Raw genomic sequence first — 72089 nt, 5'->3', positions numbered from 1 at the left:
GGCCTAAAAAAAATATAAGTATATTTAAAAAGTCACCAACTAGCATAAATAAAAAATTATTATTGTTTAAAAGCAGATGAAAAAGATTTTTTGTTTGGTATTTTTTGGAAAAAATTGATTTAGGTTTTAATTTTACTTTTTAAAAACTAAGAATTTAAAAATTATAAGGGCCCCAGGGTAAAATTAAATAGTCAGATCGCCCCTTTTAATTTTTTATAATTCTTTTTTTTCAAAATTAATCGTACGTGTTTAAAATTGCTTCTCGAAAAAAACCGGGGGAGGATTACTGTGTATCGGATTTCGGAATTTCGTCAGGCAAATTTATTTTTCCCTTTTCCCTCCGATGATATTTGTCGCTCAGAAAAGTTTTTGGGGTTTCCCGGGTTTAGAAAATCGATTGATAATAAAATACAAAAATGAAAGTTTTTCACATTTTTTTTAAAAAAAATTTTTGGAAAATTTTTGAGAAAGCAAATTTTTTTTCCGAATAATCGTTTTCAAATCACCCAAATTCGGGCCCCTCCGTCTTTTTTTCAAGTAGCTGCCTTTGATTTTTCTTTTTCAAAAAATCAATTTTTTCTCATTTAAAAAATTTTTTTTTTTCTTTAATTCCCTTTTTTTCTTTTTTTTTATTTGCTTTTATCGCTAATGGTTTATAAAATTCTTTTTTGTTTTTTTTAAAATTTTAAAAGAAAAAAATGCTGTATTCTTATTAAAAAAGGGGGTTTGTTTCAAATGATAAACAATCAAATTAAAACAGGCGAATTTTCTTAAATTTTCCAGGGAATTTTAGAAATTGGAAACATGGGCCAATATGGGATTAAAAATTTTAAAGTTTTTTTGTTAAAAAATTACCACAAAAAATATTAATATCTACCACAAAACCACAAATTTGGAAAATCTTTTTAATTTTTCTACATCATTTCATATTTTTTTTTGGAAATTTAACGAGAAATTTTAAAAATTTTCCAATATTCCCCCCCCGTTCCATATTTAGGAAATCCAACATAAGAAAAATTCTCCCCCTTAAAGAGAAAAATAGACTTTGTATTAAAAAAAAATTTTTTTTTTGCTGTTAATTTTATTTAGTGAAAAAATTTTTTTTTGCAAAAACGTTTTGGGTGATTGTACGCGCACTGAGGGATTAAAAGGGGTTTTCCCGCAATTTTCAAAACAAAATAAAAAAAAGGAAAATTAAAATTTAAAACTATTTTATAGTTTTTCAAAAATTAAAAGATAAAAAATGCTCTACTTTATATATTTTACTTTTTTAACTATTTTGTCTTTTAAAATTGTGTGCGAAACCCTTTTTTGTGACCCTGCGCACTAGTGCTCCCAAACCAATTTCCCATTAAAAATGCTGAAAAAAGCCTAAAAAAATTTTAAAATTTTTTCCTTTAGAAAACTTTAGAAATTTTTTTTAAAAAAGGTCCCGAAATTTTTCAATGTAGCCGTATTTTTTTCCCCAATATATGACCGTCAGATCGGGCAAAAGGCGAATATTTCCGTGACGGGGGTTTTTACAATAGGTGAAGAACTCAAAAAAACCCCCTCACCACCGGATGATTTGCCACTAAAAGCGCCGGGCGGCGGCAAAATCGCTCGACCCCAACCATGTCGAGCTGTCACGTGGTTACGATGATGCGTAACGCTGTATGATAAACGCGACAGGAACGTCGCGTTTAATAATCGCTTTAAAATCGAATACTTTTTTCTTTTTCCGTTTTTTTGTACGGGGTTCTTAGATAATGCTACAAATTTTGTTTTTAAAAACACTTTGGATTCTTTTTAAGGGCTTTATTTTGTTCATGGTATAGGTGTAATTAGGGTGCCACCGCCTTTTAGTTTAAAAACAGTCCTTTTTTCAAGTAGTTCCTTTGATTTTTTTATTTAAATCATTTTTATGTTAAATTAAAAATAATATTTGTTAAAAGGGTTTTTCCCCATTAACAATTTTTTTGTAGTATTAACATGAAATTTTGTACAAACCACGGAATTTTTTATCTAGAACCTTTTAAAAAACCAAAACCAATTTAGAAACCAGATTTAAAAAACCAAGTTCGATAGTCTTATCAATTATTTTTTTTTGTCGTCGTTCGATTTTGGTCCCAACTGATTTGAAAACCCCTTTTGAAGCAAAGTCCAAAATTTTTTCAGGGTTTGGGGTTCCTCTATTTTTTTTTCTCAAAAAATAGAGATATTCCCCAATAAATTACGTTTAAATTTTAAAATATCAAAGCCCGGCCGCGTCTTAAAAAAAATTTTCCAAAAAATTTATCAATAAAATATGAAATGCACAATTCTAATCAACTCTATCTAAAAAATACTAAAAATATATATATACTGACGCTAAATCACAATTACGAAACGGGAATTAACTTGTTACGGAAAATTGACGACTATTATTTCTATAAACTATTTGTACTTTTAACAGATAAAAAAAAATAGCGTGTACTTTTTTTGTCCTGTTAGCGCAGATTTTCGTATTAGGAAAATAAAAGTCCGTTATCTGAAAATAATTTTAATCTTACCGTTGCAATTACCCAAAACGACGGTAGATGAACCGAGGTTAATCAGCGATGAGTTCATCCTTGGATATATTACGTTACCAGATTTTTCACAATCAAATTAAAAAAATCTTTTTACACGTGGCATTTTTAATAAAATAGCTTTAAGTTTAAAAAAAAATAAATTTAATTTGCATAAAAACTATTACATTAAATTTGTAAAAATTAGGAAATATCATATTTATTTAAAATCTTAAATAAATTTTTTCCCAAAATTTTATTAGAGAGAGAAATTTTTTTATTTATATATTTTTTAATTTTTTCTCTAATGGAATTTTGGAATATTTTGAATTTTTCGACTACTCTTTTTTTTTTAAAATTTTTTAACCCAATAAATTAAATATTTTTTTTGATTGTGAATATTTATATATTTAATTTTTTCAATGACAGAAAAAATAAAATGCTTTTTCATACATAAAACAAAATTTTCAATGTACATTTTTCTTATAAATTGCAATTTTGTAGTTTAAAAAAAGAAAAAAAAAATTACTATTCAAATGCAGATCTTTTGTGATTTCTATCGTAAAAACGTATAACGGATTTCTCCTTATTTGACTCTTTAAAAAGGGGGAATATTGATAAACGCGCATTTATAAAAGAAATTTTTTTAAAGAAGGATCTCTTTTTTTCTTAAATTTGCCTTTGAACGATCCATTATCCATTTTTATTATATTATAATTGCATTCGTTTGTTACTCATGCTACTTGGGTTTTTAATGGCTTTTTAATTTTATTTTTGTCAAGGAAAGTTAACGGCCATGAATTTAATAAAAGTTAAAATTTTCAATTATAAATAAAATTTTGTTTTATTTTTTTTTTGCAAAAATTTGCACAATAAAAAAATTTTAATTTCTATAACGGCCATTATTTTTTTTATTTTGGGGGAGGGATTTTTTTTCATTGAATATATTGTAAAATTTTGGTAAAGGCTTTACTAAATTATTAAATTTTAAATTTAAAGATAAGTAAAAGGATTGATTGAGCCAAAATTTATTTCATAAATTTTAAGATCAAATTATTATCACCGCTGTTTTTTGTCTTTTTTTTTATACGCACATTAAACTTTTTTTTAAACATGTAAAAAAACAAAATTGTTCTGGGCAAAACGATGATATAATAAAAATTTTTATTGTCCGTGCAGATTTTTTTTTAAATAACTGCTTTCCGAAAAGGCCGAGATGTTAAAAAAATTTGCCAATGTCATTGTTTTAAAATGCTTGTAAAAATCCTTTAATCACATTTTTATTTTTTAAAACATACCTATTAAATAAAAATCAAATACTTATTGTGATATTATCTAACATATATAAAAAAAAAATACGAAAAAATAAACAAAAATAATAAAAATTAAAAAGATATTTTTTTAAAATCTATTTCAGAAACGTTTTTTTTTCAAAAATGTTAACGATTTTTTAAAATAACTTTATAACTTTGAAAAATTTTTTAAATTCTTTTTTAAAAATCTCGATGATTTCAATCTTTGTTTGAATATTGAAATATAAATTTATTTTTTTTTCTGACAATTTATTTGTCAATATCTTTTAAATATTACATATGATAAAAATAAATATTGTTTAATAAATAATCAATACAAAGAAAGTGGTCGAGCTATATTTAAAATTTTTTCCTTAACTTGACCTTGGGGGTAGGGTTATTTTAACGATTGATGGCCTGTGGTGCTTTTTTAAAGATTTTAAAAGTCTTCATCGCGTATACATCGTTAAAACACATTAATTCTTTTTTTACATTATTGTTAGGGAACATTTTTCACTACATATAAAAAATTTGCAAAAAGCATTTTAAATTTTTAGTATAGTAAAAAAATTTATTAAAATTAAAAAAATTGCGACCTTTAAAAATTTTTTTTAAAGAATTAAAAATTGTAAACCAAAAAAAATATTAATTATTAAAATGACGAGGTAAATTTTTTACCTTTTTTTATAGCATTTTTTAAATAATAATAAATTTTTTTGGGAAAAATCTCGAAAAAATTTTGACAATAAAGTAAATAAATACGAAAATTTTTACTCAATTTAATCTTTTTCTTCTTTTCACGATAAAATTCAGGGCCTTGTTGCGAAAATAAAAATATTATTCCCGGGCCTGTGAGAAATGCTGCAACGCGAGAATATTTACCTTTAAATTCCCGGAAAGCTTGGAGGGAATACGGCCGGCCGGATAAAAAGCGTATAAAATAAAAAAATAACGATTTTTTTTTTTTTAATGCCAGAATCATGGGTTGGAGCTGGTGGCGGACCCGCCATTTGCCCCCCGGGAAAACGCCGCACCCTTTTAGCATCACCGGCGAAGCGAATATCTCGACTTTTTTAGAAGCACAAAGAGTTTCACACATTCGTCGGCGGGGCTTCCTTGGCGTCCTCGCCCCGCGACACCCGGGGGACAGGGTAGAAAATTAAAATTAAAACGGGATCATCGGCTTCCGCAAATTCTGCAAGTTTCCTTTCAAAATCTCTCTCGATTGCAAAGGTAGGATCCCCCTTTTAAAAAACCCCTTTTTAAAGCCCACTATTTAAAAATTTTGTGTTAAATTTACAATTTTACAGAAATTTTGGGGTTACTAATTAAATAATAAGATATTTTAAAGGAAAGACACAATTTTGGGGTTTTAAATTTTACAAAAAATAATCAAAACTTCAAAATTTTTTCAAAAAATTTTGGGGAAATTAACTAGAGTTTTAATTTTTAAAAAATTAAGTAAAATTTTATTTTAGATTTTATCATCCCCCTTTATAAACTTTTTTTTCTGTAAATTTAACAGAAAATCGTCACTTTTAAAAGCGAATATTTATTGTGTAAAATTTAAAATTTTGTAAAAACATTGTGTTATTTTAACAAAACCAAAAATAGTTAAATTAAACAAAATGTGTTAAATATTTAACAAAAAATTTCAACTTTTTTTACAAAAAACAAAAATTTTTTACGTGCATGTTTTAAAAGTTGTAATGGAAGAACTTTTTAAAATTTGGGGGGCGGGATAAATCTGGGGATATTTCTAGTTTTTTTCCGAAAAAAAAAACCTTAAGGACTAAGCACTTTTTGCGACAATGTATAAAAATTTTTTTTATATTCGATTTTGTTTCTTTTTACAAAAAAAGTGGGGGCCACTCAAACGGGGATACTTATATCCCTATATAGGCAGAGAAAAAAGTTCTGCATTTCCTTTTTTTATTTTTAAAAAAGGGGGTTTTCGAGTAAAAAAGAAAGAAGCGTTGTCAGATATAATCACCCTCGAGATCGAATAAAAAGAGCGAAAAAAGAGGGATAACCCACTGGTTATATGCAACCGCGTTGCGTTTTAGCGAATTTTTAAAATGGTTTTAAAAGGGGAAAATTTTGTTTTTTTTTTAATTTTTACTTTGATGATGAATTTTGGGCTCGTTTTGCGACAATTGTGCAATTTCAATGTTTACTGCATAAAAGACACAAGCTAAAAAATTATTATAAATATCTCATTAATTAAATTTTTTTTTTTTCTTACAAACCCTTTTTGAATTTTAAAAATTTTTAATTAAATTTTACGTAAAAAATGATATTTAAAAAATTATAATTTATTCGGTTTTCCTCGTGTTTTTTTTTTTTCTTATTTTAAAATTTCAAAAAGATCTAACGAGTTTTGTAATTTTATTTTTTTTCTGCCAAAAAATCGTTTATATTCGCTTTTTTTTAAAAAAAAAATTTCGTTAAAATAGCAGCAAAATTTTAATTGATGCTAAAATTACAATTTTCCTTAACAGTATGAAATTTATTTTCGAATAGAGGGGTAAAATTGATTCTTTTTACAGTTGCTTTGCAAATGCAAACAAAGATAAGATATCGCGTAGAGTCAGCCGTAAAAAATAGTTTCTTTCAAAAACAAAACTTTTACAAATATTTTTAAAATTTTGTCGCATCTCGTATTCGCACGGCTAAATTTAAACATACTTTTAACACGGTTAATATAGCGCATTTTAAACTTTATGCATAAAAAATACTTGGCAGAAAACAAGAGCGAAGTGCCTTTGTGAAAACACGCGAAGAGCAAAGGGGACGTATACCCCAATATTTTATAGGGAAGAGTCTCTGACCGAAAATATCGAGACCAATTTCTGCACCGAAGAAAGGAGGAACAAAATTAAATCAAAAAATTTTTGCGGCGTCCGAATTGGGAAAACAAAGTCGATTTGCATCTGATCGGCGTAATTTTCCACTAACGTTTCTCAAAACTTTAAAAAATCTCGCGATTCTGTTATTGACAATTTGCGCAAAAAAAGTGGCGGATATTTCGAATCAGAACGACACGTGTCCGCATTACAAGGTTTAATCCTTTTTTACTGCGCTTTTTTTGTGCGTAATTTTTGCATTCATCCCCCTTTTGTTTTTTTTATGACGACGAATTTTTTTTCGGGAAAAATGAACACTAAAAACACCATTGATTTATTATAAATTTTTTAGCGTCAAATTTTAAAATGTTTTAATTGAAAAATTTTTATTTATTAATTTAGGGTCATTATAAAAATTAAGAAACGTTTCGATGTACAAGCTTTCTCAAATCCAAATATTGAAAAAAAATTTAATTGGGCTTTCACCTTATTAAAATAAAAACAATTAATTATATGACAAAACGCAGTACAAAATTCAGTTTGTTGATGAGTTGAGCTCAGATCGTTATTAGTAACGACATTTTTTGTCAACGAAAACACTTTTAAAAAATTATTTTTTTACTTAATAATCCCATGTGACTTTTTAAATGTGTATTTTGGTATATTTAATAAAAAGAAAAATTTTTAAAAAAGTGTTATGTTCGTTGAACAAAAATGTCGTACATAATTAAACAGCATCTGACGCTCAACTCATGCCACAAATGAATTTTTACTGCGTTCTCAATTTAAATTTAAATTGTTGTATTTAAAAGTCGAAATGACTAAATTAATTTTTTAACATATTATTGGATTGAAAAGATGTGTACAGTCGAACGTTACTTACTTTGTATTTTAAAAATAAATAAAAATTTTTTCAATTAAAACATATAGTCGTAAAATTGGCCTTTTATTATACAATATTTTAATTGTATACGAGCCGAAGTTTAATTAAAATATATATTAAGTTTTATTGTAGCCATAAACTTTATTTATTATTGAAGAATTATCATGATAAACTGCTTTTTAGCACTGCATGAGGGGATCGAGATTTTAAAAAAATGGAAAAGGAATTTATTGAAGTTTTTTCTAGCTTTTAACGCTTTTTTTCTAAAAAAAGATTTTTTAAATTAAGAAAGTATTTTTATTTTGCCTTTTTTTTCAAAAAAACTCCGCCCCCCAAATTTTGTTACCATTTTAACCTGAACTGTACCCATTTTTTTTGAAAAATTTTTTTCAAATTTTCTCTTTTTTTATTTATATTAATTTAAATTTAAAATAATTTTTACGAAAATTTAAAATTTTTTGAAATTTAATTTAAATGCATTTACCCAACTTTATAAGCCCTTTATCAAAATCAGACGCAAGATATTTTTTTAAAGAAGGGGGAAAATATTTTTTTCGTAATTTTTTTAAACCCCCATTTTTTTTTATTTAAAAAAAGGCCACTTTGCAAAAAACAAATAATTTGGGAAAAACACTGTGAAAAAAATTTTAATTGTTTAACCCCTTTAAAATTTAAATTAAACATAAAATTTTTAAATTAAATTTTTAATATTTTAAAAAATAAAACGTATTTTTTTGATTTAAAAAAATTTAATTTTGAATTAAAAAAATTTAGTTGAAAGTTTGAAAGTTGCCAATTTTTTTCCCGTAAAAAAACCCAAATTTAAAATTATTGTAGGCGTTTGGGACAGAAGACAAAAATTTTTGTTTATGGTTGTGAGCCCTTTTCGAACCTGGGGAAAATTTTTGGCGAAAAACCCATGCCAAAAAATTTTTCCGGGGGTTACGTTTCCGGGAAAAGCTAAAGGGGAATAAAAACAATTTTTAAATGCGAAAGGTGAAAGGCTCGATCGATTTTAAGAGTTTGAAAAATTTTCCTTTTTGGTGGGGGGTCGCAACTTCCACGACGCCATTATCTCTTTTGCCCTTTTTTAATGGTCTTTATCGCTGTAGGCAAAACCCGGTTTTTTGGGATACCCCTTGTCGCCCCTTTTCCCAGCAAAACCAAAAGAAAGTCAACAGTAAAAAATTAAACAAAAAAAAAACAATTTTTAAAAGCTCGAAAAAAAAAAAAGGGAAAATTAAATATAAATGCGATAATAAATTAGTAAAAAATTATCCCGATAAAAAAAATTAAAATGTGTGAATTCCCGAAAATTTTCAAGGTTATTAAGTTTTTGGAAAATTATTTTTAATTTTTTAAAATTAAAAATTTTTTTTTTAAACTTTGCTTTTTTCCGATTTTTTTCTAAATTTCCTTCACTTTTGATATTTATAAAAAATTTTACCCTTGGGAATTTTATTTAATCCTTGGGTTTTCCCCAATTAAAAAATTTAAAATTTGAGTTTTTTTGGGGAAATCATTATTTTTTTTTGTAGAAATCAGATAATGCAAATAAAAGGGGAATAGTGCGAAATAAAAAAAATTTTTAAATTTCTTCAAAATTTAATTTGTTGATTTGCCATGAAAAATTTTTTTTTTTTTTTTTTTAACAAATAAAAAGAAAAATTTAATTCGCCCAAAAAGGGCCCAATTTTAAATGATAAAATTTTAATTTTGGGAAAAAATTTTTTTTAAAAACATTGAAATGGAAAAAGCGTCAAAAAATTTTTATAAAAAAATAATATAAAATTTAACCCTTTGGGTTTTTTGGAAAAAAAAGAAAAAAAATTTTTCTTTTAACAGATTACCCGTTTTTTAAATTAAAACTTGTTTTTTTTTTTTTTTTCCCCAAAGAGCCCCCCGAACCCCAAAACACAAAATTCTGGGCCCCCAAGATAGTTTAAAAGGGTTGTTATAAATTTTCAACTACAAAAAGGTTTTTTTTCAAAAACGATTTTTTATGCTAACCCTGGCATTCCACTTTGGTTTTTATGGAAAAAAACATTATTCTTTTGCGTGTACATAATACGATATTCTCCTCTTTTTGTCAAAAGCATTATCTTTGTAAGGGGCCATAACATCTGGGAACCGATCGAAATTTTTTTTTCCCAGGGATACATCAAATTTTAAGATCACGAAAAAATTTTTGGGTGAGAAAATTTTTTTATCCCTTTTAAATTTTTTAATTTTTTACTTTTTCCCTTTTTGGGAAGATCAACATTGCATTTGCAGTTAAATTTTTGTTTTTTAAAAGAGGAAAAATTTTCAATTTAAAAGTTAACAGAGGAAAATGTTTTTAACTATTTCAGTGGTTTTGAAGCAAAAGTTTTTGTCCCGGTTGGGCCCCACTTTTTCCCCTAAAATTTTTTCCCCCAAAAGAATGATGTCTTTTAAAATACCCCTAATTTGTAAAACCCTTTTCCTCTTCCCCAAACCCCCTAATTTTAAATTCCCCAAAATAATGAATTTTATTTTCCCAATTTTAATTTATTTTTTTTAAATTTCTTTTAAATTTTTGGGTTTCATTTTTATTTTTAAAATTAAAACTCAGTAACAATTTTGCAGAGGTAAAAAAAATTTCCTCCTTTTTTTTTTATCAAATGAAAAAAAATTTTCATCCCCTTTTCCCCAAAAATTTTTAGATGGCTTAAAAGGAAAAAAAATAATTTTAAGGAAACCCCCGATTGATTTTAAAACTCCCCTTCTAACTTTTGTGGTACATTTTGGGACCCCCAATTAATTTTTTATTTTAATTATTTTAAATTTTTCATTATTTTTTAAAATTTTAAAAACCCTTTTTTTTAACAAATTTTGCAGAGATTAAAAAAAATTCTTTTTTTTTTAAATTTTTTTTAGGGGAAAACAATTTTCCCCAATTTTCTCGAACTGCGAGAATAATTTTCAACTGATTTTAAAAACACCCCCCTAATTGTGTATTTAATTTTTATACGACCGCAATTAATTTATTTTAAATTTTAAATTTCTTTAAAAAGTTTTTATTATTTTTTTAAATTAAAAAACTGATAAGAGAAAAAAATTTTGAAGAGGTAAAAAAATTCCTTTTTTTTCTTTATTTATAATGAAAAAAATTTTTTCCCCCAATTTTTTTTCGAATTTTGGAGGCTTGAGAGTAAAAAAACGTGAGGAAAAATTTCGTTTGGGGATTTTAAAGACTCCCCTTTCTAACGGGGCTTTTTTTTTTGGTTTATATATGTGCCACTTTTTTTTCGACTGTTTGCGAAAAGGGTTTTATCAACGAACGGTTTTTTTCTTTGTACAAGGCTCCAGATCCCTGACCCCTTAGTCCCGTCCCCTTTTTTAGCGGGCAAAATTTTCCATGTTTTTTTTGGGTAGCCCCAAAGGTTTTTTGGCTCCCTTTAAAAATTTTTTTCTTTTTTTCCCTTTTCCCTTTGCCCCAAAGTTCGCGAAAACCCGAACAAAATCCGTTACGCATACTTTTATTTTCCCCGACGGGGTTTTATATTGATCCCGACTTTCGATTTGCAAAAGGGGGGTTTTGAAAAATTATATTTTCCCCTTTGTAAGACCAGATAATTTCCCATTAAAAATTTTTGAAAGTTTTAATTTTTTTAATTTTTTTTAATAAATTTTTTTTTAAAATTTTTTATTTTTATTTTTTTGAATTTTTTTCTTTTTAAAACCCCGTTTTGCTATATATATGAAAATTTTTCATTTAAAATTTTCCTTTTTTTACCACTAAAAAAAAAATTTTTTAATTAACCCAAAAATTAACAAATTTTAAGTCAAATATTTTTTTTTTAAAATTTTATGTTTTTTTAATTTTAAATTTTTTTTATGGGTTTTAAAATTTTAAAAAATAAAAATTTATTTAAAAAGATTTAGTAAATTTAAAACAAATTTTTTTTTCAGTGTTTTTAAAAGGAAATTTAAAATTCCTTTAGTGTATATTCTTTACGTTTAATATGCAAAAACTTCCCAAAGTCAAAAATAAAAATTTTTTTGAATTTAAATTGGGAAAATTTATTTGCGGATTCACGACGCAAATTTTTAAACCGATTTTTGGGGGGATTCAATGCGTATATACATTAAGAGAAAGTGTTCGCAGATAGCAAGAACCGTTGAATTCGAATAAATTTGGGTTTTTCTTCGAATTATGTGTACAACCGTTTGTGGCCACCGGGGGGAGAACCCCCGAGTTGAAAAAATTTTTGGGGAAAATGCGATTTACCCCATAATATTTAATACGGAAAGCCCGGTGAGTTTAAAAGATACAGCTTTTCGGCGTATTAATGTATAAGGGTTGGCCTCTAATGTATGTTAATTACCCAAAATTTTCCTCCCCTTTTGGGCCCCCCGCACGATTTTCAAGAAAATTCGAAAAGTTTACACGTAACATCCCTTTCAGGTTTTTTCGGTTTGGGCGTTTTTCGCAAGCATAGATTTTGTATAGAAAAAAAAACCAGACGTTAAATTTTCGAGAAATCCCCTTGGTAATTTTTTCGACCTTTCTTTTTAAAAAATTCATTAATTTGTTAAAAGGGGCGAGACGATGAAATTCAGATTAATTTTTTCCCCAAAATTAGTAAAAAGGGGCCAAATTGGGAAACAGCGATTTTCCCCCCATTTTTTAATCAATTGAAACCCCAGTTTTTTTTTCAACGAAAAATTATTTGGAAAGAATAAAATTTTTGTCCATATTTTAAAATTATAAAAATTTATTTTAGAAAAGTCGGAAAGACAAAATGTCCGATAAGCTTTGATAATTTGTATGAAAAAAAAACCCGCCCTTTATTTTGAAATATTTAAAAGAGAAAAATTCTTCCCTGTATAAAAATTTTTCACCATTTTTTAATTTACATTTTTCATTGGGGCTTTTAAACAAACGATTTCTTCGTGTTTTTTTTGCGGGACCGTAGAAATACTTTTCCCGGGTAGTTTTTTTTTAAAAGCAGGATAACCCCATTTTAAAAAACCTCCTTTTTGACCCTTTTTACCCCGCGGAGAAAATCTTTTTTTATCGCGATACGAGATTAGAAATTTCAGGGGAAAATTCCGCGCGGAGTCATATGATTCGTTCTTTTTGATAAAGTTGGTACGCTTGATTTTTTTTCCGGAAAAACGAAAATAGAGCATCTTTGTCTTTAGAAAAAGTTTAAGTGTTTTTGGCAAAGGTTTTATAAAATAACGACGAAAACAAATGGTTTGGGGCTTTTGGACGCCCCGTATAAGTTTTTCCATGAGTCATTCCCCGTATTTTTTTAACGATGTCGTCCCCTTTTGGGCTTTTTGGTCAAAAAAGACGTACTAATTTTTTAAAATGTGATTTTTGGGCCCCATGCAAAAATTTTTATTGTTTTTTATTCGCGGAATTTTTTTAAGTCCCCCCCGTTTTTTTTCCCCCCAAACCCTTTTCTTCCTTTGGGTATGAAAAAATTTTATTAAATATTTTTTGAAAAATTTTAAATTTAAAAGTTTTTCTTTCGGTTTTTTTTGTATAACACTGAACCCAAAATTATTTAATTCAAATAAATATTATTTCGTTATTTCTTTTTTTCCAAATTTTATTTGAAAAAATATTGATTGGGCCGTGAAAAAATTTTTATTTGTTTATAGAAACCCTTTTCAAAAAGAAAAATGAAATTTATTCGTTTCCAAATAAATGGGGAAAAAAAAAACTATTTAAATAAATTTATTTAAAAAATTTTAAAATTTTTTTTTTGTACATGCTAACATTAAAAATAAAAATGTTTCTTTTGTAGGTAAAGTAAAAAAATTTTGTAAATTAAAGTGTGCAAAATTTTTTCCTTTTATTTTGGGTTTCATGAAAAGAAGTTGTAGATGATATATCGTGTTTTTACAAACTATTAGGGGTTAGAAAATGGGCCGTAGTAATTTAAGGGAAAATTTTTTAGAAATGACTTCCCCCTATTTATATAAGCAAAAATTTTCATCTAAAAATAGGTAAAAATTTTATTTCCCTTATAAACAAGTTTAAAACAAAGAGCTAAAATTAGAAAACAAAAATTATATGTATTTCAAGATCTCTTATCATTTCCTTTTTTTCCTCCCCTCTTTTTTTTTTTCCGTTTTTAAATTTTTTTTAACATGGAATGTTTTTTTTAACGAAAGTGCTTCCCACTTTTTTCTTTTTCGCGTTTAAATTACTTAAACCAATACCATAAAAATTTAATTTTGGGGAAAAACGCTGAAATTTTACTGCCTCATTTTTTTCCCAAAATTTTCATCAGTCGGGAACCTGCAAATTTTATTTTCTTTCATTTAAAAAAGCCTTTAAGAAAATTCAAATTTAAAGGTGAGAAATAAAGATAAGTCGGAAAAAAACTAATAATAACAAAAATTTGTACATAGGATGCGGGGTAAAAAATTTAAATTGTTATGCCCAATTAAAAAAATCGTGCCACGAAAGTTGCGATTTGTTCCTTTGGATCCAGTATAAAAAAAAGATTTTAAGATTTTCAAAACAATCAAAAGGGATCACTTTGGGTTTTTAACCCGACAATGCATAATCCCTTTTGTTTTATTTCTTTTTTGATCCCCCTCGAAAAACCGGGGTTTTTTTCAATCCGAAGTAAATGTATTCGCCCCGATCGCTTTAAAAACCCCCCGGGGGTAAACCCGGTTGAAAATTCCCAACGTATGGTTTAAAATTTTTTATATTTTCTTTTTTAATTTTACCCCAAACTAGTAATATTTTAGTAAACTTTCCGGGGACGCGAATTTATTTTCCCCGATTATTCGAAATTTTGGCTGTTTAATCCCGTGACTATAAAAAAATAGAAAGAAGAAATTACGACAAAATTTTCCCGATTTATGCCCGGGAATTTTATTTCGTAATTATTTTTAGACGCGCAAAGAAAAAGAACGTTTGGATTAAACAAATTCTTAAGCAATTTTTTTCGGAATATTACCCCGAAAAAAATTTAAATTTTTTTCTTTCCATTTTTTTTGTTCACTGAAAAAAAATTTTTTAATTACAAACCCCTTTTAACCCCAAATTTAAATTTTTTTTAATTAAAAAAAATATTTTAGTATTTAAGCCAAATATACTTTTTCACCCTTTTTTCCCCAAATTTTCTTTCGCGCAATATTATTTTGGAAGAAAAAAATATATTTTTTTTATTTAATTTGTTCATTTAAAAAAAAATTTTTTAATTTGACTACCTTCAACTAAATTTTTTTTTTTAATTTTAAAAAAAATATTTTTAAAATTAAAAAAAAAAATTAAAAGGTTTTGTTGATTTAATATTTTTATATTTTAATTTTAACAATTCTTATATGTTTTTTTATTTTATTTTTTTTAATTGACGAAATAATTTTAAAATTAAAAGGGTTTACCCCCAAGGGTTAAAAAATTTTTTGTCGTGTCTAATTTTAATCTTTCTGCGTAGACTTTTTGTTGGGTATGATATTTTATGGGTTTTTAAAAAAAATTTTAAATATTTTTTTTTGGAAAACATTTTTCAAATGAAGAAAAAGGCCTGTCTTAATTATCAAATCGGTAAGGGGCTTTTGGTGGGAATTGTGGTTTTAGGCGTAAAAAACTTTTTTGACGAAGTCACCCAATGACAGAGGGGCCGGTTAAATTTTTCGGGGATAGTTTTGTCGCGACCCCAACCACGTACCATTGAACGAGGGGGCATTAAAGACTGCGACTTAATAAAAAACAGTGCAGAGGGGGCAAACGCCCATTTTTAAAAAGCGTCCCCGCCCCTCAGCTATCGCTCCTTTCGGCCCCGTTGTGCATTGCGTGCGAAATTTTACGACGAAAAAAAACGCGTTTTATGTATCCTTTCTTACGTTTAAACCCCAGTAAAATATACATTAATTAATGTGTGCTTGGGCGTTGAATTATATTTTACAGGAAACTTTAGTTATCAAAATTATATTGTGTGAAAATTAATATAATTATGTGAATAATCACTTTGGCTGAGAGAATTTCTCTCCCCAATTCATCCGGGAAGTGTAATTAGTGTCAGGAACAAACCACATATGATTTCATCTATATATAGCCGCGCGATCGTGAAGTAACCGCGATTTTGCGATCATTGCACTCGCGCGGTTGAGGCTCCTCTAGAATTACTCTCCTTCTCTCTTTCCGAGATTAAATCTCGTTTAGAGAAAATTATTTATTTCCGAACCTAAAAACTCTTGACAAATAATATAAAAAAATTAATTGACGAAAAAAGCGACTCGACCAACAAACACGGAGAGTCTTTTCCGCCAACCGCGTAATTTTCGATTCGAGTCGGGAAATCTACGATCGAGGGACAGTAACGTTATAAGTAGTTAAATCTTTAGCGCGCTGGGACAACAACTCGCATACGGTAGTATTGTTAATGAAACCGTCGCGAACGTTTCACGGCTATTGCGCGCTTCCGAGATGAGAGAAAAAAAGCGAGAGACCGAGATGAAGAGAGGAGAGGCATATATTCTCGAGAACGTCGTAGTATCGACTGGCCAATCGCCGGTCGTGTCGAGCTCACGGCCATGCACGAACGTCGGCCGGCTCGGTGTGCGAATCCATTCTCCTTTCGGATGCTGAGCCAACACACATCGATCCATGACGCGACGATGGAATTGAGTTCTCTCGACGCGTCCTGTGAAGGAAAAAAAGAAACCGACAGCGTAATTAGCGCGAAAGGCGTGGTCTTTTTTTGGCAGGAAATGTTCGAAATTGGATCGATCGAGCGTTTAAAATTAAATTTCCCTCTCGCGCGGATGAAGGGAAATAACCCTGGGGGGTAAATGGGGGTAAATTCGAATCGCGCGTTTTGTTTTCGGCCTTTTCTTGCGATCACAAAGAGAATGAATACGATTAGAATGCATATTTTATTTTATAATTTATTTTTGGAAAATTTTACACCTTTGACAAAGCTAAACGATTATTTATTTAGAGCGATATTATTATTCTATTATTGGATTAAGCCAGAGGCGAATAAATAGAGCATAGAAATTTTAACAGAAGAAACTAATCCAAGATTAGCCGGATCACGATTCTCTAATCCAACACATCTGGTTTTCGCATCTGTGTTTCTTCCTCTTTTTGTTATCTGGCTACCTAGAAGCTTTTCTTCTGTCTACCTGTATTTTCTCGAACATTAAAAGAATTATATGGTATAATGATATAATTAATCAGTATAATAAAAAAACTTTAATGTTAATAAATTAAAAAACAGAAATAGAAAAATGTCTTTAGATACATCATACTTGATAGAAACCGATTATCAAAATGAATCATTTACTTTTCGCGCTTTTTAGACTCTGATATTTAAACTTGTATCACATCGCACTTTGACATTCTTTTTATTATTTTTGTATCATTGCTGTCTTAACAACATGTCTTAATACGATCTACAAGATCCAAGGAAGATGATGAGAAGGAAAAAGCAGTCGTAAAAGTTATTTATAACGGCGGCAAACTCGCGCTTTTCACGATTGACGACGGGGACGTCCCCTAATCGAGAAAAAACTAATCATAAGATTTAAGGGGAATTTAACGAAGTATATTTGAGAAAAAAAAAAGGGTTCCCGATTCAGCGACTTGGCCTCAATATTTTTTGCCTTCATGGATCCGGGGAAATTTACTAAAATAACAATCTCAATTGAAATTTATTTTAATAACTTGTATTGGATCACAAACCATGGAAAAAATTCTATTATTGCTAAATTTACGCTATGACCCATGAAATTTAGTTATCCTTGCCTTAAATTAGCTATATGACTAGCTAATATTTTTTAACTACAGGATTTTCCGTTTAAGCTAAAAAAATATATATATAATTTTTGTTACCATAGCTAAAAATAAATGATAACTAAATTTTAGGTTGTAATATAGAGACAGCTAAGCTATGGTGACTAATTTTTCCCCATGAAATTACGTATGTAAACGACAAAAAATTAATTTTTCTTAAAACATTATCATTTGATTATTTTTTTTTTCTTGAAATGAAAATTTATATTTACATTGAGGACTTCACTAAATTCTTAACATTTGTAAGAAATGTCCTTACACACGCAAATATGCATATCGATCATTTTTCATTAAATTGCATCGCAGTTGCGTGTGCAGTTTCGCGACATATTGCACGAAAGCAACGCCGTTTTTTTTACGTGCTTGTTTGAGTCGCGATAAAGCTTTGAATTAAGTGCACGAGCACAAATTATGGTTATTTTTGTAAGTATAAATAATATTTTTATAATCTTACTTTTATATAATATAATTCTCTATATAATTATTAATTGATCTCACATGTATATTACATTTTCTTTTCAAAGAGACAATAAAATTAAAGTAGCTAATGACATGATATGTGCGTTGGAAATAAATATCGTTCTTCGATACGTTCGATTATTGAGTTATCTCTGCAGGTTATCGATTTTACCTGACAAAACTGATCTCATATATTTATGAGGTGACATTGTTTTCTCGATATTTCTGTGTGTGTTCCCGATTGAATGCAATTGAAATCAATATACGGTGAAGGCAAGGAATTCGCAATCTGATGTTTTATCGTCATTCTCCTGTTTACCTGATCATTGATGTCTTTTGACCGCCGATAATCCGGCGAATGATGATCTCGTAAAGCTACAAATCATGTCGCGATAACACGCGTTTACACGCATAATCTTTGCATTGATTGATAGCTCCGTGAATCATTTCGAGGGATTAAGCTTTATCTTAAAAATGCCAGTGCTTCCTATACAACCGTAAACACTGCCATTCAGATATTGCGACAGAAAAAATAAACTGTGTAAAACAAGAAAAAAGATAATAACTTAGAAATATTTTGAAACGATATAGTAACTGGAATATATGAAAATATAAGGTACAATAAGCACACAAAATATTCTGCCTATATTTTTTATATATTTTTTACATTAGTAAAATGAACGAACGAATTTTTAAATAGCTTTCTCTTATTCAATTTCGTATTTAAATTAATATTTATTACTTTTTAATGGATATTTCGATTCGATAAATTTTTATTTGATGATGGAATTGCGGAGCGTATTTTAAATATGAATTATATACATCGTTTAATGATTGACAAAATAGCGCAAAAAATATGTATTGCTAAATTTAATTATCCAAATAAAGAAACGATTGTGTATAGTCGTCATTGTTAAGAAGATTGGATTTATCTGCTGCATGATGGTCGGGTCATTTGTCTTCTATATAATGAATATATTGCGACCAACAGTTTTGACGATCTCTCGTCCAACCTCCTGACAGAAACACATAAATGATAGCAATACAAAGCGCAACTTTGTACGTATCAAATGTCGATTCAATTCGAGAAATTATCAGTATCAAACTTTTATTTCTCATTTAATTTTCTTTATCGTCAACACGCGCAGTACTTTCTTTTTCTTAATGTAAGAGGAGAATTAATGTAATTGGCCGATTATAGAATATCGTAAAATGAAGACAAGCCAAGTATTTTAATTTTGCTATCGACACATTTGTATATATGCCACCCACACATAAGCACTGCTACTATTTTTAATCACATCTTGTATATCTATAAAATGTGTAGTGGTTTATAAAATTATCTGTATGTACGTGTGTCCGTATATTCTTGTACTCCATATTGCGCATTAAATCGTTGACCCAGTTGAAAATAGAAGCAACTACAAATGTTCTATTTTCAGAGACGAAAATCTATTTTAGAAGAAGATAAATCTTGCCAGAGAAAAATGTCCCTGAGAGTTTTCGGAAGATTTACTTTGTGTCAGAAAGTTCTTCGCTTCTTATTTTACAGCATCGATTTAGACTTTTCTGAGCTATCGCAAAACATTGTTGTTTACTGTCCGCGCACCTTTCCTTGCACAATAATCTGCGCATATTGAATCCGATATACATATACTGCGACACACAAAGGTCATCCTTGAACATTCACTTTTCCACACGACGCGATCGCCATTCATATAGAGGCATGCTTTGTCGCACTTATTCTTTTCCAAGGTTGGGTAATAACTAATTAATTAGTTCAAAGTTATAAGTAATAACTTTTAACTTAGCTTAGTTAATTTAAAATGTATTAATTTTAACTTCCAATTTTTTTTATCTCTGAATACCATTATTGTTTTTGATAAGTTATAAACGTATTCGCGTTATTTTAAATTAAAGTAAAATTAATTATTATATGTTCATTTGTCATCAATTGTAATCGCCAAAAAATACATTTCTATATAAAAATCAAAATTTCTTTATTATTTGTTTTTATAAATTTTAAAACTTTAACTGAGTTCATTTTTGTTCGTGCAACTTTTAACTTAACTAAATTAATTTTATAAGTAAACTAACTTTAACTTAACTTCGTTTAAAAAATTATTAACTTACTCAACCCTGTTCTTTTCTGCCTATCATCGTCGATCTCCCTCTCCTTTGATGTCTTTCTGAAACGATTGATTTGTAGTTTTCCTCGTTTTTTTCCTGCTAGACGAAGCGAAATTTTTTCCGTCGATCGCTACGAAAGTTTAACGAAATACGTATTTGCAGGAGGGCGAACTTCTAGAAAAGAACACGGATTGGATCTACGAATGGAGCTCGCGACCGGACCAGGCGCCGCCAAAGTATGATATTCTCGATTTGACAGTTAAATGTCTTTGTGTGAAAATAGATTTTTTTATGCTTTTTGCATTATTAATTATTTATTATGATTAAAATTGCTATTGATTATTTTTAACAAATTGCTGTTACACTTGAATGTCTATGATATACATATATATAAGTAAATCAAGGAAGATGCATTAAAAGTTAGCATGCTAATTTTAGTTATGTCATATTCTGAAACATTTATCCGCAAATTACATCGTACATTTGTAAAAGAAATTTCGCCACGCGTCCGCAGTCACCTCGACGATCTGCCTTATCTTTTTACAGAGACTGGAAATTTAAGCATCCCTTGGGCAGTAAGAGGAAAACATACAGCATCCGCACCGCAAAGGTTGGCAAAAACGGATTGTTTTCCAAGGAGGTCATTTACACCCTATTCTTTACGAATCTTTTGTCTCTGCTCATCGGCACCGGTCTAGGGTAAAGTTACTTGTAACGTGCTTGAAGCGTGTTATGTTAATTGTCGCACGCTCTTATATTGCTAATTAGGCTCGCTGACTTCTGTTGTAGCGTTTTGCTCACTAGGCGGAGCTTGATGATGTCCCGCGTCGCCATTGAGTGAAGAAGATGATTTTGGGGTGTGTCAGCATCAGGATTTGGTCACGGTTGAATCTGACACGGTGGGGAAGGCTAGAGATGCAAGAAAGACTGAACAAGTCGGTGGGCGATCGAGCCTAAAAACAGTAAACACGCAGCACATAATTCGATTGTCCCGATTTATAATATTAGCACTTTGTATTATAAAAGTTATGTAATATTTTCATCGGTGAAAAATTCCGTTTATTTTGAATCGAAGAACTCAAAAAACGCATTCTATATATTATACTATATAATGCATTTCGTAATTTAAAACTGAGGAATTTTTTTGCCGGTGAAAATATTACATAATTTTTGCTTATTAATTAAATAATCCCATAAAAGAAGTTGAAAGAATAATTTTTAACGTGTACATTTTGGAGAAGCTAGAGTTTGTATGGAAACGTTTTGCGAATGTGTGATATGTATATGCTACATTTTTCAGTAAAAGAAATTTGCGACGATATGATGCTTTCGAAGATCGATTTTGTACTTTAGATGAGGAAATGGATGGAGATAGTAGTATAATCACTAACTTATCGAACATATGCACAAATGAATTTTGCGGAATAATCTTTTTGAGTTTCAATTAGAAATGAGTATCGATTAAAACTGTGACAGATTGAAAAAAATATGTCACTTGTATTAGTGATTTAGGTAAGTCATATTTGGATATTTAGATAATGCTAAATACATGTTAGAAATTGTGCATACGTTTTTTATTTGCAAAATCAGCAACGCAATTCCTGTTATGTGAATTAACAGATTTTCTTTCCATATTCTTAGATAAGTTGCGCGTTATTTAATTTACAATAATGATATTCAACGTACTTTTTATAAGCAATTATTTTGTAATATTGTATGTATGTTGTCATACGCATAATAATAATCGTATTCCGTATATAGTAGTTGGCGTTGGTGACTTTTTAGCGTTGTGTCAAATATTCGATTCTCTTTCCATCAATATATTTTTTTGAAGCTGTTTATCTTTGCTAAAATTTAAAGTTTTAATTATGGATAATTTATACATAAGAGCGCTTCAAAGAATAAAGGGTTTTATAAGTGCATACTTATGATGAAGTATTCAATTTTCATAAATAGTTTGCATTAATTACTTTTTTGAAATTGTGCCCTAATCTTTGTTCTGCTTTGTAATTTGACTCTCAAAAATCGAATTTTGGAAAAACGGCACGGGTTTATTGGAATTTTTACACAAAAATTTTTTTTGTCACTTGAATTAACGTGTACCTACCTTATAATTATATTTAAGAAAAATTAAAATTTAAAAAATTATCTAATCATTTTTTTGAAACAAAGTTTCGAAAGTATGAAATACTGTTCTAAATTATTAGCTAGGACAAATAAAGCCAGATCTGCATTGCTTGTAATCACTCAGAATAAAGGCCAATCGGGGAACAATATATAAAACATGTACTCAACCCATTTACGCCTCTTAAATAAAATCCGTGACTGATGAGTCCGCCTTGAGTTTAACTCGCTGAAGCTAAAAAATAGAAATTAAAAATAAAAATGAGCTACAAGTTTGGGACGTACATGGAGGTAAGAAACAAAAAAAAAGTATTTAAGTAGGTCGTTTGGTATTGTAAATCATATAATAAATAATATCTCACATATCAAAAAGCTTATCATGAATAAAATGCAGTGTTGTTGCATATTTATTAAAAGATTTTAATAAAAAGCCTATGAAGAGTGGTGTATTCATTTGCGGAAATTATGAAAGATCAATAGTTCTTACGATTCCTGAAACCTTTGAATTACTTATATGTTAAATACTTCCGCGTACTTGACAATAAGACTAACGCTCGAAAACCAAAAAAAAAAAAGGTCAAGGAGGGAAGAAAACGGAGCACACCCACCATTTTGTTACTTTTTTTATCTAATCATAAACAAACAAACAAATGATCAAAATAAAAAAGTAAATATTAAAACTGTAAATTAAAATTTGAATTCCTTATTCAAATTAAATGTCCACGTTTCATACTTTAACATAAATTTAAAAAACGGATGTACATTTACTGTCATATTGTATATATTTTTCAAATTGCTATTTCAACCAAATAGGTAACCAAACAATTAGAATTAAGACTTTCATTGTTAATATTCATTTGCATATTGTACAAGTGTTATAAAAAAATTATTTGAAATTGGGTCGCTTCTTTCTGCAGAATCTAATCCATTTCTGGCATAATTAATTAATATACCTCAATAAAATTTTCTCGCGCCTTTCTATACTATATTATTTTCCTTCTCTGATTAAAATTGCCAGAACCGCCCGGAAACTTAAACATTTACTACCACAGAAGATATAAAGAGTCAAACAAATCATATATAGTAGGCCAACTGAACGAGCAAATAAATAAGGTGTAAAAATTTTTATTAATAGTTAAATAATTAAATTAACATTCCGTTACAGAATCGATATAAATTGTAAACGTTTCGACTGCACTACAGTCTTTATCAATACATAAAAGTTAAAATATTAAAATACAAAGTTAAATGTTAAAAATACAAAGTTAGTTAAATATTAAAATATAAATTGAAACGATTCTTCGCTGTTGACCAATAGATATGCAAGGCGATTGGTCTGAGATGCCAAGTTATGCGACATTTGAGCATGCTACGGATATAATACGCGAATTAATCAATGTCAGAGAAAATTAAAAAAATCTTTCAACTTACATTATCGTTTTAACAAGTCCTTTTCCCGAAGTAGTATAATGGCAGGTATGGCCCGTCAAAACAAACCCCCACCACCGACCCGTCTGGCGCCGGGTCTTATCTTATCTTTCCCCCACCACCGGCGTCTGGCTTTTCCGAGTGTGGGTGTTAGGGGGAAAGGGTGTTGGGGGAAAAAAAAATGGCGACTGGCCCCGAAAGGTGGGGATGAGAATTTTTATTTTTTATTTTTTCTGATTTTCTCTGGATTTGAACCCGGGACCTCCGTGTTTCCGAGCAGGGTCCTAGTATGTTGAGTTGAGCTAAACGAGATCTTACTAGTCTAAGGATTAGATGTGGTATTTAAGCTAAAGTTGCGTAGAGTACGGCATGGGGGTTCGGGTATACGTATGGCAAGGATAGCTCGTCGAATCAAATGCTCGATATTGGACGGGGGTGGGGTAAAAACAGTTCGGGTATACGTATGGCAAGGATAGCTCGTCGAATCAAATGGTCGATATTAGACGGGGTGGGGTAAAAACATTTTGGCCAAGAAAAGCGTCGTGCGGTCGACCGGTGGCAGGTAGTAGCTGACAATGGCGTAGGGTAATAAAAAAGAACACGCAAATATTTGTACAGGCGAGCATTCCGACTCGCGTCACGATAAAAAATAATAATACATCGTCGTAGATTAGAAAGATGTCAGATAAAATTTTATTTTAAAATAACTCGCTGCTTAATGAAGGTAAACAGGAACATGCATGTGGAGGAAATTTCTGGAAAGAGGAAGTGAAAGAAAATTGAACAATAGTTTTAAAAGTACAAATATGGATTATATTTAAAATATTTTTACAGAACAAAATTTATTTATTCATACTAAAATTCATATTATATATTGTTATAATTCGCTTATTTTTTGTGAGTAAAAATTTTACGAAATAAGTGTATGATTAAACGATCGTTATATTCACAATCTTCGGAAAAAAGAGCGAGAAACTGATTAAGATTATAACCGCTGCACATATAATATAAAAATACACAGCAGTATTGTCCGCAAGTCTTAGAAAAAATTCCTTGTAATTGTTGAATATTCCAACGATGGATGATGGAGTTTCGTCGAAGTCGGATGAGAAATCCTGGATACAAGGGGGGCAATCCGTAGCTGTCGAAATAAGTGGCTGTACCGTGTTCATCGAGGTAGAAGGCGATCCAATGTTCTCCAGGTCGATCGTGATTGTCGGTGTTAGCGACGATAGCCGTCGACCTCGTCCACACCCTCGGAACTCTGTCGGCTGCATAGACTCCAACATGTCTGGCATCGAGATGATGCAATGCTTGTAGAATTTCGCGAGAGTTCATTTTTTTTTGTTCCGAATACGAACGAGTGTACGGTATTATTTGAACAATACCGGTTTTTACCTCTTTCGATAATGCGTCTTCTTCTATCTTGAGTTGTTTTGAGAGGTTTTCAATGTCAGTTTGCGTCGAGATGGAAATTGTTTCGTTCTTGTCCGTCAACGTCGATGACGATTCAGAAATCACAAATCTCTCTTCTTCTTCTTTTTCAATCTGCTGTTCGTTGCTTTGCTGATTTTTTTCCTCTATTTGTATTTTAGTTATATTCTCATTTACATCGCAAGAAACGGCGGTTTCGTATTTATCGTCGCTATCGTCGAAAGTAATTTCCCAACTTTCGTCAGAACTACAAGTAGCTTCAGTAGAGGTCGAAACGTTCTCGCAATTATTTTGCGCACTTAGCCAGCATTTTAATTTATAAGCATTGTATAACGCGCAATGAAAGGTTCCAAATTTTCGAATCCCGTGATGACCGCAATATTGTACGATATCCTCCTCATCCGGTAGATTTTTAAATGCTGGTGAGGTACCCTCCAAATTATTTATATCTCTGGAAAGTAAATTCCTCAAGTAGTTTGCTTTTTCGTTACCTCTGACGTAAATGCAGCGCGCGTGTCTTGCAATTTCGCGGAGATACGAGGTAAAATATTTCGGATTAACTGAGCCGTCGAACCACTCGATGCCGTGATAATTTCGTGAGAGCCAATTGTTTTCTCGTCTTGCTTTTGCGGGTAATTTTCCAAACGCGTATGGTGGCATCATAATCCAGTGCTCGACAATCGGAGTATCGATCGCGACAACGGCGACTTCCTTCGCGATAAATTTATTGGCTTCATCGCGGAAACCTTGTATGTCGACGACTATGTCCATATTGTGAGATTTTTGTTGATGAGGTACAAGCTCTTAGCGAAACGTGCGCGTTTGGTTGTGTCTCGTACAAAACTGAATTTATTCTAGCGCGTTACATAGTTTCCACTCCGTGAAAAGTGTCATCGAAATTTCCAAAGGAAGAGGAGGGGGAAAATTTTCTAATCGCGTATTACATTACGGTGTATGAATACATGTTGGTGAACGAGTGTTAAAAGCTAACCGGAAAAATCGACGATAACTTGACGCGATGCATCGATTTCTATGACATTATCGAATTCGGCGTAAACGATACAATTAATTGTTTCGGTGAGCGCCTTCTCGAATCTCGCTTCTAACCGTAGACTTCCGTGTTTCACGAGATTCCAATGACCGGCGCAATTAGCGGATAGATCGGGTGTAAGATCAAAAGCGAATAACGTATATCCCCGAGAATAATCATCTCTACTTATAGAATTTCCCTCGTTCAAAAAATGGATACCCGTCCCTGAGAAGAGCGTATGATAAGCTTCGATGTAAAGCGGTTCGCGAGACGAGAAAACCGGTTGTAACGGTCTACTGGGTATTTGTGTACCGTCGACGTATAGCGAGAAGAAATTTATTCCGTAATTTTGGAAATTAAACGGATTCAATTTTCTGTCACCGTTAAACGCTTTATTATCGACGAAACCTACTATTATTCGTTTCGGCAATTGTCCCAGTATTACATTATCTAACGATTCACCCACAACCCCGCTGTGAATCGTGAATGTTTTAATTTCAACTCTCGTAAGCGGATACTTGGCGGTGACTTTGCTCAGCATTCTAGCATGCGCTAGTAATACTCCGGAGCTTATTTTCGCTCTTCTCACCATTAGACTTGCATCGAGTATACGAATTTTCGACGTGCAATTAGTTTCTATAAAACAAAACGTATCTTTCGAACGCACGAGTCTCAACCGCACCTCGACGCCATTAATTAAGAATTTATCCTGATTGAAAACGTCGCAATGGAGGTGACCTATAAGATCTAGCGCGCGCCCTCCGCGTATGTAACGAGCTCGTCTCGCTATAGCGGTATTGCCTTCCGCTCCTGCCGTATCGTCCATGTGTCCGGGTGTATCCGCATCCCATAAGCACGAGGTTAGATGGGAAGTTTTTGCGGGCGATGAATAATTTAACAATGCTTCGATGTACGCGCGGTACGCATAAGCGTTGTTTGGAGGCGACACGAGCTTTTGATTGAAATACACGTCGATTTGATTGAAGATGGAATGAAGAAAATGATTTACGGGGCCCACGTTGACGCCTGATCCGGCGGCGAGACCGGGTAGCGGCTCGGTTTCTACGCGTACCCGAAGACTTAGTAACGTGTGTGTGAGATCTAAATATTCTTCTCCGTGACCCGGGATGACGAATTCTAGCGGGGAGTCGTCCGAAAGCGAGGTCACGGGTTTGTAATGAATCCATTGCGAACTTTCGATGCTAGTTTGCGTGGGCGGTAAAGAGAAGAGATCGAGCTCGCTCTTTAAACACTCGCTCGAGTGTGTGTGAAGAAATGACATTCTTTTCTATCGTCGCCCGCTCTACCAGCGTTATTGTCACGGACAAGCGTATTTAGAAATAATGGTGATTATGAAAATATATCGTATACTGTGCGCTTTTTACCGCTACTAGCTTTACGTCGTTTCGCGGACGATTTGAGCCTTTTTACAGTCGAGCGATTTTTCCTCGTATTATTTTTAGTTTTTTTTGTATTTGTTCTTTTTTTCCCACGAGACTTGATTTTCGATAAACTTTTTTTCTTATTTGTCTTACGCCGTTTACGCGACACGGTTACCGAGGATTTAGCGACGTGAGTCTTAAGCCTGTCGAAAGGAAACTGCGCTACATGAATTTTTTCATCTGATTTATATCCCGTACCCTTCATTAGACTACTTATTTTTTCCCTAGCTTTTCTCTTAAGATTGTCACGCGATTGTTCAAAACGATGTTTGACAGCTACCTTTAACGGCATTTTATTTTCAACATCCTCGATTATATTAACCCCGGCCCGCAAAGCTTCTTTACCCACTGCCCCTAGACCTCTAGTTAAATAAGGCAATACACGTCTGAACATTCCTCCGAGAAAACTACCTATTCCATGACCTCGTTGATAGGGTGAACCGACAAAAACTCGTGGAATTCCGCCACCGCGAGTTCCACCGTTTTGTAATTCGTTATAATACTCCGAATAATAATCCATATTAATGAACAAATCCCTTCTTTCTTATCAAAAAAATCTTTACAGAGTATTTTTAAAAATCTAATCGATACGTTTGAAATGTAAAGTCACCGTTAACGTGCCGGATTCAAATGGTATTTTGTTTCCAGTATCGTCTTTTATATCGATTTCAATCCGTCGGAAATTTGCAAATGTAAAAATTCACGTACCTACGCTCTGCGTCGCTCAACAAATTTGCGAGGAGTGTGCAGGAATAGATGAAATGTCGGTGCGATGTCGTTGGTGCGGTATTCGCGAATTTATATTTCGTCGCAACCCCGTGCAGGAATTTGTAGATTTCGTAACGCGACCGATAAAATATTTTAAACAAATAATCTGCATCGCGCATAACGCGAAGTCATTCGACGCGCAATTTATTTTGAAATATATCGTGGAAAACCATGTCTTAGAGCCTCAAGTAATTTTAAACGGAACGAAAATAGTTGTATTAACGCTAGGTCATACGAAATTTATCGATAGTATCAATTACATGCCGATGCGTTTATCCGAATTACCCAAAGCTTTCGGACTGGCAGAAGGTACGAATAAAGGCATTTTTCCACATTTATTTAATACTATCGATAATCAGTCTTATGTCGGAGCGTTACCCGGTGTTCAATATTATTCACCCGATTCTATGCAAATAAAAGAACGCGAAAAATTTCTCGCGTGGCACTCCGAGATGACACGCGCGAATTATGTGTTTGATTTTCAACGTGAAATATTGCTTTATTGTCGTAACGATGTAGATATCCTTAGACGAGCGTGTATGGCTTTTAGAAAAATATTCTTAGAGCGTGGAAACGTGTGTCCATTCGAGGAATGCACAACCATCGCCTCAACGTGTATGCGCGTATTTAGAAAAAACTTTTTACGCGAAAGAGAGATCGGAATTATTCCAACGGGGGGATACAGGCATGCGAATATTCACTCGCGTAAAGCCCTGCAATGGTTGATATGGAAAGAGCGGGAGCTCGGACATCATATTATCCATGGCGGTCGCGCTCGAGAATATCGATTACGCGATGGTACGCTAGTCGATGGATACTACGAGTCGGTAGAAAATAACGTAACGCAATATTACGCATTACAATTTCACGGTTGTTTTTGGCATGGTTGTCCAAGATGTTTTCGGGTAAATCGCGACAGACTGCTTTCGACGGATCGTACAGATACGTGTGATTCACGTTACGAGCACACAGTTGCAACGACATTTCGTCTTCGAAAGCGTGGATATAGAGTGATTGAGAAATGGGAATGCGACTTTGATCGCGAGATGAATGAAAATGTCGAGATGCGCGAATATTTACATCGACATCAAATGATAGACGCCAAACCGCTCGATCCCCGAGACTCATTTTACGGCGGACGCACAGGAAATATCGTGACGCGATACGAGATCACGGGTACGGAAAAAATACGTTACGTGGATGTATGTTCTCTGTATCCGTTTGTGTTGAAGACCGGTGGTTTTCCGATTGGTCACCCGACAATATACGTAGGTGAGGAATGCGAGGAGTTAATCGGATTATCACCGGGATATAATTTCGATTCAGTCGAGGGGGTCGTGCGATGTAAAGTACTTCCTCCCCGCGATCTCTTTCATCCTGTATTACCCTATCGCGTGCAGGGCAAATTATTATTTGCGTTATGTCGTAGTTGCTGCGAAACATTTTCTCAGATTGCGTGTACTCACGAAGCTCACGAACGCGAATTCGAAGGTACATGGATATCGTGCGAATTACGAAAAGCAATCGAGAAAGGATATTTCGTGACAGGGGTTAGTGAGATTTGGCAATATAACATCACTCGTTACGAACCCGGTACGCGGCAAGGGGGTCTATTTACGGGATACATCAATACATTTTTACAATTAAAGCAAGAAGCTACCGGATGGCCGAGCGATTGTGTCGATAATGTTGCTAAAGAGCGTTACATCCGCGAGTATGAGGAAGTAGAAGGAATCGTTCTTGAAAAAGATAACATTGCACTTAATTCCGGTTTACGCTCGGTGGCTAAATTATGCTTGAATTCTTTTTGGGGTAAATTTGGTCAACGTGCAAACTTACCGAATACCGTAATTGTCAAAACACAAGAACGATTAATGAGTTTGCTCACTAGCCCTCAGCATGAAATAACCGATATATTGCCTGTAAACGACGAGGTGATATATGTTTCGTTTCGACTACGAGAAGAGGCTATCGTACCTTCGCCTCTTACTAATGTTATAATAGCGGCTTACACGACGGCTCAAGCGCGATTAAAATTGTACGATTATTTAGAAAAATTAGACAAGCGTGTTTTATATTACGACACGGATTCCTGTATTTATGTAAGTCGCGGAGATCCGCAGGAATACGAACCGCATACGGGTAATTTTTTAGGCGACATGACGGATGAACTCGCTAGCTACGGACAAGGTAGTTACATTGAGTCGTTCGTATCCGGTGGTCCGAAATTTTACGCATATGTGGTCCGTACACCCGAAGGACTCACACGCGAAGTTTGCAAAGTAAAGGGTATAACCTTGAATTTTGAAAACTCGCGTTTAGTTAATTTTAATAGTATTAGAGAATTATTGCTACGTAAAAAAAGAGAAGAAGAAGAAGAGGAACGGGAAGAGAGAGCGCGCGGAGAGCAAGTTGAAGAGGCGATTCCTGGGACATCGATAAATCTTCGTTTTAAAGCCATTCGGCGAACCGCATTTCACGATATAATAACGCGTGACGAAACAAAAATATGCAAGACTGTGTTATTAAAACGAAGATTTATCAAAAATCGATATTCTCTTCCATACGGTTATTTACCGGAACAATGACATAGCTCTCCTCTTCGCACTTCTATCGTTACGAAGATACGTTTTCCGCCACTTGCATAGAAATGCAAATATTATATAAAAGTGTAAATATTGTAAAAGTAAAATGTATATATATATATATATATTTCATAAAATATTATAAAATATTATACTTTATATTATATTTTATAAATCGTAGTTTTAAAATACCCGTAGTTTTAATTTTATTTTTATAATAGGAAGGACAAGGAGTAGTTTAACTAAAGTTAGAAGATGTAGATATTAGTAATAAGAAAAAATACTTTGTAAATATAAATACAAAAATTTATATTTTTAATAAAAAATATTGTTTATTAATAAAATTTATATATTTTAATAAAAATATTGTTTTCCCATTTTAGTTTTAATAATTATCCTTTTAAGCAAAATCATTTTTATTTAGTAAAATATTAAATTTTTAACAAAATTTTTAATATAATTTTTTTTGTCTGAAAAACTTTAACATAAAAATATTTAATTTTTAAAAAATTCTTGTTACGTACAATTTTTATATATTCAAATATATTCATGCCGAACTCACATACGTCCGCTATCGCAAGACATACACACCAACGAGAACATTTGATTAAAAGCTGATTGTGGGCAGCGCAACGTAGCGCTCGTCAGCTGATCGGTAGCGGTGCGCTAACCAGGCGCTCATCAGCTGATCGGTAGTTGCGAGCTAACCAGGCGCTCATCAGCTGATCGGCGTTCGTCAGCTGATCGGCGCTATTCGCTAGCACGAGCATGCGACCGCCGCGGGTTGGCCCCCGGTGCGCGAATAAGCTTTTTTCGTCGTAACTCATTTCATACTATGAGTAATATTAAAATTTAAATACACGGACGCTCTTTACGCTAATTTTTTGTTTTTAAGAACGCGCCGGATTAGACTTTCTTTCATTTACGAGATTGTACGTAAACGGTGAATATCGCGTTCATTTTGGGAAAATGGATGTACGCTGGAAACATCCTTGGACGTCGATCGTCTGCGGGCCTACGGGATGTGGAAAAACGATTTTCGTGAAAACATTTCTTCGTTATTTGTCCAACGTGTCCGATACTCGATTCGAGAGAATTTTATTTTATTACGCCGAGTGGCAAGATGCCTATCAACGCCTGCAATGCGATGAAAATGAAAGAGAAGAAAAGAGTAGCGTAAGAAAAAAGAACGTATATGCAAATAGCATTCCGATAAACTCGAAGAAAAATATAATCGAATTTCACGAGGGTTTACCGCGCCCGGAAGATTATTCTTACGATCCACACACCCCGAAATTAGTGATAATCGACGATCTTATGAGAGAGTCGTCATCGTGCGATGTTATCGTAGATCTATTTACTAAAGGAAGCCATCATAAGAATCTCAGTGTTATTCTCATTTCGCAAAATCTTTTCCATCAGGGACGCGGACAACGCGACATATCTCTCAATGCGAATTACATAGTAGTTTTCAAAAATCCACGCGATCGCGCGCAAATTCGGCATTTAGCTCGTCAAGTATATCCGGACGATCCTAAGTTTATGGAAGAAGCGTACTACGACGCTACCTCGAAGCCTCACGGGTATTTATTGCTCGATTTAAAACAATCGACTCCAGATGAATATCGATTTCGGACGTGTATCTTTCCCAACGATAAGCTGCATTACGCGTACATTCCACGTAGATCGATCAAAAGAGGCGTATAAAAGACTCGTATTCACACACGACTTGTCACTCGTGCAATTACACTGCGATGGTAAAAAAAGAAAAAAAATCGCAACCGGCATCATCGTCGTCGAAGAATTCACCCGACGGCGCGGTAAAAATCGCTAGACGATCTATCGGCGAAAGAAACACGAATCTTTTGAAAACTTTATGTTATCTGAAAAAAAATCAAAGAACAGCGTTTTTACGTACCGTCGATAATAATCTCATAAAGTGTATTCAAGAGTGCGTTTTCAATACTCTTAAAGGTAACGTACCGCTTGCAAGTAGTGAAAAAAAACGCCTTGCTAGACATAAATCGATCCTACGGCGTATTGCTGCGAAAAAAGGTAATTTGAAAGTTAAGAGAAAACTATTGGTGCAACGCGGCGGATTCTTACCCTATCTTATTGCTCCTATACTCGGAGCTATATTATCCCGGATCATTGGAGATTAAAAAAGGGGCGCTATTCTATGTATATTTGTTGCGTCAAATGTGAAAAAGATAAAATATTTACAATTCAATAATGGAGAGAGCAAAAAAAATGGTTTTAATTTCGTCGGAAAATCTCGAAAGACTGCAGCGACAACCGGAAATTTCCTCTAACGCGACGGCCGATAATTCATCGAATAAAATTACCGAGATATCGAATGTGGAAAATGATACTAATAATTCCGTACGGACCCCGGGAACTCCTTTGTCACGCCTCGATGCAGAGATGTGGCGTATTCTGAATCTCACACCTCAGGTCAGCGAGGACGAAAGATGGAAAATGTATAAGGAGGTACTTCAGCGTTATCTTCAATTTATTCGTGCTGCGAGAAAACGTTTACGCAAAAACGTGCACGCCAGCGATGAACGCGATGGAGAACAGGACGAAGACACGAAAGAGCAAGAGGATGATAATTTCGATGATGACGATGAACTTATGGAAACGCAAACTTTAATTACCAGCGACGGTAACATTAGCGCCGCTAGTAGTAGTAGTTTCGAGAAAAAACGCGCTCAATCAGCGGAAATGATACAAAAAATACTTAATAGTGTTCCGAAAAGTTATCGTAGTAAAGCACGCTTACTAATGAAGCATCTGCTCGATACTCCGTCATCTAAGATTAACTGGAATAGACAAGGGCTCGTAACTATAGACGGTGACATTGTGGAGGGTTCGAATATCGCGGAACTTATAAACGATACGGTACGCGAGAGAAAAACGGTAGAAGCAACCGGAAGAAATCAGTTTGCTCGATTACTACGTGACATAGGTACGTCACCGCGTCTCATAGGAAATCAAAAGTTATTAAAAGTAGGCGCGCGATCTCGCTATATTACTACCGCGTTACCTCGCGGATCCTCCACTCCGATCACACGTTCAAAATCGCACAGTCACAGGTTAGACGAAGCGAGTGAAACCGAAGGAGATACGCAATTTATATCCGCCGACGAAGAAGGTGACGACGACGGTGACGACGATAGAACATTACCATATAACATAGTTTCTCCGTCAAAGAGAAGAAGAGGTTTACTCGATTGGATAAATCTCAATTGATGGAATTCGAAAAATTGTATTACGACCCCTCGCATTATGCAGGCTACTCTGCGGTGGACAATTTATCGCGAGCCGTTAAACCGAATTTTACGCGTAACAAAGTCGTCGAGTGGCTTAAATCACAGGATGCATACACGCTGCATCGTCCGGTACGACGAAAATTTCCTCGTTTACATTATAACGTAACAAATATCGATGATTTATGGGAAGCCGATTTAATCGATCTTCGTAATCTCAAGAGCTATAATGACGGCTATTCTTATCTATTAACGGTTATCGATGTGCTTAGTAAATTTGTTTGGGTAGAACTTTTACGTGACAAAACAGCTACCTGCGTAATAAAGGCCTTTCAACAAATATTTTCCAGAAACGAGGGTCGACTACCTGTATACTTACAGACCGACAAAGGCAAAGAATTTATCGCCCGCCCTGTACAAAATTTCTTAAAAGAAAAAGACATCCGTTTTCGCGTAACGCGCAATCCCGATATTAAAGCGTCTATAGTGGAACGATTTAATAGAACACTCAAGGAGCGGATGTGGCGTTATTTTACGCATAAAAATACACGTCGTTACTTTGATGTTTTACAAGATATTGTTCACGCTTACAATCATACCCGTCATTCCACCATCAAAATGCAACCCGCTGTCGTTACGCGAGAAAATGCTCGTACCGCGTGTGAAAATATGAAACGACGATGGGATAACGATAAAGAAAAGAAAAAGAAGCGTGGGCGTAAACAAAAGGCTAAATACCGCGTGAACGATCTCGTACGCGTCAGTAGAGCAAAAGTAATCTTCGAGAAAGGATACGAAGCGAAGTGGAGCGAGGAGATATTTCGAATTCATCGAGTTCTCGAATGGAGAAAACCCCGCGTATATGAATTAAGCGATTTATCGGGTGAAGTTATAGACGGAATTTTTTACGAACAAGAATTAGCACCGGTTATTAAAGACTTACGCGACGAGGAATTTATCGTCAATCGTGTGATAAAAAGCAGGGGACGCGGTAGCAATAAACAATTATTAGTTAGCTGGCAAGGTTATCCTTCTAAATTTAACTCCTGGATACCCGCTTCGAATTTAACTATTCTTCGAAATGAGGGCGGATCAATTTCTTCTGGTTCTTCCAAGCAATAGCAGCATGCGCTATTTCCCCGACAATAAAACCTCGTCGTTCATTACGGAATTACCTCAATCGCTGCACTTACACGGTGACTGGGAAGTCGCGTTGAGCGAAATCCAATACCCTAATACCTTTTTTCATGTAAGGCGCGGAGAAAATATACTCAGTTTCGTCGATATCGACTCTCAAGTTAAAGAGAAAAATAAAAAAGATGAGGTGTTAACTTCGAAGGAAGCCTCAATACCGTGCGGCATTTATAATAACATGGAAGAGCTCGTCTCCATGATTAATTCGTCATGCAAAGAAGTCGGTTCCCATTTTCGTTTGAAGCAAGAAAAATTTACAGGCGGTAGTATTTTGTTCTCCCTCGCGTGTCCTGCTGGTTGCAATCTGATTCATTATATGCATTTTTCCGATAGACTTTTGCAAATGATCGGTTTAGCTGATTTTCTTTATAACGCTCCTAAGGGGGAAAGTATCTATTGTTCTATGCTCACGACATCTAAGCTTAATTCCAAAGAAAAATCTACTTCAATTTTTCTTAAACTCGGTTTTCTTGACGAAAATGGAGTACGTGACGAGGGATTCTATGGTTACGAAGCGTGTAGTTTGGCGCGGGGTATTCCCGATAAACTGTTCGTTTATTGTGATATTTGCGAACCTTACATAACAGGAGATGTGCAAACTCCTCTTCTCCGAATAGTGCCTGTCACAGGGGGTGGGCGCGATTACGAATATGGAACGAATCAGGTAAAACATTTCTCACCTCTGCATTATATCCCGCTGCGCCTAACAAATTTCCGACGGATTGAAATCGATATAAAAGACGATACTGGAAACAAAATACCATTTGAATCCGGCACGTTAACGGTGACTTTACATTTCAAACGTATCGATTAGATTTTTAAAAATACTCTGTAAAGATTTTTTTGATAAGAAAGAAGGGATTTGTTCATTAATATGGATTATTATTCGGAGTATTATAACGAATTACAAAGCGGTGGAACTCGCGGTGGCGGAATTCCACGAGTTTTTGTCGGTTCACCCTATCAACGAGGTCATGGAATAGGTAGTTTTCTCGGAGGAATGTTCAGACGTGTATTGCCTTATTTAACTAGAGGTCTAGGGGCAGTGGGTAAAGAAGCTTTGCGGGCCGGGGTTAATATAATCGAGGATGTTGAAAATAAAATGCCGTTAAAGGTAGCTGTCAAACATCGTTTTGAACAATCGCGTGACAATCTTAAGAGAAAAGCTAGGGAAAAAATAAGTAGTCTAATGAAGGGTACGGGATATAAATCAGATGAAAAAATTCATGTAGCGCAGTTTCCTTTCGGCAGGCTTAAGACTCACGTCGCTAAATCCTCGGTAACCGTGTCGCGTAAACGGCATAAGACAAATAAGAAAAAAAGTTTATCGAAAATCAAGTCTCGTGGGAAAAAAAGAACAAATACAAAAAAAACTAAAAATAATACGAGGAAAAATCGCTCGACTGTAAAAAGGCTCAAATCGTCCGCGAAACGACGTAAAGCTAGTAGCGGTAAAAAGCGCACAGTATACGATATATTTTCATAATCACCATTATTTCTAAATACGCTTGTCCGTGACAATAACGCTGGTAGAGCGGGCGACGATAGAAAAGAATGTCATTTCTTCACACACACACTCGAGCGAGTGTTTAAAGAGCGAGCTCGATCTCTTCTCTTTACCGCCCACGCAAACTAGCATCGAAAGTTCGCAATGGATTCATTACAAACCCGTGACCTCGCTTTCGGACGACTCCCCGCTAGAATTCGTCATCCCGGGTTACGGAGAAGAATATTTAGATCTCACACACACGTTACTAAGTCTTCGGGTACGCGTAGAAACCGAGCCGCTACCCGGTCTCGCCGCCGGATCAGGCGTCAACGTGGGCCCCGTAAATCATTTTCTTCATTCCATCTTCAATCAAATCGACGTGTATTTCAATCAAAAGCTCGTGTCGCCTCCAAACAACGCTTATGCGTACCGCGCGTACATCGAAGCATTGTTAAATTATTCATCGCCCGCAAAAACTTCCCATCTAACCTCGTGCTTATGGGATGCGGATACACCCGGACACATGGACGATACGGCAGGAGCGGAAGGCAATACCGCTATAGCGAGACGAGCTCGTTACATACGCGGAGGGCGCGCGCTAGATCTTATAGGTCACCTCCATTGCGACGTTTTCAATCAGGATAAATTCTTAATTAATGGCGTCGAGGTGCGGTTGAGACTCGTGCGTTCGAAAGATACGTTTTGTTTTATAGAAACTAATTGCACGTCGAAAATTCGTATACTCGATGCAAGTCTAATGGTGAGAAGAGCGAAAATAAGCTCCGGAGTATTACTAGCGCATGCTAGAATGCTGAGCAAAGTTACCGCCAAGTATCCGCTTACGAGAGTTGAAATTAAAACATTCACGATTCACAGCGGGGTTGTGGGTGAATCGTTAGATAATGTAATACTGGGACAATTGCCGAAACGAATAATAGTAGGTTTCGTCGATAATAAAGCGTTTAACGGTGACAGAAAATTGAATCCGTTTAATTTCCAAAATTACGGAATAAATTTCTTCTCGCTATACGTCGACGGTACACAAATACCCAGTAGACCGTTACAACCGGTTTTCTCGTCTCGCGAACCGCTTTACATCGAAGCTTATCATACGCTCTTCTCAGGGACGGGTATCCATTTTTTGAACGAGGGAAATTCTATAAGTAGAGATGATTATTCTCGGGGATATACGTTATTCGCTTTTGATCTTACACCCGATCTATCCGCTAATTGCGCCGGTCATTGGAATCTCGTGAAACACGGAAGTCTACGGTTAGAAGCGAGATTCGAGAAGGCGCTCACCGAAACAATTAATTGTATCGTTTACGCCGAATTCGATAATGTCATAGAAATCGATGCATCGCGTCAAGTTATCGTCGATTTTTCCGGTTAGCTTTTAACACTCGTTCACCAACATGTATTCATACACCGTAATGTAATACGCGATTAGAAAATTTTCCCCCTCCTCTTCCTTTGGAAATTTCGATGACACTTTTCACGGAGTGGAAACTATGTAACGCGCTAGAATAAATTCAGTTTTGTACGAGACACAACCAAACGCGCACGTTTCGCTAAGAGCTTGTACCTCATCAACAAAAATCTCACAATATGGACATAGTCGTCGACATACAAGGTTTCCGCGATGAAGCCAATAAATTTATCGCGAAGGAAGTCGCCGTTGTCGCGATCGATACTCCGATTGTCGAGCACTGGATTATGATGCCACCATACGCGTTTGGAAAATTACCCGCAAAAGCAAGACGAGAAAACAATTGGCTCTCACGAAATTATCACGGCATCGAGTGGTTCGACGGCTCAGTTAATCCGAAATATTTTACCTCGTATCTCCGCGAAATTGCAAGACACGCGCGCTGCATTTACGTCAGAGGTAACGAAAAAGCAAACTACTTGAGGAATTTACTTTCCAGAGATATAAATAATTTGGAGGGTACCTCACCAGCATTTAAAAATCTACCGGATGAGGAGGATATCGTACAATATTGCGGTCATCACGGGATTCGAAAATTTGGAACCTTTCATTGCGCGTTATACAATGCTTATAAATTAAAATGCTGGCTAAGTGCGCAAAATAATTGCGAGAACGTTTCGACCTCTACTGAAGCTACTTGTAGTTCTGACGAAAGTTGGGAAATTACTTTCGACGATAGCGACGATAAATACGAAACCGCCGTTTCTTGCGATGTAAATGAGAATATAACTAAAATACAAATAGAGGAAAAAAATCAGCAAAGCAACGAACAGCAGATTGAAAAAGAAGAAGAAGAGAGATTTGTGATTTCTGAATCGTCATCGACGTTGACGGACAAGAACGAAACAATTTCCATCTCGACGCAAACTGACATTGAAAACCTCTCAAAACAACTCAAGATAGAAGAAGACGCATTATCGAAAGAGGTAAAAACCGGTATTGTTCAAATAATACCGTACACTCGTTCGTATTCGGAACAAAAAAAAAATGAACTCTCGCGAAATTCTACAAGCATTGCATCATCTCGATGCCAGACATGTTGGAGTCTATGCAGCCGACAGAGTTCCGAGGGTGTGGACGAGGTCGACGGCTATCGTCGCTAACACCGACAATCACGATCGACCTGGAGAACATTGGATCGCCTTCTACCTCGATGAACACGGTACAGCCACTTATTTCGACAGCTACGGATTGCCCCCCTTGTATCCAGGATTTCTCATCCGACTTCGACGAAACTCCATCATCCATCGTTGGAATATTCAACAATTACAAGGAATTTTTTCTAAGACTTGCGGACAATACTGCTGTGTATTTTTATATTATATGTGCAGCGGTTATAATCTTAATCAGTTTCTCGCTCTTTTTTCCGAAGATTGTGAATATAACGATCGTTTAATCATACACTTATTTCGTAAAATTTTTACTCACAAAAAATAAGCGAATTATAACAATATATAATATGAATTTTAGTATGAATAAATAAATTTTGTTCTGTAAAAATATTTTAAATATAATCCATATTTGTACTTTTAAAACTATTGTTCAATTTTCTTTCACTTCCTCTTTCCAGAAATTTCCTCCACATGCATGTTCCTGTTTACCTTCATTAAGCAGCGAGTTATTTTAAAATAAAATTTTATCTGACATCTTTCTAATCTACGACGATGTATTATTATTTTTTATCGTGACGCGAGTCGGAATGCTCGCCTGTACAAATATTTGCGTGTTCTTTTTTATTACCCTACGCCATTGTCAGCTACTACCTGCCACCGGTCGACCGCACGACGCTTTTCTTGGCCAAAATGTTTTTACCCCACCCCGTCTAATATCGACCATTTGATTCGACGGGCTATCCTTGCCATACGTATACCCGAACTGTTTTTACCCCACCCCCGTCCAATATCGAGCATTTGATTCGACGAGCTATCCTTGCCATACGTATACCCGAACCCCCATGCCGTACTCTACGCAACTTTAGCTTAAATACCACATCTAATCCTTAGACTAGTAAGATCTCGTTTAGCTCAACATACTAGGACCCTGCTCGGAAACACGGAGGTCCCGGGTTCAAATCCAGAGAAAATCAGAAAAAATAAAAAATAAAAATTCTCATCCCCACCTTTCGGGGCCAGTCGCCATTTTTTTTTCCCCCAACACCCTTTCCCCCTAACACCCACACTCGGAAAAGCCAGACGCCGGTGGTGGGGGAAAGATAAGATAAGACCCGGCGCCAGACGGGTCGGTGGTGGGGGTTTGTTTTGCCGGGCCATACCTGCCATTATACTACTATATGACGAACGCAGTACAAAATTCATGTTTGTTGGCATGAGTTAGAGCGTCAGATGCTGTTATATTATGTAACGACATTTTTTGTCACGAACATAACATTTTTTTTATAAAAATTATTTCTTTTTACTTAACATAATCACAATGTGTACTTTTTTAAAAAACAAATCGATATCTTGTTTTTTAAAAAAGTACACATTGTGATTATGTTAAGTAAAAAGAAATAATTTTTTTAAAAAAAGTGTTATGTTCGTGACAAAAAATGTCGTTACATAATATAACAGCATCTGACGCTCTAACTCATGCCAACAAACATGAATTTTGTACTGCGTTCGTCATATAATCTCATAATTGTTGTATTTATAATAAGGTCGATATGACTAAATTAATTTTTTAACATATTATTAGGATATTGAAAAAGACTGTCGTACAGTCGAAACGTTTATCTCAACTTTTGTATAGTATGACGTAAATTAATAAATAAATTTTTCAATTAATAGCATATAAGCTCGTTAAGTTGGCCTTTTATTATATCACATATTTTAATTGTATACGAGCCGAAGTATAATTTATAAATTATATATAACAAAACTAAATTTTAACATTTAGAAATAATGTTAATTTACTGTTAGTAAAATATTACAAATAAAAAATCAATTTTATAATTTAAAAAAATTATTTACAATTGATCAATTAATTTTGATAACAAATTTTTTAATGTAAATTTGTTTTTATCTTGAATATAAAAAACTCATATAGGAAAGTTTAAGTTTTATAATAAATAATGTAAAATGACTTTACAAAACACATTTTTTGTTAAAAAATCATTTTCTAATTATAAGTTATAAATATTGTAAAAGAAATTGACTTTTGTTAAATATTTATCTCATTATTTATTTCATTATAAATAATTTTAAAATGTATGTATGTATGTATACATAAAAACATTTCTTATTACAATATTTATAACTTATAATTTTAGAAAATTCTTTTTTAGCAAATATGTTTCAAAGTCATCTTACAACAATTGTTGCAAAATTTAAACTTTTCTATTGATGAACATTTTTAATAATAAATTTCATAATTAATAAGTATTTTATAAAATTAATAATTATATTTTTTATATGTATATAGGTGGTACATGTATCCGGAGCTTTTTCTCAAAAACGTTATTCTAAGAGTTTAGGAAATGTCCCTATGGATTTAACTATCAAAGATTATACAGTTGTGAATGTCATTGGAAAAATTCGAGAATATGAGGAAACTAAAATTTATGAACCAGTTACTATTCAAAACATTTTAAATTCTAAAACTCAATATGGTAATTATACATATACTCTTTATTTGAAATTATATACGTATATATACATACATGAAGTTTGAATTAATATATTTCCACCAAGTTTTTTATTAATTTCACGATATAAAATCAAGTTTTTTTTATTAATTTTACAATATAATAAAAATTTTTCTCATAAAAATAAATTAATAAAAATTAATTTTTGGCAATAAAGTAACTATTTAAATTTCATCTATACCTGATAGAATCCTTTCAATTTATACACATACACACACACACGCACACGCACACGCGCGCGCACACACACACACACACGCACGCACACGCACACGCACACGTAGTTACGAGTATGCGCGCGCGCGCGCGCACTTATACGCACACTTATACACACATATACATGTTTATATATATATATATATAAACATGTGTATGTGTGTATAAGTGTGCGTGTGCGCGCGCGCATACTCGTAAGTACGTGTGCGTGTGATTTATTTAGTTACACCCTGTATATGTATATATATATATATATATATATATACTGGGTGTAACTAAATAAACATATATGACATATAATACCGAATTCTCTGGCCAATTTGGAAATCATTTTTCCTCAGCGAAAATGTTGAGAAGTCGATAATTTTCGAGTTAAAGCGATTGAAAAAAACGAGTTTCTCGCAAACTAAACTTTGTAGAGTTAAATGGTTAACATAATTATATTCTTCAGTTAATTTCAAGTGGAGTTTACTTTAATAAAATTTTAATTTAAAGCTTAGTTACAAAGATATATACCCATATAGCAAAAAATGTCACAGTGATGTCACAAAGACATTGCTCTGTGACGATAAAATATGTCAAAATAAAATCACAGTGATGTCATAGTGACGTGCGAATGTCCGCTTCGTAACAGATGTGATGTCATCATGACATCATTGTGATAAGAAATGGAATGTTATAGCGATGTAATTTATACAGATGTGATATCACTATGACATCATTGTGATAGGAATGGTATGTTACAGTGATGTAATTTATACAGATGTGATGTCATTATGACATCATTGTAATAGAAAATAGAATGTTATAGTGATATAATTTATACGTCATAAAAGAGTTTTATATAAGAGAGACAAAGATTGGTTTTAATACGAGTAAAAGTACCAATATTTAAAATTAAATTCATAGCAGTGCTATAGCAGTGCTAAAAGGAGAGATAAACGTTCAATACAAGTTTACCGAGCATTTATCTCTTTTTAGTGCTGCTATAAAATATGTTTTTCATTAATTTTAAAGATTATTACTTTTTACTCGTGTTACAATCAACCCTTGTCTCCTCTACGTTTTTCTTTCAAATAAATGTAATTTATTTAATTACATTTTTATTTTTTAAATAATACATATATACGTTTCAAAAAATATAAGCCATATTTTATCATCCGTATCGATACCGTGTGAAATTCGAGATTTGTTGCGGTTAGGAGAAAACTTCTGTCTGCCAGTATTTGACAAAGATAAAACCACCATAGAGTTGTTGAAAAATATAGAACAAAATATTTTTAAACTCCCTGTGGAAAAACGATCTGCAGTCAGAAATAGAGCCTTTCCCATAATAAATAAATTCCATATTTCCATGTCTGGAAAAGCTCACACAAAAAATAGTTTTTGTAAGGCTTACAAATTGACGGGTAAATTCATCCAAGATAATCCCGATATTTTATTTATGAAGGCGGATAAGGGTAATATCACGGTTGCGATGAACAGAGATATGTACATGGACAAAATGTGTGATTTGCTGGCTGACCGGGATACTTATACTGTTGTTAAAAAAGATCCGACTAGGAACCTAATTAATCAATTACACGGGATTTTAAATAGATGGAAAATGAAGAATTACATTTCTTCAACAACATATAAATCCCTGAACTGCACGGACGGGGTTTTACCGAGAGCGTATGGTCTGCCGAAGGTGCATAAACCGAATTGCCCTTTACGTGTCATCGTGTCATCTAGGAATACACCTCTTTATTACTTGGCAAAATTTTTACATAAGATAATACATAAGGCAATTCCGAAACCTGATTCGGCTATTTCTGATAGTTTCCAATTAGTGAACAAATTAAATGGTTTATGTGTGGATAGTGATGTGAAGCTAGTTTCACTAGATGTTGCATCATTGTTCACCAACGTACCATTGGATATGGCTATCGATAGTTTAATTAACAGATGGGGGTATATTGAAAAAGAGTGTATTATTCCACGAGATGAATTTTTATTGGCAATTCGTTTTATTATGAATTCGACTTATTTTATGTTTAATAATGTATGTTATCAACAGACTTTTGGCACGCCTATGGGTTCCCCTCTCTCACCGATCATTGCGGATATCACGTTGCAAGATTTGGAGAATAGAGCGATTGCTGCGATTCCAATGTCATTTCCATTTTATTTTAGATATGTTGACGATATCGCGTTGGCGGCCCCTCCCTCCATGCTTAAAATTGTTTTAAACACTTTCAATTCTTTCCATCCTAGATTGCAGTTCACCATGGAGGAGGGGGTTGACAACCGATTGAATTTTTTAGACGTCACTATTATTATAAATAATGGGAGCATTGAGTTTGATTTGTTTCATAAGCCGACGTATTCAGGCAGATATTTAAATTTTGAGTCGCAGCATCCTCTCTGCCATAAAAAAGGCACCATTATCAGCCTCATAGATAGAGTTTTTTGGCTATCTCATCCGAAATTCCATAAAGATAATTTTGAGTCTATGATTGGAGTTCTTTTGTCTAATAATTATCCTCTCAAATTGATATTTCAAACATTACAAGCGCGGTTAAAAAAGTTGTTCTTCCGGTACAATAATAAGTTGCATAACAATAGAGCAAATATATGCAATGACAAGATTCCAACGCAGAAAAAAGTTTCGTACTTTAATATTCCGTATATCAATAATGTATCGAAGAGAATCGAGGACATTACACGTGATTTGGATGTCATTCCATCCTATACAGCAATTAACAGTCTCCGTAAATTCATCAAAGTACACAAGGATAAGTTACCAAGGGAACTCCATAATAATGTAGTTTATAAAATTGATTGTATGGATTGTGATGCGTCGTATGTAGGGCAGACGGGTAGATTGTTGAAAACTAGGATGAAAGAACATCGCAGCAACATAAAAAGAAACGCGTCACAATTATCAGTCATATCGGAACATAGATTATTGAACCATGAATTTAATTGGGAGGATGTAAAAATCTTGGACGAGGAGCCTTTTTTAGGTAAACGTTTGATATCCGAAATGATCCACATAAAGCGTCAGAAGAATAGTTTAAATTTACATAGCGACACCGACAAATTAAACGAGAATTTTGATCTGTTAATCGAAAAATTTACCAAAATCTAGCTTTGTGACTATACATAACCGGATTTTTTCGTTAGACCTTTGACATGAGTGCCGATAAGTATTATTTGTTTTTATATTTATTTTCATATTTTATTTTTATATTTGTTTTTTTTGCGTATATATGTATCGACTGTGTCGAGGTAGAATACCGCACAGTCGTTAGAGTGATGTGTCACGTGTAGCATCGTCTTCTCTCTGTTTTTGCTGTCGGGGTGAGTGTTCTTCCCGGTTTTTAATTTATAATTCTTGTGGATCTTATACGTTTAATTTATACTATGTTGATTAGTGTTGGTAAGGGAGTCACTGCTCTGCTTCCTTCCTGACGATGGTCACCGTTAGGGAGACACTCCGACGGCCGGACGGTTTGAATAGGGAGGAGAATGATATTTAATTTATTTGCGGATTGTATGTATACGAGTTTTATAATTTTCTGATTGTACCGATTATCTTTTATTTTTGTTTCTTTGTATTTTGCAGCTACTGAAGAAGACCCGAAGTGGGTCGAAACGTTTAGAATTTAATAAATGAGTTTGATTTGAGATCTCATTTTAATTTATTAATTTTGTGCATGTCATCCGCACAGGCTCCGATTGCCGTCGAGAATTTATTTTTATTGTAACACAATAATTCGAGCCGAGATTAACAGTTTTTTATATTAAATAAGCCATATTATTATATATGTACGTGTGTGTGGGTGTGTAACTATCATTTAATACACATTCACGTTAAATCACATCATTTAATCATATTTAATAACTATATCACTAACATATATAATTAATACTTATAATAAATCATTTTTAAAGTAATTTTTTTTAAATTCTAGTTATCACTTTATCAGAATTATGAAAAAAAATTGATACAATTGTTAGAAAACTTAAATGTGCATAACTTTTTAATATATAGGCATTAATAAAATAAACATAGTGATTGTTAATTTTTTATGCTACAGCTACGCATAAAAGTACTAAAATACTTAGAACTTTAAATTACTTTAATATTCAACTGTATATATTATTATAACTTTTCTCGTTTTATACTATATTTAAAAAATAATATTTAATAATTACTTTATTGCACTTACAACTATGCATATGTATTTAATACTGTAACCATTTAAATAATAAAATATATATATAATTACTGTGTATGAAATTAATACATTCAAAATAAAAAAAGTACATATGCAAAAATAAACTCTATAAAATCTATAAATAAACGTAATAATAATAAACTGTGCAATAAACGTAATAATAAACGTTCAAATATTTTATTTATTATATATTAAAATTATTATATTTAATAACCTGTCCTTTTCTTGTTTAGATCTCCTCATTTTCGCATCTCTTTTTTTGTTCTTCCTTTTTCCTAAAAAGAAATATGTGATTGTTATACATAGGTGCAATAAGTCAATTCTGCAATAAATATTCTATACAAAAATAACAATAAGTTCTTAAATGTTGTATTTAATTTAAAAAAACTAATACACGCAATAATGAACAGATAGTGCATGTGTTCACCCTCTTTAAAATCAGTTTCTTATAAAAATAAAAAGTTTGAGATAAGATGATAAAATAGTTAAATTGAGGTATATTATATATAACTTACAAATCTCGGTCAAATCTCTGCTTGGCTAAAATTAGCCATCTTGCAATTATATCCTCAACTTCCTTATTTGTTAAATTGGTTCTTGAAGTTCGCGCAGCATTTAACAACAAGTTTAAACAGATATGTGTGGTTATAGATTATATAAAAATTTAAAGCGACTTAATTTTATATATATATATATGTATATATGTATATATACTATTCAAAATTATTTTATATTCCTATGATTACATATTATTGAATAATGATATTAGAGTTCTAATAGCATCATCCAATATAACCATGCATAGAATGCTATATATAAAGTGTCAAAAATATGTCAATAAAAACATTTCTGTGATTAAATATTTATATACTTACTTATGATACATATAGTAATGCGAAGATTTTTAAAGGCATTTTTCAATTTTGCACCAGCCCAACTATATTCCATTGCTAATTTATTTGTTAAAATATGTTTCATCATGTACGAAATCACATCATGATGATCCTTACCTCCTAAAAAGCTCAATTGTCTTGTCTAAAAATATAAAATAATTTAATTAATATTAGTTTATGATCTAAAAATATCAAAATAATAAACATTTGTTTTTCTCTTATAAAAAAAGTTAACATTACTTTTCTTTTAACTTCTTTAAAATTATTTAACATTATATAAATAAATAAATATGTCCAAAATATTGCTTTTTATAAGACATTTCAATAAAATGTTTCTAATCGTAAGTATAAAATGATAATATTTTGTATATACCATTTTTGCAGCAACACATTTGTTTTTTAATTGATTATCAATTCTCTGTAATTGTTCTACGGTATCTGCTGGCAAATCGAAATCATAATGTTCATTTTTTTTTAAATCCGTTTCCTCATTTTTTCTTATGTGATTATCCAACTTTATTAAACGTTCATCAATTGTTGTAAGATTTAACAATACTGCATTTAGTTTCCTGATAATTAAATTATGAAAATCTGCAAAAATAATTGACACATATTATTGTATATCTACTCATTGTCAGATTATATAAATATTACGAATTATATACCATTTTAAATATATGTTTACAGTGATATAAATAAAAAAAGTTAAAACTTTAATAATATATATATATAGGTAAGCTTTTACAAAAATTTAAAATTAATAACAGATATATTTTTACCTAAATCAATCTCAGCATTACAAGTATCGGATGTAGATATTGTATCTGAATTTTGTGGAACAAGGTCATCTTTATTTGCTGTTCGATGTTCTTGTGAACTTATAGATTTACTATATGTAACTGCAGACTTTTTAGACTGAATATTAATTATTTTTTCATTACTTATTTGTATCGGAGGCTTAGTTATTTTCTTATAATTTTTTATCAGTGGTTTTTTTATTTCATAAGTCATTTTGCTTTTATTTAAATCGTTTGATATATTAGAAGCTTCATCTAAATCATTGCTTGTGTCAGTTCTATCTGAATTATCAGAAGAACTTGAAATTTTTTTTACTCGATTCATTTTCTTATCACCTTGTATTAATGGTGTCTTTATTTCACAGATTTTGCTCTTATTTATTGTTAAAGCTTTTGGTGTATTAGGAAAATTATCTAACTCTAAATCATTGCGAGTTTTTAATTTATTGATGCTTGTGTCGCTTGTATCAGAATTATCAGGAGATGAACCTGTATTTTTTTTTGCTCGTTGATATCTCGATTTTTTGAGGTTATTTCCATCATCACCATCTATATCGGATATTTGTTCAGCTAATTTAAGTTTGTCTATAGCTTTATCATATGTATCTAAAACGTATAAAATTTTTGAATATTAAAAATTAGATTTTTGTTTTTATATATTTTATAATCAAATATCACTTAAAATTTAAATTTTAATATATACTTTTAATACATATATATTATAATTTTAATTTATATAATTTTTGATAAAAAAATAAAATACATTTTTTATATTACTAACCGCTGCTACCAAAAATACGGATTATTTTATATAATTGCCAATCATCAGAAGGAGATATTCTTTTCATAATTGCTTTATTTATCTTAATTTGACTTGTATATGATGGCCATTTACATTCCTTATTATTTTCAGTTAACCATTCAGAAGGAACAATTTGTAAACCATCTTCGAACTCCACAATATTATACGCCATAATAACTGTAAATAAAAATTGATCAGCATTGAAATTATAAATAATCTATGATGTAAATAATATGATAAAAATGTGACGATAATAATAATAATAATAATAATAATAATATTTGCAATTTATATTAGAGTATTATAATTACGTTTAATTATTTAATTACAAATGCAAATTAATATTAAACATGTATTATTCAGTTGTGTGTAACATCGGAAATATAATATAATTTTTTTTATAAGGCATTTTCAACATTTTTGCTCTAATTTTATCAAACTCCCATGTCTGAAGATGAGAATATTCAGACATGATACCAATATTTAAAGTTAATGACGAAATAGGCTGTGTATATAAATCTTCCACTAACACAAGTACTTTGCCAATAGCATACATTTTATTGTCATTAGATTTAATGAAATTTAAAATTGACATTATTTGTCCATTTTCAAAAGAAATGCAATTATTTTTTGGATCATCACAGTTAATATAATATTGATTATTGCAAAAAATTTTATATTGTTGTACAGAAATGAAATCTTTCGTAATAGGACCATCACAATGAGAGCGTGTAAAACATTTTTCCATATCGTATGAATTTGAATATATTTTGAATGTTTCATTATTATGTATTGTCTCAATTTCTGCAAATCTTCTTGTTAATTGCTGTAATGGTTGGTTAGTTTTACGAATTAATTTCTTTAACGTAGACATATAATTCTCAAATTTAAATGCACTAAATTTATCCAGAGCACCAAATTGTTTTACGTCTGCAGCAAGATGTAATAAATTATGAATATTATGTGAAATATATTTAGAACCGTAGATAACTTGAAATGATTTTACAAAATGTTTTAATAAATTTTCTGCATATTCTATAATAGAAGTTTGATATGTTAAAGTAGGATGTGCAAGAATTGTGATTGCTACATGTAATGTTAGAAAATTTAAATATACATTTTCTTGTAGTATTCCTTTCAATATAATAGGACCTGTATATAATAAAAATTGCCGATATTCTGTGGCTTTCCAATGTTTGATATACTTTAATGATCTTGGTTTTCGAGCAAAATCAGAAGGAATATAATTGCGTAACTTTATTAGTTTCTTAGAAATTTGTTCTTTGTCTGAATTTGATAATCTTATCTTAAGTGGTCCTGAAAGCCATAACATAATAAGTTTACGCATAACACCCAAACATACCAGGTGCATATAATCTAGTGGCACATTTGTAACTAAGCCTAGATTTGGTATATTTTTTAAAATTGTGTCACCAGTTTGATAATCAAGATTATAAGATCCAGTAAAAAATTCTTTATCATTACGTAACATCATATTAGATGTGTATGGAAAACATATATGTCCTTCTATATTATCACCTTCAATAATGCATTTAGTGCAACTATTATATCCAGTGTGTCCTTTTACATTTAAAATAAATGATTTAGCAGGAGCGTCACAAATTATTGCTTTAATTTCGACTTTTATGATCTGTCCCTCATAATCAATCCCATTATTTATAAAAGCAATAGCATCACCTACAAACATTTTTAAAAACTCATTTGCATTTTTTGGTTTTCCTTCACCATAATATAAGGCAATGACATATACATTGTTTATAATATTATCTGCACATAATATTGGCCATAAACTCTTTGTGGAAGACTTATATATAGGTAAATCATCAATATTTATAAATAATTGAATGTTATCAAGAGCAAAATTCAATCTTTTACGTTCTTCAATAATTTTTAGAAGAGCTTTTTCGAGACCTAAGTGACAGTAATCTCCGTTTTCAATTTGTATAATTTCAGTTGATTTAGGAGTTTGCAATAATGTACGTGGATCTTTAGGCAAAGTATAATTAGTGTGTGTTTGCAATATCTGTAAAAGGTGACGGAGTGATTTGAGTGATATCTTTTCTTCAATAGCCCATTTACTTATGTCATGTATAAAAGTTTCGTTATCATTTAAACACAGATTTTCATAATTGTTATCGACTATAGCTTGCAGCTTATTTGCATCCGTGTAATTTTGTATCATACAGGCATTATTTTCATTCAGAAAGTTAATATTATTTTCATCATAATATTGATTTAGATTTCTATCTGAGTATACTTTATCAGAATCACATAAAGACGAAGCATTCTCATCAACAACAATTAGTTGATCATTATTATTATTAATTATTGCCATAGAATCCGCAGAATCAGTCTGATGAGTTATCATATTCATATCTGTTACTGTGTTTCTTGCAACTAATCTTCGTTTATGTCTTGCACTATAAAATATTGAGTGTTTTCGTTTGCGACCCATATTTTTCACAAAATATATTTTTTTTCCTAAATATACATATACAATGAAAAAAAGATATCTTGTTACAATAAATATGAAAAAAATATAAGACAAACATAAGATAAAAAATATTGTATATACTAACCTTAATTTTTATGTTGATGTTTTTCACTTTGTTAAATCACTTCTTATTGCTAAGTGATCTTCTGAGATCACTTATTTTGAGTCAAAATGTCCTCTTATGCAAATAAAAAACACGTGCTGGTACACCAACAGACTGCGTATACGCTGCAGAGCGTTTTGGGCAACGTGTACGCGCCTACACGGTCACGCTTGCATTAGGATTAGGTAAGATTAGGTTACATTAAGTAGCGTCCATTAACGGTGACGTGTTGATTCTTTTACTTTTAGAACAAATCAACGTCAAGTCTTGACAAGATGACAACTTAGCAGTCATTCTGCTGAACGCGACTATTTTAAAGAAAAATATTTCAAATAAAAGTTGTTTGATTCAAAGGAGGTCATAAAGTAGATGATGCCCTTTATTTGATGAATATTTTAAGAGATATTTGAAGTGGTGTACGTGTTATTTTAAATTGGACACCCTAATATATATTTAGTTATAGCAGTAATAAATATAAATAAATAAATATAAATTATTTATCAAATATATTATAAATTAAACTTTATTTTTCTAATTTTAATTGTTGATCGTCACAGCACAACATCTTTATGATGTCACTGTGACATTTTCTTGCTATGACAGATTTTTTATCATTATTGTTACATTTCGTGATATACTAGTTATATCAATGTGACATTTTTGATGATATCACTGTAACATCATAAAGATGTTGTGCTGTGACGATTAAATATATATTTTATCGTCACAGCAGAACATCTTTATGATGTCACTGTGACATTTTCTTGCTATGACAGATTTTTTTATCCTTATTGTTACATTTCGTGATATACTAGTTATATCAATGTGACATTTTACAATGATATCACTTCAATTGTGATTAATGATATCACTGTTACCTTCCAATAATCTCACAATGACATCACAGTGACATCACATTTTTTTGTCACCTTGTGACTCTATTGTGAGCTTATTGTGATGTCACTGTGACATTTTTTGCTATGGGGGTAATAATAAAAATTGGAAGTTTGTAAAAATTGATGACCTTTCTCGACATCTTCACTGAGGAAAAATCGTTTCTAAATTGGCCAGAGAATCTAACACTATCATATATGTTATTTCAATTACACTCTGTATATATATATATATATATATAATTTCTTGTTGATTGAGAATGTCTCAAATGTCAAAATTATACCGGGTACCATATCCGATGAAAATCTTGCGAAAGCAGCATTTCTCCCCAGAAAAAGAAAGTTCAATAATGATTCAGAAATGGTAAACTTTTTATTCAAAACAAAATAAAATAAAAATTTAAGCATTGGTCTAATCTATAACTTTTGAATATAATATAAAGTTTTATTTGAATAAAAATTAAACTAATTAATTTAATATTTTATTTATAGGATTAAATCAAAAGCTTTAACCTACAAAACATTATAAAATTGTTAAATTTGTAAGTATAGAAATTTTTTATTTTTAATAAACAAATTGATTTATTTTTATTTTTTATTCATATCTTTCTTTTTTTATTAAATATTATTTATTAAATATTTTGTTTTAAATTTTTTAATTAAAATATGATTTAACTTATGAAGTGTATAATTAAAATTTATAATCTAAAAGAAATATATTAAACAAAAAAAAATATTTAAAGTAAATATTATACATAAACAAAAGTAAAAATACTATATAACATTATTTTTTTTTAATTCATATATCACAATACATATAAATATAAATACTATATTTAATTTATTTGCGGATTGTATGTATATGAGTTTTATAATTTTCTGTTTGTACCGATTATCTTTTATTTTTGTTTCTTTGTATTTTGCAGCTACTGAAGAAGACCCGAAGTGGGTCGAAACGTTTAGAATTTAATAAATGAGTTTGATTTGAGATCTCATTTTAATTTATTAATTTTGTGCATGTCGTCCGATTGCCGTTGAGATTTTATTTTTATTGTAACACAATAATTCGAGCCGAGATTAACTGTTTTTATAATAAATACTATATTTATTAAATATTTATTTATTAAAAACTCTCCTCCAATTTTAAAGTCGACCAGACTGGCAATAATTTATTTTAAATAATTAGTTTAATTTACAACGTTTCGGCTGTCATTGCAGCCCTTTTCAAGTAATCTATAAACAATTATATACATATAAATATACTCTTAATGCGCTTAATCATACAAATAATTATAGATTTACAAAAATATATATGTTTACATACCAGATTAATACAATAAATCATATTTACAGCAAACCCCCGACAAAATTAACCATTGTTTTGATGAACAATGTATAACTGACAGAAGTAAGCCCGAAATAAATAGATGTTGACTGTTAGCAGGAAACTTAGTCACTACGCGTTGAGGAAATAGAAAACCAAAGTACTGTGTCTTTCGCAATTTTTAAACCGTCAATACAAAGTCAAATAAATAGATAAATAAATAAATAAATAAATAAATATGTAACATATGACAATATAATATATTAAATAGCTTCAAGAACGCGATCATAAATCCCACTGAAATTCTCCGTATCTTTTTGTAAATTAATGCTTTTTCTTTGGTTTTTTATATAGAACATTTCTGCTATTTCTCTTTTTCTCGTTTGTTTTTCTTGATGCAGAATCACAGGAGAATCCCAACGGAATGATCGTTACAAGTCCGATGCAAACTAACAACCGAGTGTGATGTCGTGTCTTTTTTAATGTTATTTTTATGTTCCTTAATACGTGTTTCTAAATGTCGCTTTGTTTGTCCAGTATATGTAGAGTCGCAATTCGCGCATTCGATCTTATAGACGACATCGGTTCTTTTTAAGTTATCAATACTATCTTTTCCTCTTTTTATCAAAGTGTCTAATTTTTTTGGAACGGTATATACTACACCGATTCCATTTTTGTTTATGCAACGAGTAATATTTTTGCTCAAATCTCTAATATACGGCAACACTATAACATTTCGTGTATCAAATTTATCTCGATTAGACGCACCAAAATTACCGCCAAATTTAATCGCCCTAAGTCTCCTGTTAACAATTTTGTTTATGACTGTTAACGGGTAACAATTGTTACGAAGAATTTGTTTGACTAAGATGATGTTTTTCTCGTGAAACATAGGGTCAGCGAGTAAAATAGCCCTGTCCACGAGGCTTGTGATCACACTAATTTTATAACGCATCGGATGGTTCGAAAGAAAATTTATATAACGGCCTGAAAACGTAGGCTTACGAAACCAGTCAGTCGTCAATTTGCCATTAACTCGCATAACGCTTGTGTCTAAAAAACTTAAGGAACAATTGTTCTCCAATTCAAACGTAAACTTTAGTCTCGTGTGAAAACTATTAAAAATCGTAAGCATATCCTCCACTTTACATTTCGGAATAATTGAAAAAATGTCATCAACATATCTGAAATAACAATAGGGCTCAAAATCCAATTGACGCAAACAATATGATTCCAAATCGTCCATAACCATATCAGACAAAATTGGAGACAAAGGAGACCCCATAGGCGAACCGAAAACCTGCTCGTAAAATTTTCCATCGAAAACAAAACTAGTCGAGCGCATGACCGTGTCAATAGCATGTAAAAACTGTGCAATGTTAAATGAAGTAAATTGTGAGATATCATCCCAACGGTTTTCTATTGCTGCTTTTATTAATTCCCACGGTGTGTTAGTAAAAAGCGAAGTCACGTCCAACGAAATCATGACATGATCGTCATCAATGTTTTTATCTTTAATAATTTCAACAAAGGACCAACTATCCTTAATGTGAGATCGAGGTTTCTTGACTGCATTTTGTAAAATCTCACCTAAATAAGATGCAATGTAATAAACCGGACTTCCCAACGTTGAAATTATGATACGAAGAGGGTAACCTACTTTATGGATCTTAGGTAAACCATAGGCACGAGGCAAATTGCCATTAGTACATCTCAATTGTTTGTAAATTGAATCATCTATGAGTCCATTATCCAACCAAGATTTTAATAAAGTTGTGATCTTTGCGTTGAGAGCGTTTAATGGATTTTTATTAAGTGGTTTATAAGTGGAAACATCTTTCAGTAAACAATTCATTTTCCCCACATAGTCAGTCCGATTCATCAATACTGTGACTTGGCCCTTATCGGGGGGGGCCCTACATATATTGGACAAATAAAGCGACATTTAGAAACACGTATTAAGGAACATAAAAATAACATTAAAAAAGACACGACATCACACTCGGTTGTTAGTTTGCATCGGACTTGTAACGATCATGAGTTCCGTTGGGATTCTCCTGTGATTCTGCATCAAGAAAAACAAACGAGAAAAAAGAGAAATAGCAGAAATGTTCTATATAAAAAACCAAAGAAAAAGCATTAATTTACAAAAAGATACGGAGAATTTCAGTGGGATTTATGATCGCGTTCTTGAAGCTATTTAATATATTATATTGTCATATGTTACATATTTATTTATTTATTTATTTATTTATCTATTTATTTGACTTTGTATTGACGGTTTAAAAATTGCGAAAGACACAGTACTTTGGTTTTCTATTTCCTCAACGCGTAGTGACTAAGTTTCCTGCTAACAGTCAACACCCAGTCAGCACATAAGTCGCCTTGAATGTACATAGGACATCCGTAAGATTCAAAGTACATCTTTCGAATCTCGTATATATACATAGGATATCCAAAAGTGTATATTCGTGAATGAGATGTCTGTAGCACATCTTATGTACATACAAATATGGATATACGTAGAAGCTTCAAAAACTTATATATGTAGAATGTACAAAAAAAGGATATACCCATATTGGATATCCATAATACATGCAATATACATACGCATTTTACAGGTGCAAAACTTCCAGAAACGTATATACATAGAATATATGAAATCGGATATACAAATAGTGAACATTCGTAATATATCTTATGTTCATACATATGGATATACGTAGAAGATCCAAAAACGCATATACATAGGATATACGAAAATGGATATACGAATATTAAATATCTAAAGTACATCTTATGTATATACGCAATGGATGTTCTTAGGCACTCCAAAAACATTTACACATAAGATATACAAAAACGGATATACGAATATTAAATATCTAAAGTACATCTTATGTATATACGCAATGGATGTTCTTAGGCACTCCAAAAACGTTTATACATAGGATATACAAAAACGGATATACAAATATTGAATATCTATTGTACATCTAATATACATACGCAATGGATATTCTTAGGAACTCCAAAAACGTTTATACATAGGATATACAAAAACGGATATACGAATATTGAATATCTATTGTACATCTAATATACATACGCATTTAATATATTTGACAAAATTTATCATATATACACAAAATTTTTTAAATCTTTTTAAAATATTTTTTAAAAGATAAAATAATTCTCGAAAATATTTTTAAAATGTTTTTATGTCCGCTTTTTGATGTTTAAAAATATTTTCAGAAATATATTTTGAATATACATTTTAAACTAATATTCAAAAATATGTATCAAATATTTAAGAAAATATTATCTGAACGATAAAAAGAACATTTTTAAAAATATTTTTAAAAGTTTTTTAAAATGTTATCAGAAAAAATTTTTTAATTATTTTAAAATATTCCTAAAACCATTTTAAAATGCTTTTATGCAATATTTTATAGAAATATTTAGAAATATTTTTGAAAACATTTATATTTTGTGCTGATATATGTGTATATATATATATATACTTATCTACCATTATAGTGGAGTATATGCATCGTAATTGATTTATAATTTTTAAGATGCCAAAATTAAAAGAATATTATTAGCGTTATTAGCGCAGAGTTTGCTCCAATACTATACTGAACGTATATTACTTTTTAATATTTGCAAAAAATATAGAATTAATAGCTTCTGCGCTTGTTGCCAATATATATATATATATATATATATATATATATATATTGCAAATATTAAATATTTTGCAAATATTAAAAAGTAATATACGTTGAGTATAGTATTGGAGCGAACTATGCGCTAATAACGCTAATAATATTCTTTTAATTTTGGCATCTTAAAAATTATAAATCAATTACAATGCATACTCCACTAATGGTAGATAAGTTGATTGCACTGCGTGAGTTGTGCGACACTGCGGCTAGACATTTTTCATTTGTCTTCACTGCTCTTCTTGGCTCTCATCATTACTGTCTCATTTCTCATTCATCTTTCATGCAGTACACCACGCTTTGAAAAATCTAGAAATCGACTTGCGACGTTTTAATTTGTCTAAAGTGATTGTGCGTTGTGTGAAAACAACATTTCGTGGAGTAGCAGCAGGCAGTACATATAGTTTTATTAATATTAAAGCGGTAAGTCTCGTATATATGTCTTATATTATTTTATTTACTATTTTATTTATAATTAAGCATAATTACAATAAACTTTTTCTTCATATGTTTATTTCTTAAACTAAATAATATAACATGCTAGTCCAATAATTTAATTAATATAATCTAACAGCACAACACATTCGAAAGACATGCAGAAAATATCTTCGGAATATTTTCTGAACGTCTTTTGAATATGTATGCTGTATGAGTAAATTGGTTAATATAAAATGCATAAATCTATTGCTTTTAAAAAGCTGTACTAACTTTTCCATTTTTTTATAAATTCAATTTTTTCAATTTTTATATAAATATAATATTATTTCCAATCCTGTTTCGGTCCAATTTTTCAGTTATTTTATTTTTTTAATTTTAATTTATAGTACTTATATATACAGCACGCTCATTCAAAAGACATCCAGAAGATATCTTCGGGATATCTTCTGAATGTCTTTTGAATATGTATGCTGCATGAATAAATTTGGTTAATATAAAATGCATAAATCTATTGCTTTTAAAAAGCTATACTAACTTTTCAATTTTTATACAAATATAATATTATTTTCAATTTTGTTTAGGTTCAATTTTTAAGTTATTTTATTTAATAAATTTCAATTTAGTATATGTCCACTCAGCATGCTTATTCAAAAGACATTCAGAAGATATCTTCGGGATATCTTTAGGGTACTAAATTAGAAATAATAAATTTAAGAAATAAAATAACTTAAAAATTGGACCTAAACAGAATTGAAAATAATATATATTTGTACAAAAATTGAGAAGTTAGTACAACTTTTTAAAAGCAATAGAATTATGCATTTTATATAAATAAATTTACTCATACAACATGCATATTCAAAAGACGTTTAGAAGATATTCCGAAGATATCTTCTGAATGTCTTTTCAATATGCATGCTGTATGGGCAAATTTGTTAATATAAAATATATAGTTCTATAATATACATTTGCATTACATGTAAGTGATGAATAAAATCTACATATATTGGTTATTTATAGTTTATAAATAGTATAAGTTTAAACATATTCAAACAATTTGCTATATATAAAGTTTTAATTTTCTTTCTAATATTGTTTGTTTCAGCTATCTTATAAAGTATAAAGGTTCTTTATAAATTATTTTATATTTTTGGATATTACGTTCAACTTCGATTCAATCATTCGGATCTATAAATCTTTATTGCACTTTTTATCTATTTAATTTTCTTGTGTCTCTCTGAATATAATTCAAAATGCCTAATAAAAAAAGTCAAAGAGAAAAATTATGTCGGAAAGTTAATGAAAAACTTCATCTGTCATTAGCAATAATTAGTGAAACGGATCAATTAGCAAATAATGAAATATTCTTAGATGAATATTATAATCAGAATTGTAAAAAAATATATAATAGTGTTGATAATGAAATTGTTATTGATAATAATGATTTTAATGATAATAATGATAATAATGATAATAATGATAATGATTTTATAAATAATGATAACATTTTATTAAATAATCAAAGCAATAATTTGGAACAGAATGATTATTCTTTTCTTAATGATTTACAGCAACGTAATGATACTAATATTTCACCTCCATTATTTGCTAAGCCTAAGGAATCTCTTTCCACAAAATTAGGAAAATGGTCTATTGACAGAAATGTTAGTTTAACTGCATTTAAACAGTTATTAGATATACTACGCGAAGAACCATCATTAATTAATATCTTGCCAGCTGATCCACGTACTATTTTGAAAACACCCCGCAAATCTAATTCTTTAAATAATTCATATCATTATTTCGGTATACGCAAGTCACTAAATTTTTTATCTTTGAAACATAATGTAACTGTCGATCAAAATACAGAATTTTTTCTGGCAATTAATATTGACGGGCTGCCTTTAACAAAAAGCACATCAAGTTCCTTTTGGCCAATTTTGGGTACAGTTAAATCAATTAAAAATCTAAAAAATCAAGTATTCATAATAGCTTTACATTATGGAAATGAAAAACCTAAAGCCAATGAATTTTTAAAGGATTTTGTAGAAGAATGTATAAAATTATCAAATGGAATAATGATACAATCTGTTTTATGTAAATTCAAAATTTTAATGTTAATTTGTGATACCCCGGCCAAATCTCACATTTTATCTATTAAAAGTCATTCAGGTTATTTCTCATGTACAAAGTGTGATCAGGAAGGGGATATGGTTAATAACGTTTTATGCTTCGTTGAAACTGAAAATTTAAAAAAAAGAACAGATCATTCATTTAGAAATACCCTTCAAATCGAACACCACACAGGAGAAACACTTTGGCTTCAAATTCCCAATTTTAATATGATTGATAATGTACCTTTAGATTATATGCATAATCTTCTATTGGGTGCAACAAAAAGGTTGTTATGTTGTAAGCGTTATGGATGGATATTTGGCAAGCCTCCTCATAAATTACGTGCTTTAAATATTAATAAAATTAACAATAATCTTCAGGCTTTAAAAAAATATATTCCTTGTGAATTTGCAAGAAAAACTCGGCCAATAAACGAATGTAAAAGATTTAAGGCGACCGAATTTAGACTTTTTCTGTTATATACAGGCCCAATAGTTTTGAAGAAAGTAATACCATTAAAAGAGTATAATAATTTTCTTATGCTAAGTTTAGCTAGCTCAATATTGATAAGTAATCAGTACACAAAATTTGAAAATTATATTTCATATGCCGAAGACCTAATAAAATATTTTATTAAGAATTCAATTAAAATTTATGGACCCGATTTTATTTCACACAACATACATAGTCTATTGCATTTAAGTGATTGTGTACGTTTATTTGGTTCACTTGATGAATTCAGTGCTTTTGCATTTGAAAATCATATGCAAAAGTTGAAAAAGTATATCCGTAGACATTCGCAGCAGCTACAACAAGTTGTGTGTAGAGTTAGTGAGGATAATAATTTTTTGCAACCAATACAATTTGTAAATGATAATTCCATAACATTATTGCAGGAACATTTTAATGGTCCATTAATAAATAATTGCACTTCTCCGCAGTACAGGAAACTTAAAACGATTAATTATTGCTTAAATATTTTAAAAGTAGCTGATCGATTTGTCGAATTGACCGATTCAACTATTGTTGAAATACTAAATTTTGCATCATATCAAAATGAAATATTTTTAATAGGTATCAAGTATATTCCTCACAAAGATTTTTATTCAAAACCATGTTTTTCTTCATTATTTGATATTAAAGTTATTATAAAATATAATACTATATTTCAAATGTGGAGATTTGACAAGATCAAAAGAAAATTACTAGTTTTACCATATAATGATCAATATATTGCATATCCTCTACTGCATTTATAATTGTCTTAAATAATTTTATAATAAATAATAATCGATCACATTTTTCAATAGGTAAACATAAAATATTTGATAATTTTTAATTTAAATATTTGGAAACTTTATACTAGCTAGAAAAGAAAAATAATATACAAGCTAACGAAAAGTTAATTTTATAAGTTATTTTTCTTATTTAATTAGTATAAAGTCTCAAAATATACTTAATTCAGATTTATTATAATATAATAATTAATTGATCAGTTTTGCATTGAATTTTTTATTTTTTTATTAATTTCTTTATTACATATGTATTTTATTTGTTTAAAAAAATATTCCTTTTCTCTAGTCTTTCAATAATTATATTTTAAAAAACCCTCTTGTTAAATTGTGTAAATTTTATAACTAATTTTTTTTCACTGAATTTTATTCGTTGAGATATTTATTCGTTGATAGATAAAAGTTCAGTTTAGATTGAGATCCGAAATTGATTACTATCAGGTTATCAAGTAATTAAATCTGAATACCTGTAGCCCATAAAAATTTTAAAATAAAAAATTAGCATGTTGAGAATAAAAGTAACGAAAAAGATTTCAAAGAAGAGTCAGTTATGATATTTATTTTATTCTTTAAGTGATCTTGATCTATTTGCTAAATCATAGTTTTTCTCAAATGACATATCTCTATTTGTTTATTTCATTGTCTACTAGAGAAGTTTTTAATAATTGAATTTGAGTTTTAGGAATTTTTAAGAATTGATTAATATGTGTATATAGATGACTTGGCTTGTTGTTCGATTCAAAGAGGATGACACTGTTGAGGCAATACCGAAAAAATGGTTTTTGTTAAAAGAATCTGCATGCTATTGGCCACTACAAAATTATGAAACTACAGCTATTAAAGCAGCTATAAAAAATGAATATAGTCCTGATTCAAACTGGATGAAATACGGAGCAATTATTTTAGGCACATATGGTAAATATGTTATTGCTTATATTATATAAAATTGTATAACATTTTTATAAAAAAAATTATTAAATTATTAATATATGTATAAAGAATTATATACACACACACACACACTGTTATTAATCATGGAATATCTTCTTTTATTTGTAATTATCATAAACTTATAATAATTACATTGTTATTTTGTACCACACATTTATTTAATATGCAATTCTATAATGTACAACAATATGGTAGTTATATTCTTTGTTATTGGATATATAATAAGTAATATTTATTTAGGTGATTTAAAACTTGCTAAAAGAAAGGCAATTAAAGCCCAACGTACAGATGATCTTTCATCACATACGGAGATTTTAACGAAAAAGAATAATAAAATACATAAGCGGGGACAAGGCAAAAGTAAAGGACATAAGGATTACTCAGATACTGATAAATCTTATGAATCGATTTCTGATGAAAATAGCAACACATACCCTACATTACCACTTTCTGGCAAGAGACACGGTATAAGATAAATACTTTTCTAGTAAGAATTCATTTTATTTTCAAAAACTAATTTTCCTTATATTTAACAGATAATGATCGCTCTCCAATGGAAAGTCAAAATATTACTAATCGTAAGTATTTTTAAAACTTGAACCTTTATGTAAAATATTTATTATTACATTATTAATCAGATCAATATACTGAAGAAAATACGGCTTAGCAATTTATATATTTAAATACTGCTACCGGCTTTAAAGCTTTAAATTAAATTGGTTAAAATTTATGATCATAAATTATTACTAAAATTTTAATATTATTATCAATAAGTATATAATGTATACATGTGTATAATGTGTATGTAGTATAGGTAAAGTATGTGCATATGTTAGTGTGTGCGTGTGTGTGTACATGTGTGATTTGCGTGAGTATGTACACATGTATGTATATGCGTGCGTATGTATTTGTGTGTGTAAATTTAATTCTATAGTTATGATCAATGTTATAATTATTAATAAGCTGTAACTTACAAAATTATATCATTTTCTACAAGGTGCTCCAAAATTTCTTTGTAAACAAAATATTTTTAATTTTTTTTAGTTATTTACTTTAAAAATTGATGTTTTCTTCTAGAAAAAGAATCCTTAGAAATAATTTAAAGAAAAAAAAATATTTGTCTTTCCTGGAAAAAATCAAGGAAAAAAGATACTTAGAAACAAATAAATATTAATAAGTTTTTAATTTTAATTTTATTTTACTAACTTAAAGTAATATTTTTATTAAGAATTCTTAATTACAAACTTTATAAATAAATAACTATAGACTAATAAATAAATAAATGATAATCCTTAAGAGTCGCCAGTAATAAATAATGAAAAACTCTCCTCCAATTTTAAAGTCGACCAGACTGGCAATAATTTATTTTAAATAATTAGTTTAATTTACAACGTTTCGGCTGTCATTGCAGCCCTTTTCAAGTAATCTATAAACAATTATATACATATAAATATACTCTTAATGCGCTTAATCATACAAATAATTATAGATTTACAAAAATATATATGTTTACATACCAGATTAATACAATAAATCATATTTACAGCAAACCCCCGACAAAATTAACCATTGTTTTGATGAACAATGTATAACTGACAGAAGTAAGCCCGAAATAAATAGATGCCCAGTCAGCACAAAAGATCCCCTAGATGTACATAGAATATACGGAAATGGATTCTGGATATCCTGTGTATATCATAACACATCTGAAAGATGTCCATTGCAGATCGTATAGATGTTCAAAAGCAATGCACCGTAGGTCTCAGGTAGATCTATTATACATCCATTTGTACATCCAATGTACATACATGGAACATACATTTTTGTATATCCATATCGTCGCACTTTTAGCATATTCTATGTGTATCCAAAGAACGTGTATTGTACATCACATGTATATATTATATATATCCAAAGAACGTATATTGTACATCACATGCATGTATTATGTACATCCAAAGAACGTATACTGTACCTCGCACATACATGTACTATGTATATCGAAAGAACGTATACTGTCCATCATATGCATGTACTACGTATATCCAATATATATATCTATATGTACATTTAATGTATATACATTTTCATATATTATATGTATATATTATTTGAGAGGTTCAAAAAGATTCAAATATACAGCCATATATAGGTTTTGATCATTTTGTATTTAGTATTTTATTATAAAAATGTGACAAATTTTTAAACTATTACTTTAATTATCTACCTTTAATTGTACATATATATATATATATATATATATATATATATATATTATATCAAGATTCCAGCTAATTTTATTCGACATTGGATATCCGTGTACTATATACATAAAATGACGTACAAAATGTTTTTCGAATATCATAAAAAATAAATGCTAAAGAAATTATATGGATATACGAAAATGTATGTACATATAAACAGTGGATGTAATAAACATATTCACTGTATACATATATTTTTGTATATTAATATAATTTTTTAGCATTTATTTTTTATTATAATTTTCGAAAAACATTTTAAATGTCATATTATGTATGTATAGTACAGATATCCAATGAAGTTATTTCTAATACATACATATATAATATATTCTATACAATTAAAAACTGTTGTTTCAACCGTTGTTGTGTTTTAAAGTTTTAAAATAAAAAAAACTCAATTTTAAAATAAAAACAAAAAGCAATTTTGATAAATGTGCACTAAATAAAAAAAACAAAAATAATAAATGCAAATAATATATATAGTAGCAGAACAATCAAATTAATAGTATTTAAAACCTTAAAATTTTACTTTTAATTTGTAATAAATGTAAAACAAATAATTATATATATATAACGGCAAGTTATACATATAATTATCTTAATCTTGAATAAGGTCTTTCTCAGAAACGGAGCCTGTTTCACAAACGGAGCCTGTTTCACAAGCAGAGCCTGTTTCACAAACGGAATCTGTTTGACACACAGTGTTTTCCGTTTTCTTTTTTGATTGAAACTTGTTACTGCGTTCTTTACTTCTAACTAGCCAATTTTTTATTACTTCTATGATATCCGATTCTGTTGCAGATTTTGTCTTGGAGTTCAGTCGAACAACACCTAAAATCATTTAGTAAATATAAAAGTTACGCACGCATATGAGCATTACATAACGTAACTGTGCAACATAACCGGTGTGAACAGATCTGCGAACTTTAATGCGTAACATCATCATATAATACATATATATTACAGATATTAAATTAAAAAATTGTGAATAAAAAAATGAAAGCGACAAAGTAATGTAACAAAATTAAATTCAAATTCAAATTTTTTTATTTAAATATTATTTGATTACGCAACACAGTTATGTTACGATGAAACTTGATTTAAGCGTATATGTATATATGCTTAAAATAGATTTGATGTAGAGTATATAAAATAATATATTTTACCAATGATCACTTGAACTAACTTTAGCGATTTAAAAGCTTTTTTTGCCGAGCTCCCTCCCAGGAATATAGCATCCCAACTTCATTTGAAATTGCGACATAATAGCTTTGATTACATGGGAAAGATCTATGCCTCCAATTAAGTTGATGACTCTAAAATATAAAATTTACAAAATAAAAGAAGTTCTTTATTAGAAAATAATTTTCATCATGTAAAATATAATCTAAATAATATATAATAATATAATTAAGTACACACCAGTGCATGTATGTTATCAGCTGAACTCGATAGCCATTCTTCCATCGACATTAATTCCTGCTCTGTAACGACTGGAAACGATTGTATTAAAGTCATAACAGCCGTATTAGTGTCATCATTTAGTTCTGGCTCATCAGCATATCGGGCTTTTTTTACAAGTATATTCACGTTATCCATAAGATCATTTAATTTAAGATTAATCAGATGAACTTCTTTAAGAAGTTGTTTTCTGAATTCTGAAAATTCTGAAAGTTAAGTTATATTGGATATTAAAATATTATACAAAAAGGAATATTTAAAAAATACAAAACATATAAAGAATAAAAATAATTATTTACCAGCATTTACGTGAACGCTATCTGTAGTTTGCTTGAAGTTATCTTAAAATAACAAGAAAATATTATCAATTTAATTAATAATGCTTATTTAACAGAATTGTTGTATAACAACAAACTTGTTATATTAAGGCCGATAATACGTTGGTGAATTCAATGCAGAGCAGAAAAAATTTCAACATATGTATTCCTATGATAGTATGCTACAGCGGACTACGCTGGGCCTGTCTTAGCTTATCTACCATAGGAATATACTCGTATGTATATATTGACGACTTTTCCGCTCCGCATTGAATGTACCCATGTGCTACCGGCTTTAAAGTGGAATAAATTAATATAGAATTTATTTATTAACATTATTATTTAGATTAATTTATATTAATACTATTATTTAAGTAATACTATTATTTATTATTGAAAAAATCAATATTGTTTTAAAATATTAATTTTTTAAATGTATATTATAATTGTTATCTAAATATATTTATATTTAAATATTTTGGTTTTAGATAACAATTATAATATACATTTAAAAAATTAATATTTTAAAACAATATTGATTTTTTCAATAATAAATAATAGTATTAATTAAATAATAGTATTAATATAAATTAATCTAAATAATAGTGTTAATAAATAAATTCTATATTAATTTATTCCACTTTAAAGCCGGTAGCAGTATTTAAATATATAAATTGCTAAGCCGTATTTTCTTCAGTATATTGATCTGATTAATAATGTAATAATAAATATTTTACATAAAAGTTCAAGTTTTAAAAATACTTACGATTAGTAATATTTTGACTTTCCATTGGAGAGCGATCATTATCTGTTAAATATAAGGAAAATTAGTTTTTGAAAATAAAATGAATTCTTACTAGAAAAGTATTTATCTTATACCGTGTCTCTTGCCAGAAAGTGGTAATGTAGGGTATGTGTTGCTATCTTCATCAGATATCGATTCATAAGATTTATCAGTATCTGAGTAATCCTTATGTCCTTTACTTTTGCCTTGTCCCCGCTTATGTATTTTATTATTTTTTTTCGTTAAAATCTCCGTATGTGATGAAAGATCATCTGTACGTTGGGCTTTAATTGCCTTTCTTTTAGCAAGTTTTAAATCACCTAAATAAATATTACTTATTATATATCCAATAACAAAGAATATAACTACCATATTGTTGTACATTATAGAATTGCATATTAAATAAATGTGTGGTACAAAATAACAATGTAATTATTATAAGTTTATGATAATTACAAATAAAAGAAGATATTCCATGATTAATAACAGTGTGTGTGTGTGTGTGTGTATATAATTCTTTATACATATATTAATAATTTAATAATTTTTTTTATAAAAATGTTATACAATTTTATATAATATAAGCAATAACATATTTACCATATGTGCCTAAAATAATTGCTCCGTATTTCATCCAGTTTGAATCAGGACTATATTCATTTTTTATAGCTGCTTTAATAGCTGTAGTTTCATAATTTTGTGGTGGCCAATAGCATGCAGATTCTTTTAACAAAAACCATTTCTTCGGTATTGCCTCAACAGTGTCATCCTCTTTGAATCGAACAACAAGCCAAGTCATCTATATACACATATTAATCAATTCTTAAAAATTCCTAAAACTCAAATTCAATTATTAAAAACTTCTCTAGTAGACAATGAAATAAACAAATAGAGATATGTCATTTGAGAAAAACTATGATTTAGCAAATAGATCAAGATCACTTAAAGAATAAAATAAATATCATAACTGACTCTTCTTTGAAATCTTTTTCGTTACTTTTATTCTCAACATGCTAATTTTTTATTTTAAAATTTTTATGGGCTACAGGTATTCAGATTTAATTACTTGATAACCTGATAGTAATCAATTTCGGATCTCAATCTAAACTGAACTTTTATCTATCAACGAATAAATATCTCAACGAATAAAATTCAGTGAAAAAAAATTAGTTATAAAATTTACACAATTTAACAAGAGGGTTTTTTAAAATATAATTATTGAAAGACTAGAGAAAAGGAATATTTTTTTAAACAAATAAAATACATATGTAATAAAGAAATTAATAAAAAAAATAAAAAATTCAATGCAAAACTGATCAATTAATTATTATATTATAATAAATCTGAATTAAGTATATTTTGAGATTTTATACTAATTAAATAAGAAAAATAACTTATAAAATTAACTTTTCGTTAGCTTGTATGTTATTTTTCTTTTCTAGCTAGTATAAAGTTTCCAAATATTTAAATTAAAAATTATCAAATATTTTATGTTTAACTAACTATTGAAAAATGTGATCGATTATTATTTATTATAAAATTATTTAAGACAATTATAAATGCAGTAGAGGATATGCAATATATTGATCATTATATGGTAAAACTAGTAATTTTCTTTTGATCTTGTCAAATCTCCACATTTGAAATATAGTATTATATTTTATAATAACTTTAATATCAAATAATGAAGAAAAACATGGTTTTGAATAAAAATCTTTGTGAGGAATATACTTGATACCTATTAAAAATATTTCATTTTGATATGATGCAAAATTTAGTATTTCAACGATAGTTGAATCGGTCAATTCGACAAATCGATCAGCTACTTTTAAAATATTTAAGCAATAATTAATCGTTTTAAGTTTCCTGTACTGCGGAGAAGTGCAATTATTTATTAATGGACCATTAAAATGTTCCTGCAATAATGTTATGGAATTATCATTTACAAATTGTATTGGTTGCAAAAAATTATTATCCTCACTAACTCTACACACAACTTGTTGTAGCTGCTGCGAATGTCTACGGATATACTTTTTCAACTTTTGCATATGATTTTCAAATGCAAAAGCACTGAATTCATCAAGTGAACCAAATAAACGTACACAATCACTTAAATGCAATAGACTATGTATGTTGTGTGAAATAAAATCGGGTCCATAAATTTTAATTGAATTCTTAATAAAATATTTTATTAGGTTTTCGGCATATGAAATATAATTTTCAAATTTTGTGTACTGATTACTTATCAATATTGAGCTAGCTAAACTTAGCATAAGAAAATTATTATACTCTTTTAATGGTATTACTTTCTTCAAAACTATTGGGCCTGTATATAACAGAAAAAGTCTAAATTCGGTCGCCTTAAATCTTTTACATTCGTTTATTGGCCGAGTTTTTCTTGCAAATTCACAAGGAATATATTTTTTTAAAGCCTGAAAATTATTGTTAATTTTATTAATATTTAAAGCACGTAATTTATGAGGAGGCTTGCCAAATATCCATCCATAACGCTTACAACATAACAACCTTTTTGTTGCACCCAATAGAAGATTATGCATATAATCTAAAGGTACATTATCAATCATATTAAAATTGGGAATTTGAAGCCAAAGTGTTTCTCCTGTGTGGTGTTCGATTTGAAGGGTATTTCTAAATGAATGATCTGTTCTTTTTTTTAAATTTTCAGTTTCAACGAAGCATAAAACGTTATTAACCATATCCCCTTCCTGATCACACTTCGTACATGAGAAATAACCTGAATGACTTTTAATAGATAAAATGTGAGATTTGGCCGGGGTATCACAAATTAACATTAAAATTTTGAATTTACATAAAACAGATTGTATCATTATTCCATTTGATAATTTTATACATTCTTCTACAAAATCCTTTAAAAATTCATTGGCTTTAGGTTTTTCATTTCCATAATGTAAAGCTATTATGAATACTTGATTTTTTAGATTTTTAATTGATTTAACTGTACCCAAAATTGGCCAAAAGGAACTTGATGTGCTTTTTGTTAAAGGCAGCCCGTCAATATTAATTGCCAGAAAAAATTCTGTATTTTGATCGACAGTTACATTATGTTTCAAAGATAAAAAATTTAGTGACTTGCGTATACCGAAATAATGATATGAATTATTTAAAGAATTAGATTTGCGGGGTGTTTTCAAAATAGTACGTGGATCAGCTGGCAAGATATTAATTAATGATGGTTCTTCGCGTAGTATATCTAATAACTGTTTAAATGCAGTTAAACTAACATTTCTGTCAATAGACCATTTTCCTAATTTTGTGGAAAGAGATTCCTTAGGCTTAGCAAATAATGGAGGTGAAATATTAGTATCATTACGTTGCTGTAAATCATTAAGAAAAGAATAATCATTCTGTTCCAAATTATTGCTTTGATTATTTAATAAAATGTTATCATTATTTATAAAATCATTATCATTATTATCATTATTATCATTATTATCATTAAAATCATTATTATCAATAACAATTTCATTATCAACACTATTATATATTTTTTTACAATTCTGATTATAATATTCATCTAAGAATATTTCATTATTTGCTAATTGATCCGTTTCACTAATTATTGCTAATGACAGATGAAGTTTTTCATTAACTTTCCGACATAATTTTTCTCTTTGACTTTTTTTATTAGGCATTTTGAATTATATTCAGAGAGACACAAGAAAATTAAATAGATAAAAAGTGCAATAAAGATTTATAGATCCGAATGATTGAATCGAAGTTGAACGTAATATCCAAAAATATAAAATAATTTATAAAGAACCTTTATACTTTATAAGATAGCTGAAACAAACAATATTAGAAAGAAAATTAAAACTTTATATATAGCAAATTGTTTGAATATGTTTAAACTTATACTATTTATAAACTATAAATAACCAATATATGTAGATTTTATTCATCACTTACATGTAATGCAAATGTATATTATAGAACTATGTAACGGTTCACCTTTCCCGACGCCGCGGATCGGCTCGCCGGTTCCAGGATTCGGGAGGAAGGGGGAGATTCAGACTCGCTTATTCCTTATTAACAATACTTTGGTTTATTCAAAAAGAAACAAGTAAACAAAATGATTGTTGACATAAAGCCTAAATAGAGAAACTTATTGACTACTCGGTATAAACGAAATGTTTGTTGGCATAAAGCCCTAAATAGAGAAACTTATTGACTACTCGGTATAAACAAAATAAGGAGGCGTATAGCCTGTAGCGGTGTTCGGAAAAGATTTACAAATTACCCGGTATAACTTAGAGATACGGTGTACGGAGGCGTATAGCCTATGGCAGGAAGAAACCGGAAACCGGGAAACCCGGCGTAATGACGAGAAACCCGTCACCCGGTGTATAGCAGGAAGAGACCGGAAACCGGGAAACCCGGCGTAACAACGAGAAACCCGTTGCCCGGCGTGTAGCAGGAAGAGACCGGAAACCGGGAAACCCGGCGTAACAACGAGAAACCCGTTGCCCGGCGTGTAGCAGGAAGAGACCGGAAACCGGGAAACCCGGCGTAACAACGAGAAACCCGTTGCCCGGCGTGTGGCAGGAAGAGACCGGAAACCGGGAAACCCGGCGTAACAACGAGAAACCCGTTGCCCGGCGTGTAGCAGGAAGAGACCGGAAACCGGGAAACCCGGCGTAACAACGAGAAACCCGTTGCCCGGCGTGTAGCAGGAAGAGACCGGAAACCGGGAAACCCGGCGTAACAACGAGAAACCCGTTGCCCGGCGTGTAGCAGGAAGAGACCGGAAACCGGGAAACCCGGCGTAACAACGAGAAACCCGTTGCCCGGCGTGTAGCAGGAAGAGACCGGAAACCGGGAAACCCGGCGTAACAACGAGAAACCCGTTGCCCGGCGTGTAGCAGGAAGAGACCGGAAACCGGGAAACCCGGCGTAATGACGAGAAACCCGTCACCCGGTGTATAGCAGGAAGAGACCGGAAACCGGGAAACCCGGCGTAACAACGAGAAACCCGTTGCCCGATACTAAAGGTAGGAGGCCAGAAACCGAGAAACCCGGCGTAACAACGAGAAGCCCGTTGCCTGGCTAGGAGGTCCGGAACAGGACTGGTGCCGGCTCATCCGTCGAGCCGGCTTATATACCCT

The 72089-nt window shown here is 31.0% G+C and overlaps 9 protein-coding genes across 9 annotated transcripts; 4 read left to right on the top strand and 5 right to left on the bottom strand.

Annotated features, from left to right (window-relative positions):
• Positions 1-20078: 20078 nt before the first annotated feature.
• LOC146722359 (BCL2/adenovirus E1B 19 kDa protein-interacting protein 3-like) lies at positions 20079-21697 on the top strand (the record flags this gene model as incomplete). Its single annotated transcript, XM_085484915.1, has 3 exons — positions 20079-20170; positions 20481-20633; positions 20724-21697. Coding segments are annotated over 3 exons (297 nt in total), but the record flags the coding sequence as incomplete, so codon positions are not given.
• A 2644-nt stretch (positions 21698-24341) lies between these two features.
• Positions 24342-26468, bottom strand: LOC146722358 (uncharacterized). Its single transcript, XM_085484908.1, has one exon. The coding sequence runs from the start codon at positions 25689-25691 to the stop codon at positions 24375-24377; it is 1317 nt and encodes a 438-aa protein (XP_085341034.1). The 5' UTR covers positions 25692-26468; the 3' UTR covers positions 24342-24374.
• On the bottom strand, positions 25907-27232 carry LOC146722357 (uncharacterized protein F54H12.2-like). The gene has a single exon (XM_085484914.1). The coding sequence runs from the start codon at positions 27230-27232 to the stop codon at positions 25907-25909; it is 1326 nt and encodes a 441-aa protein (XP_085341040.1).
• A 921-nt stretch (positions 27233-28153) lies between these two features.
• On the top strand, positions 28154-32622 carry LOC146722356 (uncharacterized). Its single transcript, XM_085484913.1, has 2 exons — positions 28154-30449; positions 31641-32622. The coding sequence occupies exons 1-2, from the start codon at positions 28154-28156 to the stop codon at positions 32450-32452; spliced, it is 3108 nt and encodes a 1035-aa protein (XP_085341039.1). The 3' UTR covers positions 32453-32622.
• A 2367-nt stretch (positions 32623-34989) lies between these two features.
• On the top strand, positions 34990-36091 carry LOC146722355 (uncharacterized). The gene has a single exon (XM_085484905.1). It carries the CDS (start codon positions 35096-35098, stop codon positions 36020-36022), a length of 927 nt encoding a protein of 308 aa, XP_085341031.1. The 5' UTR covers positions 34990-35095; the 3' UTR covers positions 36023-36091.
• A 1064-nt stretch (positions 36092-37155) lies between these two features.
• On the top strand, positions 37156-39656 carry LOC146722354 (uncharacterized). Its single transcript, XM_085484909.1, has one exon. It carries the CDS (start codon positions 38306-38308, stop codon positions 39287-39289), a length of 984 nt encoding a protein of 327 aa, XP_085341035.1. The 5' UTR covers positions 37156-38305; the 3' UTR covers positions 39290-39656.
• Positions 39657-46483: 6827 nt separating this feature from the next.
• On the bottom strand, positions 46484-48262 carry LOC146722353 (uncharacterized). The gene is made up of 5 exons (XM_085484910.1): positions 47944-48262; positions 47538-47755; positions 47150-47306; positions 46787-46889; positions 46484-46546 (listed from the first exon to the last, which is right to left on the bottom strand). The coding sequence occupies exons 1-5, from the start codon at positions 48173-48175 to the stop codon at positions 46501-46503; spliced, it is 756 nt and encodes a 251-aa protein (XP_085341036.1). The 5' UTR covers positions 48176-48262; the 3' UTR covers positions 46484-46500.
• Positions 48263-52782: 4520 nt separating this feature from the next.
• Positions 52783-55453, bottom strand: LOC146722352 (uncharacterized). Its single transcript, XM_085484912.1, has 2 exons — positions 54367-55453; positions 52783-52787 (listed from the first exon to the last, which is right to left on the bottom strand). The coding sequence occupies exons 1-2, from the start codon at positions 55451-55453 to the stop codon at positions 52783-52785; spliced, it is 1092 nt and encodes a 363-aa protein (XP_085341038.1).
• Positions 55454-65793: 10340 nt separating this feature from the next.
• On the bottom strand, positions 65794-67744 carry LOC114942158 (uncharacterized). The gene is made up of 5 exons (XM_085484911.1): positions 67546-67744; positions 67041-67265; positions 66928-66969; positions 66144-66185; positions 65794-66050 (listed from the first exon to the last, which is right to left on the bottom strand). Exons 1-5 carry the CDS (start codon positions 67742-67744, stop codon positions 65794-65796), a joined length of 765 nt encoding a protein of 254 aa, XP_085341037.1.
• Between the last annotated feature and the right edge of the window lie 4345 nt (positions 67745-72089).

Source organism: Nylanderia fulva, unplaced genomic scaffold (genome assembly GCF_048542155.1).
Source record: "Nylanderia fulva isolate GAGA-0341 unplaced genomic scaffold, ASM4854215v1 Scaffold325, whole genome shotgun sequence".
Classification (NCBI taxonomy): Eukaryota; Metazoa; Arthropoda; class Insecta; order Hymenoptera; family Formicidae; genus Nylanderia; species Nylanderia fulva.
Note: the sequence above shows the minus strand (reverse complement) of the source record. Positions and strands in the feature narration are given on the sequence as shown.

Bases quoted from the DNA above. Each gene is read 5' to 3' on its own strand.
- LOC146722353 (XM_085484910.1), bottom strand. From the start codon at position 48,175: ATGACTTATGAAATAAAAAAACCACTGATAAAAAATTATAAGAAAATA. The intron at 47,756-47,943 runs GTAAAAATATAT...TTATTTTTGCAG, and splicing joins TAATGCTGAGATTGATTTAG to ATTTTCATAATTTAATTATC. The intron at 46,547-46,786 runs GTAAGTTATATA...ATTTCTTTTTAG, and splicing joins CAGAGATTTGACCGAGATTT to GAAAAAGGAAGAACAAAAAA.
- LOC146722354 (XM_085484909.1), top strand. From the start codon at position 38,306: ATGGACATAGTCGTCGACATACAAGGTTTCCGCGATGAAGCCAATAAA.
- LOC146722356 (XM_085484913.1), top strand. From the start codon at position 28,154: ATGTCGGTGCGATGTCGTTGGTGCGGTATTCGCGAATTTATATTTCGT. The intron at 30,450-31,640 runs GTATAACCTTGA...TTTGTTTTTAAG, and splicing joins CGAAGTTTGCAAAGTAAAGG to AACGCGCCGGATTAGACTTT.
- LOC146722355 (XM_085484905.1), top strand. From the start codon at position 35,096: ATGAGGGCGGATCAATTTCTTCTGGTTCTTCCAAGCAATAGCAGCATG.
- LOC146722352 (XM_085484912.1), bottom strand. From the start codon at position 55,453: ATGAATTGTTTACTGAAAGATGTTTCCACTTATAAACCACTTAATAAA.
- LOC114942158 (XM_085484911.1), bottom strand. From the start codon at position 67,744: ATGACTTGGCTTGTTGTTCGATTCAAAGAGGATGACACTGTTGAGGCA. The intron at 67,266-67,545 runs GTAAATATGTTA...ATATTTATTTAG, and splicing joins AATTATTTTAGGCACATATG to GTGATTTAAAACTTGCTAAA. The intron at 66,970-67,040 runs GTATAAGATAAA...TATATTTAACAG, and splicing joins ACTTTCTGGCAAGAGACACG to ATAATGATCGCTCTCCAATG.
- LOC146722358 (XM_085484908.1), bottom strand. From the start codon at position 25,691: ATGGACATAGTCGTCGACATACAAGGTTTCCGCGATGAAGCCAATAAA.
- LOC146722357 (XM_085484914.1), bottom strand. From the start codon at position 27,232: ATGTCATTTCTTCACACACACTCGAGCGAGTGTTTAAAGAGCGAGCTC.